This window comes from Hemibagrus wyckioides, linkage group LG07, assembly GCF_019097595.1.
Source record: "Hemibagrus wyckioides isolate EC202008001 linkage group LG07, SWU_Hwy_1.0, whole genome shotgun sequence".
NCBI lineage: Eukaryota > Metazoa > Chordata > Actinopteri > Siluriformes > Bagridae > Hemibagrus > Hemibagrus wyckioides.
The window spans coordinates 8,445,800-8,517,888 of NC_080716.1; the positions used below are offsets into that span (position 1 = coordinate 8,445,800).

At 38.7% G+C, this 72,089-nt stretch overlaps 8 non-coding genes across 8 annotated transcripts; 4 read left to right on the forward strand and 4 right to left on the reverse strand.

Annotated features, from left to right (window-relative positions):
- Positions 1 to 17,098: 17,098 nt before the first annotated feature.
- Positions 17,099 to 17,170, forward strand: trnae-cuc (transfer RNA glutamic acid (anticodon CUC)). Its single transcript has one exon. It is a non-coding gene; the product is annotated as a tRNA-Glu (tRNA).
- Positions 17,171 to 17,253: 83 nt separating this feature from the next.
- On the reverse strand, positions 17,254 to 17,342 carry trnay-gua (transfer RNA tyrosine (anticodon GUA)). Its single transcript is given in 2 exon segments — positions 17,254 to 17,289; positions 17,306 to 17,342. It is a non-coding gene; the product is annotated as a tRNA-Tyr (tRNA).
- A 14,101-nt stretch (positions 17,343 to 31,443) lies between these two features.
- Positions 31,444 to 31,515, forward strand: trnae-cuc (transfer RNA glutamic acid (anticodon CUC)). Its single transcript has one exon. It is a non-coding gene; the product is annotated as a tRNA-Glu (tRNA).
- Positions 31,516 to 31,599: 84 nt separating this feature from the next.
- On the reverse strand, positions 31,600 to 31,688 carry trnay-gua (transfer RNA tyrosine (anticodon GUA)). Its single transcript is given in 2 exon segments — positions 31,600 to 31,635; positions 31,652 to 31,688. It is a non-coding gene; the product is annotated as a tRNA-Tyr (tRNA).
- Positions 31,689 to 45,729: 14,041 nt separating this feature from the next.
- Positions 45,730 to 45,801, forward strand: trnae-cuc (transfer RNA glutamic acid (anticodon CUC)). Its single transcript has one exon. It is a non-coding gene; the product is annotated as a tRNA-Glu (tRNA).
- Positions 45,802 to 45,884: 83 nt separating this feature from the next.
- trnay-gua (transfer RNA tyrosine (anticodon GUA)) lies at positions 45,885 to 45,973 on the reverse strand. Its single transcript is given in 2 exon segments — positions 45,885 to 45,920; positions 45,937 to 45,973. It is a non-coding gene; the product is annotated as a tRNA-Tyr (tRNA).
- Positions 45,974 to 63,984: 18,011 nt separating this feature from the next.
- On the forward strand, positions 63,985 to 64,073 carry trnay-gua (transfer RNA tyrosine (anticodon GUA)). Its single transcript is given in 2 exon segments — positions 63,985 to 64,021; positions 64,038 to 64,073. It is a non-coding gene; the product is annotated as a tRNA-Tyr (tRNA).
- A 59-nt stretch (positions 64,074 to 64,132) lies between these two features.
- Positions 64,133 to 64,204, reverse strand: trnae-cuc (transfer RNA glutamic acid (anticodon CUC)). The gene has a single exon. It is a non-coding gene; the product is annotated as a tRNA-Glu (tRNA).
- Between the last annotated feature and the right edge of the window lie 7,885 nt (positions 64,205 to 72,089).

The window sequence follows — 72,089 nt, forward strand, 5'->3', positions numbered from 1 at the left end:
ATATCTCCTTAGCCTGGCATACACATAATACATCCCATAACCTTGTGCTCCAGTACATCTGATTAAATGCACATTATCATCTAGTGCTGCTAATATCATGAACAGCAGCTATGCTAATTCCTTTTCACCTGTTCCTTTTTTTATTCCCATCCTGAGGCATCTGGAGATTGTGCCAGCTTCAGTAGACAGAGGCCAATCCTTCAAGGATCCTGAGGCACCCAGAGATGGACCAGCTTCAGCTGGGTTCTGCTTGGTGAGGATTTGTGTATATCAAAGCAATGCTGCTAGCCCAATGTGGACTTAGAGGACGACAACAACCTCCTAATTAATACACACACTAACATTCTACATATGCTGGATCTGCATCACACTGTAGACTGTACATAACTGCAGAAATGACATTGTTCATAATCACACTCTTCGGTGTTTAGAATAATTTATAATCACACTCTCTGGTGTCACCCAAATGAGGATGGGTTCCCTTTTGAGTCTGGTTCCTCTCAAGGTTTCTTGCGTAAACCAATTTTTCCTTGCTACTGTCGCCATAGGCTTGTTCACTAGGGATGATTTTGTCTAACATCTATGTTTTTTGTTCCGATGTTCTGTAAAGCTGCTTTGAGACACTGTTCATTGTTAAAAGTGCTATACAAATATAATTGAATTGAATTGAATATATGTGCAATTCTGCATTCTTTATTCTTCTGTTCATTTGTTTATTTCAGACTTACATATTGCACACAGAAATTCTGGATAGTGTAGTCGATCAGCACCGTTACATCCTCCAAGGACACATCTGTACAGCCAGCAGCCCTGCTCTGGCCAGTACTGACAGCATTATTCCTAAAAGCACATGCAGATTCAAAACCATTTAACCCTTTCGAGTATTTCCAGAGCAAACTGTGTGCTATATCTATGTATTTTACCTCTTTTCTCTCCCGTATGTTAGTCAGCATGACTATGGTGGCAGATTTGTGTTCTCAAACCATTCTCCAGAAATCAGCCACTGTCTCCGGTTTCGGACCTGCAAACAGACCTTTTTAAAGTTTTCCTAAAGAAAGTCGTGATGGTCAGTAAATTCACTCTGACATGCACTCTTCTGATCTGTATGCTGTGTAATGTGTGGGTGACTGCTTCTGTGTAATAATCTTGAAAACTGATGAAACCCTCAGATGAAAGGTCACTTACACTAACTACAAGCTGGTGTTAATTGTAGAACCGCACAACACTAACTTGGTTTCACAAAACAACCCTTTACTCCTTTTTATCATCATACTGGCATTCCTTCCATTTGACTTATCAAACATTTTTAATTAATATAAACAAATGAATTATTTTCCCCCCACAAATCTGATCCAGAATTAGTCAGAATACTGTTGGCTTTCAATGTGTAAAGTATCATGACTCTGTGTTTAGCTGCTGCTGACCAGTGCACTGAGAAGTGGGCGGTGTTTGAGCCCCTGCTGGGCAAATAAACCACACTTATCCACAGTAACACTGGTACAGAGATAAAACATTCAAAACATCTCAAACGTTTTTGATAGTAAAACACTGTACAACTGCTACAATAAAATTATAACATTTAAACCCAAGAATTAAGTAAATAAAATATAAATGAATAAAACTACACATTATTAAAGTCCTGAATGTCACCTTTCATATGACCATCCATTAACTACCACTGTGGAGTGTAACACAACAAAATGATTCAACACTGAACCCCCAAAACAGACAGAGTATTTTTCCTCTTGTAAGCTGTGTTGAAGCATGCCATTTCTTTCTAGGGTGAGCATACATAGTGAGGAATGATTTAGTGGCTTTACAGCTGGAACCAGAAATTTACATACACTGTATAAAAAGACACATAACCACTTTTTCTCACCTTCTGACATTAAATCAGACTAAACTTTTCACATTTTATGTCAGTTAGGATTTCTAAAATTATTTCTATTTGCTAAATATCAGAATAATGAGTGAGAGAATTTTTTAGATATTTTTTATTACTTCCTTCAAAGTCAGAGGTTTACATACATTTCCTTAGTATTTGGTAGCATTACCTTTAAACTGTATGACATGGGTCAAACGTTTTGGGCATCCTTCCACAAGCTTCTCACAATAGTTTAGTGGAATTTTGGCCAATTCCTCCTGACAGTACTGCCTTTTCAGCTCTCCCTACAAATTTTCTATTGGATAGAGATCAGGGCTTTGTGATGGCCACTCCAAAACAGTTATACTTCAGCCATTTTGTAATTAATTTGGCAGTATTCTTAGGGTCATTGTTCATTTGGAAGACCCATTTGCACCCAAGCTTTAACTTCCTGGCTGATGGCTTGAGATGTTGCTTCAATATTTCTACATAATGTTCTTTCCTCATAATGTCATCTATTTTGTGAAGTGCACCAGTCCCTCCTGCAGCAAAACACCCCCACACCATGATGCTGCCACTCTCGTACTTCACAGCTGGGATGGTGTTCTCAGGTTTGCAAGCTTCCCCCTTTTCCTCCAAATGTAACGATGATCACTATGGCCAAACAGTTCAAATTTAGTTTCATCAGACCACAGGACATGTCTCCAAAAATTAATGTCTCTGTCCCTGTGTACATTCGCAAAGTGTAATCTGGCTTTTTTTATGTTCCTTTTGGAGTAATGGCTTCTTCCTTGTGGAGTGGCCTTTCAGCCCATGTCAGTACAGGACTCGTTTCACTGTGGATAATGACACTCTCTTTCCAGCTACAGCCAGCATCTTCACTAGTTGTTTTGCTTTTGTTCTGGGGTTGATGCACACATTTCGCTCCAAAGCACGTTCTTCTCTGTGACACAGAACCCGTCTCCTTCCTGAGCAGTAGGATGGCTGGACATTCCTATGGTGTTTATACTTGTGTATAATTGTTTGAACAGATGAACATAGCACCTTCAGGCATCTGGAAATTGTATGCAAGATGAACCAGGCTTGTGGAGGTCCACAATTCTCCAGATATCTTTGCTGATTTTCTTTTGATTATTCCACGATGTCACACAAGGAAGCAGAGTGTTTATAATACATCCACAGGTGTACCTCCAATTGACTCAAATGATGTCAATTAACCCATCAGAAGCTTCCAAAGCCATGATATCATCATCTGGGCTTTCCCAACAGGAAAGTCTGATTTAATGTCAGATAGTGAGAAAAAAAAGGTTATGTGTCTTTTTATACAGTGTATAAAACCTTACACTGACTCTGTGGTAGCATCTGGCATTTTTTTTTTTTTTCTGCTGGGGCAGTGGCATCTCTGCTGCACACAGGAAGAGAGTGGATAAAATCGTAAAGATAAAGATCTGTCCTTCGATGCAATCTCAATCCAGTGGAAGAAAGGAGGATGATAGCCAAGCTATCATGTATGTTGGAGAACGACTCTCACCTCATGCATGAGACTCTGGGCAGCTCCAGAAGTGGCAGACTACTTCACCCCAAGTGTGTGAGAGAGCAGTACCGTAGGTCTTACCTCCCTGCTGCTGTGAGACTGTACAACCAGCACTGCTACCAGCAGACCCTTCCACAACCTGGACAACACATCATTGGGATTTCTACTATATAAGATTACATTTCATTATTATTATTACTAATTCAATTCAATTCATTTTATTTGTATAGTGTTTTTAACAATGGGCGTTGTCTCAAAGCAGCTTTAAAGAAGTAGAGAAACAGAGAAAGAAAAAATATATATATTTATAAGTTTAAACTTACTATTTTATCTCTATTTTATCCCTAATGAGCAAGCCTGTGGCTATGGTGCCAAGGAAAAACTACGTGTGATGATATGAGGAAGAAACCTTGAGAGGAACCGGGCTCAGAACGGATCCCATCCTCATTTGGGTGAAACTGGAAAGTAAATAATGTAACTGTAACTGATTAATGTCCTTTCTACAACAACAAACAAGAGCTCATGGGGAACTATTAGGTTAGTGTAGTAACTGAGCCCATTATAGACATTAATTCCTTGCTGTCGCAAGCTGACAGATCTAACGGCACATCCGTGACAGTGTGAAAGTCCCCAAGTGGCTCTGTCCACAGCTGTCTCCTAGTCACAGGCTGTCCACACAGATCCATTCACAGCATCAGTGAGCACCACCAAGCACTGAGACTCCGACCAGGGGTAGAGCCAGTGATCACACTGTAAACTCAGAACACTGGGAGCTCTGGAGTGGGACATAGAGCTTGATGGAGAAAGACAGAGGGAGAGAGAAATATATTAGGTATGCTTGTGATCGTGTGATGTTTAAAGACAATGTAGATTAAGTGTAAAGTGCAGGCAGGGACTCCGGCAAGACTAGCCAAGACAGCATAACTAAAAGGGAGAGCCAGAAGTTGACAGACATGAAGGCTTCCTGGGAAATAAAGCATCCAACCACTTCACAGTCAGCAAACCTGAGCGACTTGTGAGGGTGGTAAGATGACAGCATCCAAACATCCCAGTACACCAAACACTCTATGACCATGAATCTTCCAGATCTGCTCCTTTACCTAAGAAAAACTATACATTGAAAGCTTCACTAAACAAATGTGTCTTTAGCCTAGACTTAAACATTGAGACTGTGTCTGAATCCCGAACACTATTTGTTAGGCTGTTCCATAACTGTGGGGCTTGAGGTATTACCAAATAAACAGCAACCTTGGATCGGAGTAGGTGTGGCAGATCATAAACAACCAAAAGATCACTCAGGTACTTTTACTAGTCCATATTATTATTATTATTATTATTATTATTATTATTATTATTATTATTATCTTCTGTATATTTAAATTTTATATTTATATATTTATCTGTTTGTCGTTTTAAATCTATAATATCAGTTACAATTTATAAAAGTCACTTTGTCTTGATATTATCCTTTTCTTTAGCTGCTATACCTTTACCGCTGCAACTATGCAAATTTCCTCGCTGTGGGCCGAATAAAGAATGAGAAATGGAGAAAAAGGATTGTTGAATTTTTTAGTGACGCATTTATGAGTACTGTGTTCACATTTACAAAGCTCTTCACACAGTTAGAGCAACAACAGTCTATGTGGACTAAATTGTATATCACCTTTCATTGTTTTGACACAAAGCATTAAATAACCTCAACTTTCAGCTTCATCTATTCTTTTCTCGTTCAAACTCACCCTTTAACAAAACTATGTGTATCTACAGATCTACATTTACATTCTGTTTTCAAAACTAATCAATATCATTAAAAACAAGCAGATTATTTGTCTAATGAAATATATTTATTTAAAGTTGTAAACATTTAAACATAGAAACCAATAGATTAAAAAATAAATAAACTAATAAAGAAGTAAAGTTTATTATTAAGTAAGTGAATTGTTAAAGGATTAAGTATATATTAATATATAAGTGTAATTAAAGTAAATTAGTGCATTAAAGTGTGTGTTAACAATAAGAACACCATAATAGTCATTTTTATTACAGTCATTAATAACGATAACAACAACCAATAATAATAATAATAATAATCGACATAATCATCATCATCTCCGTGACCCCAATCCGCACGTGGGGTCGCAGCTCTTCATCTTTGACGTCATCTGCGTCATCGCTGCTGTAGAGTTGTTTATTTGTATTTAAACTGTCTCCATGGTGATGATGCGTTCATCGAGTAGTTTCAAGTCAAAACCTGCATTGAGTTTCTGCGTGGCAACAGATAAACATCGTCTCCATCACCACAACTCTACAGATCTACAACTCTACAAGTCAACTCTTCAATCAGCGACTTTCAACGAAGGACTTCTGACCACACCATGTCTATCCGAGGATTTCTTCAGGGACTGAAGAACTGGACTCTGGGTGAGATCGCCTGTGCTGCGGGTCTGGTCACTCTGTCTGCCGGTGCGGGATACTTCATTTACCGCAGCCTCCGGACAGAAAGAGCTCCTCCTGACCACACTGAGCTTCCTCAAGGTAGGAGGAGCTTTATCCTACCTCGTGACTTTAATGTCTCACTGATTTTACAATGAATCCAGTAGAAGGTACTGTGTTACAGTCTAATGTTATGTAGCTAACAAGCGACCTCATCTACTGCTAACAATTAGCCTCATGCTAGTTATCGTGCTAGCGAACTTGGCTACTGGTTTAAATTACACAATAAAGTCCTTAAGCTTGGTTCAAGAATGTATTTTATTTCTACAATGAATAATTTACCCTGTTAGTAGGTCACTTTTAACAGCCCTGGCTACTGGTTTTACACTAAATCATGCTTAGCCTTGTGATTCTCCAGCTAGCGCGCTAACAGACTTTAGCCGATTTTTAGCGATTTAAATGACACTGTAATAGTTGGACTAATCATATCTACAACTTATCATATTCTCAAGCTCTAGGGAACCTGTCTATTTGTTGTAATTATTACACAATTAATTGGTAAATATAATATAAATATAATGTTTAGCCTAATGTTAGTTAAGCTGCTAGCGAACTTGGCTGTTGGTTTAAAGACACTAAAATCCTGAACCGAGTTGATGAGCTTGAACAACGAGAATTTCATTTATTTCTACAATATAATATTCATCCCCATTAAAAAGTGACTTTTAACAACCCTGACTACTGGTTTTACACTAAATCATGTTTAGACTACTGATTAATCAGCTCTCCTAAAGGGCTTGGTTACAGGTGTATGTTATCTACCTAGAGAACTTCACTAATCATTTTATTTACACAATATCATAGTGAGTATAAAGCTAGTTAGCTTGATGAACTCAGTTTTAATAATTACACAGTATAATATTTGTATAGATTTGGGTGGTGGATAGGGGCAGGAGGTTTTAGAGAGTTTAATCAGTTCACATGTACAGTGAATTTACACAATCTGACTGCTACAATTTGTCTGTTTCTTCACAAGTTAACTAATTATCAAACTTGACAGGTTATTAAGCATTAATAGGAAAGTTTGATGTTGTGTAATTGAAGAGTCAGAATTCTGAGTCCCATAAAAGTGATTTTATTACAGAGCCTGTGGATGTGCTGGGGGAATCAGTAGGTACTCCCTCTGTCCTCCAGGTATGTGTCTGATAAATAGTAATATTTAACTTCATTTGAAACCTGTAGGTCACTTTTGTCTAAGTGTGTGTGTGTGTGTGTGTGTGCACGTTAAGGTCGTTGAGCCAATCCTGCAGCTGCTGCCCCCCGAACCTCAGGACGAGCCTTCAGCTGTCATTCTGGTAAACAAATCATTCATTTATTTACTAAAACCAATCAATAGATTTTACAAGGTTGTGTTTACTGTTAAGAATGTTAGTATGAATCTGATTTGATAAGAAGCACTTATGATCTTCATGCTCTCCATTTCACAGCCGCTCGATGCTGATGAGCCGAACAACGCCTGCCGCGATGTCCGGTGCGTGTCTGCAGACTCCTCCCTCTCCCAGTCTGGGGTATTCTACAGTGCTGCAGCTGAGATACAAACACACAAACACCCTTCTTTACAAGTTCTAATGTTTACTTTTGTTTCTCTATTTCTAGCCAGTGGACATTAGAAGAGACATAGCTGGAATGATAAGGGGTCCAGAGAGTCGGCTCTACTGCTTTGACACTGCAGAGACATGCTGCTTGACTCTCGAGGTAATCACAGTCTTTATTACTCTGGTGAAGGGAATGGACATTTTTAAATTGACATGGTTTTTAGCATTTTGTTGAAATGTGGGTCTTGAATTTCATCTAATTGTCATTTGCAGGGATTCCCTTATTATACCAGCTATGAGGGTAGATTCACTGGCATTCAGGTAAGGGACTATTCATTGTGGCATTGTAAAATTATGGTAATTGCGTTGACTAATTTTGTTTGTGTGTTTTAAGGTTGTTGAGCCAACTGTTCAGCTGCTGCCTACTGAAGAAGACCAAGACTATTCACCTGTTTTTCTGGTAACCAGAGCTTTAAAGAAAGCTATAGAATATTAGTATGAAGCTGCTATGATCAGAAGCATTCACGATCTTCCTGCTTTTCTTTACACAGCCACTCGATGCTGGTGAGCTGATCAGCGCCCACCGAAACATACAGTTCCTCTCTTCAGACCCCTCCATCTCCCAGTTTAAGGTATTCTACAGTGCAGCAACTGAGATACAAACACACAAACACCCTTCTTTACAAGTTCTGATGTCTAGTTTTGTTTCTCTATTTCCAGTCAGTGGACATAAAGTCCTACTTCTTGGGGATGATAAGGGGCCCACAGAGTCGTCTGTGTTGGTTTAAAACCACCACGACACACTGCTTGACTCACCTGGTAATCACAGACTTGATTATTCTGAGGAAGAGAATTGACCTTGATTATTAGATGCTCACGTTTGTGAAATAGATCTTGAGTTCCAGCTATTTGTCATTTGCAGGGATTCCCTTATCATACCACCATAGAGGATTGTTTCTCTGGCATACAGGCAAGGGATTATTCGTTGTGGCATTAGGAAACTTTTGCTAATTGCAGTGACTAATTGTGTTCACTTTAAATTGTTCTTTTAAGTCTGAATCTGGGAGGGTTACAGAGTTCATCTCCTGTAACCGAGTGGAGACATCGTTCATCGTGCCACATTATAACACGGTAAATTTATTGCACTGTCATGAAGTGTATATTGTAGTTAGTAACTTTTGGAATTTTGTCAGATGTACTTTTATTTGTCTGCAGTGACAATATATTTTTTTTATTCAGCACAAAACCGTTTAAAACGGTAACCTGCGATTACCTGTATGTGGCTGGAGATGGGCAGCTGTACACCTCCACCTGGGAGTATGACCAGAACGACTCTGAGGTAATTCCGAGTTTCAGATCTGATGTGTATCTACATATGTTGCTATTCCCCTGGCTCGGATGCTGTAAAATTTACTGTGTGAGTTTTAATGATTTAATGATTCGGATTGCAGGAGAATGAGGAGGAGGTGGAGATGGAGGTGCCCTTTATTTGGTACGATCCTATTCACTGTTTATTGATGTAATAGTGTATTGTATGTTTAACACACACTAAGCATTTACATCTCTTCTTCCTTAGCTGCCATCTCTTAGAAAGAGGGGTGACTGACATCGGCCTGAAGGTGCCCGCTGTCCGTGAGGCGTTCGCTGTGAGCAAAACCTTTCTTCAGCTGCTGTTATTGCGCAGGTAAAGTCCACTCTGCTTTAACGTATATTGTGTACTGTCTTATATTCAGACTTTGCTTGCCAGCATCCACATCCAGGACTTCTTGTTCGTGGTGGGAAAAAGGATTGTCATGCGACTGGCAGCAGCTAACAACCAGGTGACTTTAGAATGATGAAAGACTGTTTGATTTTTGTGATGAACATCCTTTCAGTTACTCAGTCATAGCCAAAGTGAGATACAGAGATTTTCTTGTTTGTTTGAACAGGATGTAGTTGGTGTGCAGTTGGCATACGAGGCCCTGATTCGATTCCTGAGGACGCCTTCATATCAGGATTCGATTAAAGGAGAGCTCTCCGGGCCCGATGTAAGCTAATAAACGCCTGTGTGAAATGACAGATGTTTAAACAGAAAAGTTTTTGATAATATAGAAAACTGAACTTCAATATGTGAGGCTAATTTCTTTTTGTACCTTTGTCCTCTGTGCAGGTCTACCACTACAACTTCCTGGATATTTTTTTTATACCTTATTGTAAGTGTTCCAATATCTTCTGATGCCACGATACACAAATTCTCAGGATTGTACCTTAAACTCAGTGACACTATGTTGAATCTGTGTGTCATTTGTCAATAGGATCACCTTACACAGCTTTTTGAAGTACTGTTCACTCAGCCTCTGGAGCTCTACAGCAACCCAGCAGCCTTAGCCTCCATAGTTCAGATTCTCGTCCAGCAGCACGTCCAGCAGATGATGAACATTTTGGAGAAGCTCTGAGCAATGTCTTTCCCTTTGCCCTCTTCATCTTTTCTTCCTCTGTTTCATTTCATGTTTCTTCTTTTCTCTCACTTCTTTTTCCTACATTGCTCAGGCTCTCCATATGTGAGTATGAATTAATTTTATTCCTATTTTAGATTAATGTAATATTTTTAAAATCTCTTTTTTTTCCTACAGGTTGTACAGTGAACCCCAGGACTGAAGAAGGGCTTAACCCTATCTTAAGATCCCTTATCCCTTAATAATCATCCCTTATTAATCTATCCCTCTATTCCTGTCCCACTCCCTCATTCCCATAAATACCCTATAGATCATAAATAGATAAGTAGAATTGATTGTAAATAAACTTATATCTGTATAGTGCTTATATGCTTTATTTTAATAAATTTTTATATTTGTTCCTATTTCAGTCTCATTCTGAGTATTTTTAGTCATCAGTATATCTGTATATTTTTCCTTTAAAAAGCAACACAAAATGAATGTTTCACTTATATACAGATCCTTTTTAAAGAATTTCTTTTAAATGGTTCACTAAAATGTAAAAAATAGCATTTTATATTATATAATGTATTTATGTATTATACAATATATTATTTAATCTAAAAACACAAGCATGAACACAATGGCAGAAAAGAATGGAGCTCCACATTGAAGTGATAAAACAAGATGAAGGTCTTACAATACACTATACAGTTACTGGGGTGTGGTATAAATAAAAAACATGAGGTAATTATTATTAATTGGTAATCATAGTAATGTAAATAATAGGATAAGGCCTTCAACCTTCCCTCTGCTCTGTTCCCCACCTTTTCTACATGAGGTATCACGCTGACCAGAGAAAGGGTCAGTGTACTGCTCATGATTTTTGAGTTAGTGGTAAACACAAGTCAGTGTCATAGGAAGTCTCTTTCTGTTCCCATCCTCTCCTGTCTTCACTACAGCCATGTAAGTTAAATGCCCCCCCAACCCCAGATTTTGTTGATCCCGGAGCTGCACCCTCGTTGCCGGACACCCCGACTTCCTGGCCTGCCCCTTTAGATACACCTCTACTGTGTAATAATTTAAAATCTGTGTAATAATCTGTAATATTGACATGTAATGCTAAGGAGGAATCTTCATCTATCTTCATCAATAAATAAATCCAGGGAGCAACAATCACTTGTGTATTATGTGGGAGAAACTCTTACTCAGATCATAAAGAGGCAATGTTTGTGACGTAATCCTGGAAAAAGTGTTATATGAGATGGATATTATATCATTATTATTAACCTATCCTTTTTAATAAATGTAATATTTTGTAAAATTTTATTCATGTTAAAAAACATTATTCCATGTTATTTAATTCATTCATGTTCTTATTTTCTTTTGGGTAATAAACCAGTATTTTCTTTTACCACCTGAATAGCTTGTTCTCTTTCCATAGACAATTATGTACTCTTTATCTTATCTTAGGCCTACAGACTGCATAATGCAGATTTATCCCTGTATAACTGTCTGTTAGACACATTTCAACAGTATCCATCTGACCAATAACCACAAAGAAATAAAAGTGACATTCTTTACTTCTGCTTCATTCTTGATTTACTATTGTTGCAGTTCCAAGCTGCTTGATAAAACAACAGAAAAGAGATGTTGAAATGAACAATTCAGAATACCTTCAGAGGACCTTGTATTATATAAAGCTGCTATAAAAGTGCATGTGCAGAAATAATCACTCCTCATGGAAAGTTTATTGAATAGAGTATTAAGAAGAAGAAGTATTATAATGTGTGTGTGTGTGTGTGTGTTGTTTCACAAAGACAGTAAGACAGTACTTAGACAGTAAAGTCTGATCCTGAGGTTGATGAGATGAATGTGTGGGACACTCGGATGGATTATCATAAAGGAGATTCACTGTGAATACCACAATTTTCACAGTTTTAGTTAAGCTGTTCTTATTAAAATGATCGTTTTTATTTATTAATCTTTAGGAATTCACTGCTTAAGAAGTGATCTATGAGCAGTAGATATAAAGAGCTGTGCAGTAACTCCAGAGGAAATGAAAGCCATTATTGAGCTGAGTGAAATGTAACAGTTTTTTATTTTTTATTTTATTAGCAGTAACAACAAAAAAAGTCTATTTTTAAGAATTTATCTTCAGATGTTTAATATAAAAGCTGTTTCCTGGTTGACAGGTAATTTCTTTATTTTCTGCTCTCTGGTTGAGCATCGCCTGGCTTGCTTTCTACAGCTTCAGCCTCAGCTTCTTCCTGAACCATGTTTTCAGCCTCATCCACTTCTAAAAAAAAAAATCTTGATTAGCTTTTTCAATATGATGTAATGTTTAGATTGTATTCATTGACACAGATAAAATGTTGCACTTCAATTCCTCATTAATTTAATATCAGCAGATCACCAGGTACATTACCGACATCATGACATGATATTAATACCTGCTTTGATGAACCGGACTTTCTTCTTTCTTCTGCCTCGTGTCCCTTTTTGGTCCATTTCTTCTTCTCCTTTTCACAGCTGGTGCTTTCCACAGCAGATGTGCTGTTCTCTGGTTCTACAGCTTCGGACTCAGCTTCAGCCTGAACCAAGTTTTCAGCCTCATCTACTTCTGAAAAGAATTTGCATTTTACATGTGGTGTAATGTTTAGATTGTATTCATTGACACAGATATAATGTTTCATATCAATTCCTCATTAATTTAATATCAACAGATCTCCAGGTACATTGCTGACATCATGACATGATATTAATATTCATACCTGCTTTGTTGACCAGGACTTTCTTCTTTCCTCCTCCTGGTGTCCCTCTCGTGGGCCAGAAACAAAATCATGATTCACAATTAAAATCTGATATAAAGTTTTGACTAAATTAATTGACACAGATAAACTTCATTATTATTGATATTTATTACATAATTAGGAAATAATATACAATGTCTTAAACACTACCACTATTGACATTTTTGATTATTAATAATACTTTTTTATTAATAAAGGATGAATTTGTATTTTTTTTAAACTTTTTTTTAATTTTGTTTAGTTACTTATTTCTTTGAGTAGTTGATGTTCAGAGGGATCGTGTGCAGTTTAGTTTACAGTTAAAGAGCTGTATCAGTGTGAGTGATTGCTTTTACAAACTTCTTCTGGAAAGTTACATGATACACAATTTATTTATTTTATTTTATTTTTCAGCTTCTGTCTGCAGCACCTTCAAGCATTTATCTTATGAACATTGTCCATGTCGGTTTTGTGGTATCCTGAACTAAATATTATTATCACAATGGAAAATGCTTCCTGGATTGACCACTAGGTGTCACTGTGTGATTACTGCTGTTAATATGCTCTCACTAGTTACTGAGAGAGTTGAGTTTTTGGGCTGAAAATGAAGAAAATCTAATCGGTTGTATGCCAGGTTCATTTTTGTTCATTTACTTACTCATTTTCTGGCTGCTCGTCATTTCAGCGGTTTTCATAAAGACATTAATATAATTAACATTAAACTAGCATCCAGAGTCTGCTTGTCATACATTGCTGAGAGAAACATGGCGATCATGAGTGTCTGAGAAATTACAAGCTTCTTACAGATTTCTTTTTTTAATGCTAAAGTCAGCCCTGTTCTGTTGTTTATGTCCATAATAGGTAAACATTTCTGTGTCAGAGTTTCATACAGTTAGAGGATGAACTGATTTACATGAGAGCATTGTGTATAACATGCCCCATACAGGAAGTATTTATATTTATACATTTTTTATACTGTGTAGTAATTATACTTTGTTTATCAGGGAGAAAGAGTTACTGAAGGAGAAGAGGCGAAAAAGACTTAGTTACTTTTCCCCGAACAAAAGGTACAAACCTTTGCATAGTAAACTTTCATATTTAAGCAATGCAAATGTTTTAAAGTCTTTGTAATTGCCTAATGTTTCTAAGCTCTAATTATTACTCATGTATTGTTTAATGCTTCGAAGAAAAGCAGACTTTTACCAGAAGCTCTTTTAGAAAAGCTGGGGAACAATAATCTGTTTCGGGTCGGGAAGAAAGGAAAAAAATGGGGAAGAAGGGGAAAGAGAGAAAAAGAGAAAAAAAGAGAAGAAAATGTGCGTTTTTACAAACAAATCAGAAAAAATTCAAGTCCCCCTCCCATCCACACTGATCCGGCTCGAATCCCACCTCAGACAAGGATTAAATATTGCATTCTGTTTAGAAATGGCAACTGTTATTCTACAGAAACAGTCCTGCTGTCAAAATGAGTCAAGTTCTAAGTCCTGTGTAGTTAGCTGACTTCAATTATTTAATTATCTGCAAAATATGACCTACTGTTAGAAATATTGTCTGACACACACCATAACAATATACATAAGTGATGATTTATTATAAAATACTAACAAAGTATAGAAATCTATAAACGAAAAACTACCAATATTTATATTATTAAGTATAGATTTAATAATATAAATTAAAAAAAAGTTAAGGATATTCGGCTTTGGGTGAAATTTCAGGATGCACCTAAAATGCACTATAACCTTTACAGGTGAACTTAATTTGACCTTCTCTACACTTTTGAATGCACATGTCCAACTGTTCAGTGTTTCAGTACTTTTTGCATAACTTGCTGTTTTCTAACAAGATGCTTAATGGCAAAATTCACAACTGGTGTTTGATCCATGAATCGACCAATACATTTTCTGGTTCAATTAGAATTGGTATTTAAACAGTCCTCTTCATCATGCTGTTCACATTTTGACATCATGAGACACCAAGACCATACCTAACAATTGATCAACAGTACCTCACCATTGCGAGGCTTCAGACAGGATGTTCTCAGAGGGAAGTGGCCACTGAGCTTAGAGTGTCACAGAGTGTCATCAGCAGGTTGCGAAAGAGATACAGAGAGACTGGAAGAGTCACAGAAAGGCATAGAAGTGGACGTCCTTTGGCCACATCCCGCGTTGATGACCGCTTCATTGTGAACAGTGCCCTGCGGTACCGGATGATGAATGCCACTCAACTCCAGGCACATTTAAGGGAGATGAGAGGCACCCAAGTGTCATGTCAGACCATTTGAAACCGTTTACATCAATGTGTTCTGTGTGCTAGACGACCTGCAAAGGGTACCTGACCACACCACCAGGCACAGGCGTCGGGCCAGGGAGCTTTTACGCTGGATGAGGGACCAGTGGACCTCAGTGCTGTTCTCTGATGAAAGTCAATTCACGTTGAGCAGAAATGATGGCTGCCAACGATGTTGGAGACGTCAAGGAGAGCGCTATGCATCATCCACTGTTGTGGTGGTGTTACAGTCTGGGCAGGTGTGTCTACTCAATACAGAACTACATCTTGTGAATGGTACAGTGACAAGCCAATACTACCTGAATAACATCATTAATCCAGTTATTGTGCCCCTGCATGAACAACACAGGCCTAATTTCTTCATCATGGACGACAATCCTCCGGCTCAACGAGGTCGCATCATTAGGGAACAGCTGCTGGAGGCTGGGGTACCTCAAATGGAGTGGCCTGCACTTTCTCCAGACCTTCCAGAAATCTAACAGCAGCAGACATTCCCCTATTTACATCAACGGGTCTGAAGTTGAGCGTGTCTCCAGCTTTAAGTTCCTGGGTGTCCACATCTCTGAGGATCTGTCCTGGCATCTGAACACCTCAACTCTGGTTCGGAAGGCGCAACAGCGTCTTTACTTCCTAAGGAGACTGAAGAAAGTTCACCTATCCCCCAAGATCCTGACCAACTTTTACCGCTGCATCATTGAGAGCATCTTGACGAGCTCCATCACAGTGTGGCATGGCAGCTCCACGATGTGTGAAAAGAAATCATTGCAAAGGGTTGTGAAAACCGCCCAACGCATCATCGGCACCCAACTACCTGCCATTGGGTCTCTTCACCACAGTAGATGTCTGCGCAGAGCACACAAAATAATCAAGACTCCTCCCACCCGAGTCACAAACTGTTCAACCTTCCATCCAGGAGGAGATACAGGTCCATCCTCACCAGAACCAGTAGGTTTAGGGCCAGTTTTTTTCCTTCAACCATAAAACTACTGAACTCTACACTACACCGCTAGGACACTCATGTCTTTCTACACTTACCACTTTACAGTTCTGCTCCACTCTGTACATTCTGTTAATATAATATTTTTCTCTGTTAAACATTCTGTTGTACATTCTGTTATAATATAAGTTTTTCTCAGTGTGTAATATAATTAATGTACATATTGTCCATTTCATAGATTACACCTAGTATTATCTATTTTTCTCTATTTATATGAATTTACATATACTATATTTATACATACTATATAATATATGTATATTATCTGTTACTGTTGTACAAACATTGTACATAATGTACACATTTTTAGCACAATTATAATTACACCTGTCACTTTATCTACTGTAAATACTACTTGCACATACTTCTCTATGCACACTCTGACATAGCCTTATTTATCGATGTACATATTTACATATTTATCTGCACTTGTTCATTGGCAGAATTTCTATTATTTGTACTTCTGGTAGATGCTAAACAGCATTTCATTGCCATGTACCTGCACTCTGCAATGACAATGAAGTTGAATCTATCTATCTATCTATCTATCTATCTATCTATCTATCTATCTATCTATCTATCTATCTATCTATCTATCTGTCTGTCTATCTATCTATCTATCTATCTATCTATCTATCTATCTATCTATCTAATGCACAGGGTTTCACCCTGTCCACCAGGTGCCTCAAAAGCGATGGGCCAAAACGGGCAGATGTGAACGTTTGTGTGCATCGCTGCATGTCAAAGCTTTTCCGTAGGACAGAAATACCTGTTCTCGTCTAGACCTGATCGGTTAGCAGTACACCCCACATGGCTCGCCAGCTCATCACAGGGCACTGCGCAAATACATTCACGCCCTCGCTCATACCTAATAGCGATTTGTTTCAGCCTATCCACCTACTGGCGTGTCTTTTGCAGGTGAGAGGAAACCGGAGAACACCCAGTGTACACGCACGGGGACTCCGGACAGACTGCAAACTGGTGACCCTGCAGCTGAGAGGTGGGACCTCTTTTAAGTCTTTTGAGACAGTCTGTGCAGACATTCTGTTGATCTTAAAGCGAATTGTTTAAACTGCTGTTTCCTCAGGTGTAACTCATCCGGAATTGCCGTAAATTGCCACTAGAGGCCAATCCTGGGTGCTGCGCACAGCTGCACGAGGCCCACACACCTGTTTGTGTCTCCCTGGTGGTCTAGTGGCTAGGATTCGGCGCTCTCACCGCCGCGGCCCGGGTTCGATTCCCGGCCAGGGAAGCGAACTATTTTTCGTGTCCGGCTAGAGCTAGCAGCTGCAAGAAGTGGGTTCACTGAAACTTCCCGGCGGCTAGTAAAAGCTGTCCTTCGAGCCGGATTTGAACCAGCGACCTAAGGATGTCCATTTATAAGCACCTACAGTCCTCCGCTCTACCAGCTGAGCTATCGAAGGGCGGGTGCAGGGCCATCTTTGGGCAGCGACCTGGCAAACAGGACCCCTGGCGATTTTGTCTGTTACGAGCCATGTAGTGCAGCGGTTTCAGGGGCACTAGGCCAGATTTACTGGGGCCTATAAATGTGCTTGTCGTTGTTGGACCCTTCTCTCCGCTCTACCAGCTGTGCCGAAGCTGGGGAACCATAGTCTGTTTCGGGTGGGGAAGAAAGGAAAAAAATGGGAAAGGAGGGGAAGGAAGAAAAAAGAGAAGAAAAGAGAAAAAAGAGAAGAAGAGAAAGAAAGGAAGAAAGCAAAGGAGAGACAGAGTGCCACGTGTGATTCATATGCACCTGTTTTGTAATTTTTTTAAAAATATGTGCTAAAAATAAGTCCCCCTCCCATCCACATCGACCCAGACCGACCGAATCCCACTTCAGACAAGGATTAAATTAATTTATATAATTTAATTCAGTTTAGAAATGGCAACTGTTAGTCTACAGAAACCTTCCTGCTGTCAAAATGAGTCAAGTTCTAACTCCTGTGTAGTTAGTTGACTTTGATTATTTAATTATCTGTAAAATATGGCTCAGTACGTACTGTTAGAAATATTGTCTTTTTTTATTTTACATAGATAAGAATACAGCACAAGACACACACCATAACAATATACATAAGTGATAAATTATTATAAAATACTAACAAAGTATAGAAATCTATGAACAAAAAACTACCAATATTTATATTATTAAATATATATGTTGAAGCACACACCTAAATAAACTTATAATGATAAAACAAAGAATACATTCAAGTCAGGTCAAGAATCTTTTATTGTCCTTTTGAACACATATAGCTGATGCAGTACACAGTGAAATGAGACCACGTTCCTCCAGGACCCTGGTGCTACATAAACAACATAACATAATTACAAAACACAGAGCTAAGGACGGAAAGTAAGCTGTCCTAGCTTCATAAAGTACATTGTGTGCAACTTGGTGCTAACAGTGCAAGACAAAAGACAGTGCAAAGAGATAATACAGTACGTATAGCAGCAGTTGAATAATGAGCAAATACAATTCAAATAATACATTATTTAATACATGTACCCTAATAATAAATACAAGTGACAAATTATAAAATAGCAATATATTAAACTATAAACAAAACAGAAAAATACTATTTAAACATCAAATGTTGAAATATAAAATACATGTAACTTTGTAAGAATACAAGCACTATATGCAACATAATCTATATTTTCTTTATTTTTTTGAGCAACTGCTGTTTCGTCTCTGTCACTGGACAATAAATTCTGGCCTTGTCCTGGCTATGTCCAGTTGCTGATGTCCTAGAACGACCACACTTTCCGCAAGTGTCAGCCTTCACTTAATGTATGCACGTGGTTGACATGGCACAGATGGTTGAAATGCTGTTGGAGGAACACGGCTTGGTTGATGGACCATCACGTAGGGTGGAGTACTGCTGGGCTGGGGAGTGCTGGTTGCTGAGGCTCCAGGGTCCATGTCCAGGGTCCGAATGTGGGTTCGGTGTGGGGACCATGCTTGATAAAAGTGCTGGGCTCGATGGAAACAGCACCAGCTTGCGCCAGTATGACTAAAACATGATGAAAAAAATATACATTAACAGTCTACATATATGGCAGTAAAATTTAAGCAGTGGGTAAAGAGTTTAGGTGAGATATTTCAGATGTAATATACTGAGATGAATAATACCAGTACACTATGATGAATAATACCAGTACACTATGATGAATAATACCAGTACACTATGATGAATAATACCAGTACACTATGATGTATAATTTTTTTGTTTATTTATAACACTTATCAATACATGATACACATCGAGGCATGGATTTAAACAAAAAACAGCTCTTACCTGGGGCGGTATAATGTTCCAAATCCTCCTAAAAATTAAGGTTACTCACAGCACATGATTATAATACTCCAAAAGTTATTTCAAAAATGATCTATTATCTATAAAGCTATTGCAAAAAATTATCGAATAATAAACACAAACTAAAGTTAAAATATGAAGTCTAAACGAACCAGCGTGTGCGCTCTGCTTAAATGTCAGTTTAAAGACGATACGAATTAAAAAAAACAAACCTCTTCACTCACTCTAGCTGACGCAATCACACTAATAATAATAATGATAAATAGTGACGATAACAAGACTAACAATAATAATAATAATAACAATAATAATAATAATAATAATAATAATAACAAACATCATCATCATCTCCGTGGACCCCAATGCGCACGTGGGGTCGCATCTCTTCATCTTTGACGTCATCTGCGTCATCGCTGCTGTAGAGTGGTTTATTTGTATTTAAACTGTCTCCATGGTGATGACGCGTTCATCGAGTAGTTTCAAGTCAAAACCTGCATTGAGTTTCTGCGTGGCAACAGATAAACATCGTCTCCATCACCACAACTCTACAGATCTACAACTCTACAAGTCAACTCTACAATCAGCGACTTTCAACGAAGGACTTCTGAACACACCATGTCTATCCGAGGATTTCTTCAGGGACTGAAGAACTGGACTCTGGGTGAGATCGCCTGTGCTGCGGGTCTGGTCACTCTGTCTGCCGGTGCGGGATACTTCATTTACCGCAGCCTCCGGACAGAAAGAGCTCCTCCTGACCACACTGAGCTTCCTCAAGGTAGGAGGAGCTTTATCCTACCTCGTGATTTTATTGTCTCACTGATTTTACAATGAATCCAGTAGAAGGTACAGTGTTACAGTCTAATGTTATGTAGCTAACAAGCGACCTCATCTACTGCTAACAATTAGCCTCATGCTAGTTATCGTGCTAGCGAACTTGGCTACTGGTTTAAATTACACAATAAAGTCCTTAAACTTGGTTCAAGAATGTATTTTATTTCTACAATGAATTATTTACCCTGTTAGTAGGTCACTTTTAACAGCCCTGGCTACTGGTTTTACACTAAATCATGCTTAGCCTTGTGATTCTCCAGCTAGCGCGCTAACAGACTTTAGCCGATTTTTAGCGATTTAAATGACACTGTAATAGTTGGACTTATCATATTCTCAAGCTCTAGAGAACCTGTCTATTTGTTGTAATTATTACGCAATTAATTGGTAAATATAATATAAATATAATGTTTAGCCTAATGTTAGTTAAGCTGCTAGCGAACTTGGCTGTTGGTTTAAAGACACTAAAATCCTGAACCGAGTTGATGAGCTTGAACAACGAGAATTTCATTTATTTCTACAATATAATATTCATCCCCATTAAAAAGTGACTTTTAACAACCCTGACTACTGGTTTTACACTAAATCATGTTTAGACTACTGATTAATCAGCTCTCCTAAAGGGCTTGGTTACAGGTGTATGTTATCTACCTAGAGAACTTCACTAATCATTTTATTTACACAATATCATAGTGAGTATGAAGCTAGTTAGCTTGATGAACTCAGTTTTAATAATTACACAGTATAATATTTGTATAGATTTGGGTGGTGGACAGGGGCAGGAGGTTTTAGAGAGTTTAATCAGTTCACATGTACAGTGAATTTACACAATCTGATTGCTACAATTTGTCTGTTTCTTCACAAGTTAACTAATTATCAAACTTGACAGGTTATTAAGCATTAATAGGAAAGTTTGATGTGTAATTGAAGAGTCAGAATTCTGAGTCCCATAAAAGTGATTTTATTACAGAGCCTGTGGATGTGCTGGGGGAATCAGTAGGTACTCCCTCTGTCCTCCAGGTATGTGTCTGATAAATAGTAATATTTAGCTTCATTTGAAACCTGTAGGTCACTTTTGTCTAAGTGTGTGTGTGTGTGTGTGTGTGCACGTTAAGGTCGTTGAGCCAATCCTGCAGCTGCTGCCCCCCGAACCTCAGGACGAGCCTTCAGCTGTCATTCTGGTAAACAAATCATTCATTTATTTACTAAAACCAATCAATAGATTTTACAAGGTTGTGTTTACTGTTAAGAGTGTTAGTATGAATCTGATTTGATAAGAAGCACTTATGATCTTCATGCTCTCCATTTCACAGCCGCTCGATGCTGATGAGCCGAACAACGCCTGCCGCGATGTCCAGTGCGTGTCTGCAGACTCCTCCCTCTCCCAGTCTGGGGTATTCTACAGTGCTGCAGCTGAGATACAAACACACAAACACCCTTCTTTACAAGTTCTAATGTTTACTTTTGTTTCTCTATTTCTAGCCAGTGGACATTAGAAGAGACATAGCTGGAATGATAAGGGGTCCAGAGAGTCGGCTCTACTGCTTTGACACTGCAGAGACATGCTGCTTGACTCTCGAGGTAATCACAGTCTTTATTACTCTGGTGAAGGGAATGGACATTTTTAAATTGACATGGTTTTTAGCATTTTGTTGAAATGTGGGTCTTGAATTTCATCTAATTGTCATTTGCAGGGATTCCCTTATTATACCAGCTATGAGGGTAGATTCACTGGCATTCAGGTAAGGGACTATTCATTGTGGCATTGTAAAATTATGGTAATTGCGTTGACTAATTTTGTTTGTGTGTTTTAAGGTTGTTGAGCCAACTGTTCAGCTGCTGCCTACTGAAGAAGACCAAGACTCTTCACCTGTTTTTCTGGTAACCAGAGCTTTAAGGAAAGCTATAGAATATTAGTATGAAACTGCTATGATCAGAAGCATTCACGATCTTCCTGCTTTTCTTTACACAGCCACTCGATGCTGGTGAGCTGATCAGCGCCCACCGAAACATACAGTTCCTCTCTTCAGACCCCTCCATCTCCCAGTTTAAGGTATTCTACAGTGCAGCAACTGAGATACAAACACACAAACACCCTTCTTTACAAGTTCTGATGTCTAGTTTTGTTTCTCTATTTCCAGTCAGTGGACATGAAGTCCTACTTCTTGGGGATGATAAGGGGCCCACAGAGTCGTCTGTGTTGGTTTAAAACCACCACGACACACTGCTTGACTCACCTGGTAATCACAGACTTGATTATTCTGAGGAAGAGAATTGACCTTGATGATTATTAGATGCTCACGTTTGTGAAATAGATCTTGAGTTCCAGCTATTTGTCATTTGCAGGGATTCCCTTATCATACCACCATAGAGGATTGTTTCTCTGGCATACAGGCAAGGGATTATTCGTTGTGGCATTAGGAAACTTTTGCTAATTGCAGTGACTAATTGTGTTCACTTTAAATTGTTCTTTTAAGTCTGAATCTGGGAGGGTTACAGAGTTCATCTCCTGTAACCGAGTGGAGACATCGTTCATCGTGCCACATTATAACACGGTAAATTTATTGCACTGTCATGAAGTGTATATTGTAGTTAGTAACTTTTGGAATTTTGTCAGATGTACTTTTATTTGTCTGCAGTGACAATATATTTTTTTATTCAGCACAAAACCGTTAAAACGGTAACCTGCGATTACCTGTATGTGGCTGGAGATGGGCAGCTATACACCTCCACCTGGGAGTATGACCAGAACGACTCTGAGGTAATTCCGAGTTTCAGATCTGATGTGTATCTACATATGTTGCTATTCCCCTGGTTCGGATGCTGTAAAATTTACTGTGTGAGTTTTAATGATTTAATGATTCGGATTGCAGGAGAATGAGGAGGAGGTGGAGATGGAGGTGCCCTTTATTTGGTACGATCCTATTCACTGTTTATTGATGTAATAGTGTATTGTATGTTTAACACACACTAAGCATTTACATCTCTTCTTCCTTAGCTGCCATCTCTTAGAAAGAGGGGTGACTGACATCGGCCTGAAGGTGCCCGCTGTCCGTGAGGCGTTCGCTGTGAGCAAAACCTTTCTTCAGCTGCTGTTATTGCGCAGGTAAAGTCCACTCTGCTTTAACGTATATTGTGTGCTGTCTTATATTCAGACTTTGCTTGCCAGCATCCACATCCAGGACTTCTTGTTCGTGGTGGGAAAAAGGATTGTCATGCGACTGGCAGCAGCTAACAACCAGGTGACTTTAGAATGATGAAAGACTGTTTGATTTTTGTGATGAACATCCTTTCAGTTACTCAGTCATAGCCAAAGTGAGTTACAGAGATTTTCTTGTTTGTTTGAACAGGATGTAGTTGGTGTGCAGTTGGCATACGAGGCCCTGATTCGATTCCTGAGGACGCCTTCATATCAGGATTCGATTAAAGGAGAGCTCTCCGGGCCCGATGTAAGCTAATAAACGCCTGTGTGAAATGACAGATGTTTAAACAGAAAAGATTTTGATAATATAGAAAACTGAACGTCAATATGTGAAGCTAATTTCTTTTTGTACCTTTACTCCTCTGTGCAGGTCTACCACTACAACTTCCTGGATATTTTTTATGAGCTGATTCTCTTCGGCTTCTTTAAAAATGGCTCAACACCTCAGCTAGTAAGTGTCTCATCAGATTTAAGTTTCAGAACATGGTCTATTTTACCTCATTTTGATTTCCCTTATTTTTTAATCCTGATAAAACATGGCAAAAAGTCTGTTGTCTTTCTTTTCTAAAGTTTAAGGGAGGATTCTTGGAGCGCCTGCTTCAGCTCATCAGCATGTGGGATATAGACGTGTGGGAGCCTGCAGCAGAGCTGTACTTCAAAGTGCTTATTGTAAGTGTTCCAATATCTTCTGATGCCACGATACACAAATTCTCAGGATTGTACCTTAAACTCAGTGACACTATGTTGAATCTGTGTGTCATTTGTCAATAGGATCACCTTACACAGCTTTTTGAAGTACTGTTCACTCAGCCTCTGGAGCTCTACAGCAACCCAGCAGCCTTAGCCTCCATAATACAGATTCTCGTCCAGCAGCACGTCCAGCAGATGATGAACATTTTGGAGAAGCTCTGAGCAATGTCTTTCCCTTTGCCCTCTTCATCTTTTCTTCCTCTGTTTCATTTCATGTTTCTTCTTTTCTCTCACTTCTTTTTCCTACATTGCTCAGGCTCTCCATATGTGAGTATGAATTAATTTTATTCCTATTTTAGATTAATGTAATATTTTTAAAATCTCTTTTTTTTCCTACAGGTTGTACAGTGAACCCCAGGACTGAAGAAGGGCTTAACCCTATCTTAAGATCCCTTATCCCTTAATAATCATCCCTTATTAATCTATCCCTCTATTCCTGTCCCACTCCCTCATTCCCATAAATACCCTATAGTTCATAAATAGATAAGTAGAATTGATTGTAAGTAAACTTATATCTGTATAGTGCTTATATGCTTTATTTTAATAAATTTTTATATTTGTTCCTATTTCAGTCTCATTCTGAGTATTTTTAGTCATCAGTATATCTGTATATTTTTCCTTTAAAAAGCAACACAAAATGAATGTTTCACTTATATACAGATCCTTTTTAAAGAATTTCTTTTAAATGGTTCACTAAAATGTAAAAAATAGCATTTTATATTATATAATGTATTTATGTATTATACAATATATTATTTAATCTAAAAACACAAGCATGAACACAATGGCAGAAAAGAATGGAGCTCCACATTGAAGTGATAAAACAAGATGAAGGTCTTACAATACACTATACAGTTACTGGGGTGTGGTATAAATAAAAAACATGAGGTAATTATTATTAATTGGTAATCATAGTAATGTAAATAATAGGATAAGGCCTTCAACCTTCCCTCTGCTCTGTTCCCCACCTTTTCTACATGAGGTATCACGCTGACCAGAGAAAGGGTCAGTGTACTGCTCATGATTTTTGAGTTAGTGGTAAACACAAGTCAGTGTCATAGGAAGTCTCTTTCTGTTCCCATCCTCTCCTGTCTTCACTACAGCCATGTAAGTTAAATGCCCCCCCCAACCCCAGATTTTGTTGATCCCGGAGCTGCACCCTCGTTGCCGGACACCCCGACTTCCTGGCCTGCCCCTTTAGATACACCTCTACTGTGTAATAATTTAAAATCTGTGTAATAATCTGTAATATTGACATGTAATGCTAAGGAGGAATCTTCATCTATCTTCATCAATAAATAAATCCAGGGAGCAACAATCACTTGTGTATTATGTGGGAGAAACTCTTACTCAGATCATAAAGAGGCAATGTTTGTGACGTAATCCTGGAAAAAGTGTTATATGAGATGGATATTATATCATTATTATTAACCTATCCTTTTTAATAAATGTAATATTTTGTAAAATTTTATTCATGTTAAAAAACATTATTCCATGTTATTTAATTCATTCATGTTCTTATTTTCTTTTGGGTAATGAACCAGTATTTTCTTTTACCACCTGAATAGCTTGTTCTCTTTCCATAGACAATTATGTACTCTTTATCTTGTCTTAGGCCTACAGACTGCATAATGCAGATTTATCCCTGTATAACTGTCTGTTAGACACATTTCAACAGTATCCATCTGACCAATAACCACAAAGAAATAAAAAGTGACATTCTTTACTTCTGCTTCATTCTTGATTTACTATTGTTGCAGTTCCAAGCTGCTTGATAAAACAACAGAAAAGAGATGTTGAAATGAACAATTCAGAATACCTTCAGAGGACCTTGTATTATATAAAGCTGCTATAAAAGTGCATGTGCAGAAATAATCACTCCTCATGGAAAGTTTATTGAATAGAGTATTAAGAAGAAGAAGTATTATAATGTGTGTGTGTGTTGTTTCACAAAGACAGTAAGACAGTACTTAGACAGTAAAGTCTGATCCTGAGGTTGATGAGATGAATGTGTGGGACACTCGGATGGATTATCATAAAGGAGATTCACTGTGAATACCACAATTTTCACAGTTTTAGTTAAGCTGTTCTTATTAAAATGATCGTTTTTATTTATTAATCTTTAGGAATTCACTGCTTAAGAAGTGATCTATGAGCAGTAGATATAAAGAGCTGTGCAGTAACTCCAGAGGAAATGAAAGCCATTATTGAGCTGAGTGAAATGTAACAGTTTTTTATTTTTTATTTTATTAGCAGTAACAACAAAAAAGTCTATTTTTAAGAATTTATCTTCAGATGTTTAATATAAAAGCTGTTTCCTGGTTGACAGGTAATTTCTTTATTTTCTGCTCTCTGGTTGAGCATCGCCTGGCTTGCTTTCTACAGCTTCAGCCTCAGCTTCTTCCTGAACCATGTTTTCAGCCTCATCCACTTCTAAAAAAAAAAAAAATCTTGATTAGCTTTTTCAATATGATGTAATGTTTAGATTGTATTCATTGACACAGATAAAATGTTGCACTTCAATTCCTCATTAATTTAATATCAGCAGATCACCAGGTACATTACCGATATCATGACATGATATTAATACCTGCTTTGATGACCCGGACTTTCTTCTTTCTTCTGCCTCGTGTCCCTTTTGGTCCATTTCTTCTTCTCCTTTTCACAGCTGGTGCTTTCCACAGCAGATGTGCTGTTCTCTGGTTCTACAGCTTCGGACTCAGCTTCAGCCTGAACCAAGTTTTCAGCCTCATCTACTTCTGAAAAGAATTTGCATTTTACATGTGGTGTAATGTTTAGATTGTATTCATTGACACAGATATAATGTTTCATATCAATTCCTCATTAATTTAATATCAACAGATCTCCAGGTACATTGCTGACATCATGACATGATATTAATATTCATACCTGCTTTGTTGACCAGGACTTTCTTCTTTCCTCCTCCTGGTGTCCCTCTCGTGGGCCAGAAACAAAATCATGATTCACAATTAAAATCTGATATAAAGTTTTGACTAAATTAATTGACACAGATAAACTTCATTATTATTGATATTTATTACATAATTAGGAAATAATATACAATGTCTTAAACACTACCACTATTGACATTTTTGATTATTAATAATACTTTTTTATTAATAAAGGATGAATTTGTATTTTTTTTTAAACTTTTTTTTAATTTTGTTTAGTTACTTATTTCTTTGAGTAGTTGATGTTCAGAGGGATCGTGTGCAGTTTAGTTTACAGTTAAAGAGCTGTATCAGTGTGAGTGATTGCTTTTACAAACTTCTTCTGGAAAGTTACATGATACACAATTTATTTATTTTATTTTATTTTTCAGCTTCTGTCTGCAGCACCTTCAAGCATTTATCTTATGAACATTGTCCATGTCGGTTTTGTGGTATCCTGAACTAAATATTATTATCGCAATGGAAAATGCTTCCTGGATTGACCACTAGGTGTCACTGTGTGATTACTGCTGTTAATATGCTCTCACTAGTTACTGAGAGAGTTGAGTTTTTGGGCTGAAAATGAAGAAAATCTAATCGGTTGTATGCCAGGTTCATTTTTGTTCATTTACTTACTCATTTTCTGGCTGCTCGTCATTTCAGCGGTTTTCATAAAGACATTAATATAATTAACATTAAACTAGCATCCAGAGTCTGCTTGTCATACATTGCTGAGAGAAACATGGCGATCATGAGTGTCTGAGAAATTACAAGCTTCTTACAGATTTCTTTTTTTAATGCTAAAGTCAGCCCTGTTCTGTTGTTTATGTCCATAATAGGTAAACATTTCTGTGTCAGAGTTTCATACAGTTAGAGGATGAACTGATTTACATGAGAGCATTGTGTATAACATGCCCCATACAGGAAGTATTTATATTTATACATTTTTTATACTGTGTAGTAATTATACTTTGTTTATCAGGGAGAAAGAGTTACTGAAGGAGAAGAGGCGAAAAAGACTTAGTTACTTTTCCCCGAACAAAAGGTACAAACCTTTGCATAGTAAACTTTCATATTTAAGCAATGCAAATGTTTTAAAGTCTTTGTAATTGCCTAATGTTTCTAAGCTCTAATTATTACTCATGTATTGTTTAATGCTTCGAAGAAAAGCAGACTTTTACCAGAAGCTCTTTTAGAAAAGCTGGGGAACAATAGTCTGTTTCGGGTGGGGAAGAAAGGAAAAAAATGGGGAAGAAGGGGAAAGAGAGAAAAAGAGAAAAAAAGAGAAGAAAATGTGCGTTTTTACAAACAAATCAGAAAAAATTCAAGTCCCCCTCCCATCCACACTGATCCGGCTCGAATCCCACCTCAGACAAGGATTAAATATTGCATTTTGTTTAGAAATGGCAACTGTTATTCTACAGAAACAGTCCTGCTGTCAAAATGAGTCAAGTTCTAAGTCCGGTGTAGTTAGTTGACTTCAATTATTTAATTATCTGCAAAATATGACCTACTGTTAGAAATATTGTCTGACACACACCATAACAATATACATAAGTGATGAATTATTATAAAATACTAACAAAGTATAGAAATCTATAAACGAAAAACTACCAATATTTATATTATTAAGTATAGATTTAATAATATAAATAAAAAAAAAGTTAAGGATATTCGGCTTTGGGTGAAATTTCAGGATGCACCTAAAATGCACTATAACCTTTACAGGTGAACTTAATTTGACCTTCTCTACACTTTTGAATGCACATGTCCAACTGTTCAGTGTTTCAGTACTTTTTGCATAACTTGCTGTTTTCTAACAAGATGCTTAATGGCAAAATTCACAACTGGTGTTTGATCCATGAATCGACCAATACATTTTCTGGTTCAATTAGAATTGGTATTTAAACAGTCCTCTTCATCATGCTGTTCACATTTTGACATCATGAGACACCAAGACCATACCTAACAATTGATCAACAGTACCTCACCATTGCGAGGCTTCAGACAGGATGTTCTCAGAGGGAAGTGGCCACTGAGCTTACAGTGTCACAGAGTGTCATCAGCAGGTTGCGAAAAGAGATACAGAGAGACTGGAAGAGTCACAGAAAGGCATAGAAGTGGACGTCCTTTGGCCACATCCCGCTTCATTGTGAACAGTGCCCTGCGGTACTGGATGATGAATGCCACTCAACTCCAGGCACATTTAAGGGAGATGAGAGGCACCCAAGTGTCATGTCAGACCATTTGAAACCATTTACATCAATGTGTTCTGTGTGCTAGACGACCTGCAAAGGGTACCTGACCACACCACCAGGCACAGGCGTCGGGCCAGGGAGCTTTTACGCTGGATGAGGGACCAGTGGACCTCAGTGCTGTTCTCTGATGAAAGTCAATTCACGTTGAGCAGAAATGATGGCTGCCAACGATGTTGGAGACGTCAAGGAGAGCGCTATGCATCAGCCACTGTTGTGGTGGTGTTACAGTCTGGGCAAGTGTGTCTACTCAATACAGAACTGCCCTACATCTTGTGAATGGTACAGTGACAAGCCAATACTACCTGAATAACATCATTAATCCAGTTATTGTGCCCCTGCATGAACAACACAGGCCTAATTTCTTCATCATGGACGACAATCCTCCGGCTCAACGAGGTCGCATCATTAGGGAACAGCTGCTGGAGGCTGGGGTACCTCAAATGGAGTGGCCTGCACTTTCTCCAGACCTTCCAGAAATCTAACAGCAGCAGACATTCCCCTATTTACATCAACGGGTCTGAAGTTGAGCGTGTCTCCAGCTTTAAGTTCCTGGGTGTCCACATCTCTGAGGATCTGTCCTGGCATCTGAACACCTCAACTCTGGTTCGGAAGGCGCAACAGCGTCTTTACTTCCTAAGGAGACTGAAGAAAGTTCACCTATCCCCCAAGATCCTGACCAACTTTTACCGCTGCATCATTGAGAGCATCTTGACGAGCTCCATCACAGTGTGGCATGGCAGCTCCACGATGTGTGAAAAGAAATCATTGCAAAGGGTTGTGAAAACCGCCCAACGCATCATCGGCACCCAACTACCTGCCATTGGGTCTCTTCACCACAGTAGATGTCTGCGCAGAGCACACAAAATAATCAAAGACTCCTCCCACCCGAGTCACAAACTGTTCAACCTTCCATCCAGGAGGAGATACAGGTCCATCCTCACCAGAACCAGTAGGTTTAGGGCCAGTTTTTTTCCTTCAACCATAAAACTACTGAACTCTACACTACACCGCTAGGACACTCATGTCTTTCTACACTTACCACTTTACAGTTCTGCTCCACTCTGTACATTCTGTTAATATAATATTTTTCTCTGTTAAACATTCTGTTGTACATTCTGTTATAATATAAGTTTTTCTCAGTGTGTAATATAATTAATGTACATATTGTCCATTTCATAGATTACACCTAGTATTATCTATTTGTCTCTATTTATATGAATTTACATATACTATATTTATACATACTATATAATATATGTATATTATCTGTTACTGTTGTACAAACATTGTACATAATGTACACATTTTTAGCACAATTATAATTACACCTGTCACTTTATCTACTGTAAATACTACTTGCACATACTTCTCTATGCACACTCTGACATAGCCTTATTTATCGATGTACATATTTACATATTTATCTGCACTTGTTCATTGGCAGAATTTCTATTATTTGTACTTCTGGTAGATGCTAAACAGCATTTCATTGCTATGTACCTGCACTCTGCAATGACAATGAAGTTGAATCTATCTATCTATCTATCTATCTATCTATCTATCTATCTATCTATCTATCTATCTATCTATCTATCTATCTATCTATCTATCTATCTATCTATCTATCTATCTATCTATCTATCTGTCTGTCTATCTATCTATCTATCTATCTATCTATCTATCTAATGCACAGGGTTTCACCCTGTCCACCAGGTGCCTCAAAAGCGATGGGCCAAAACGGGCAGATGTGAACGTTTGTGTGCATCGCTGCATGTCAAAGCTTTTCCGTAGGACAGAAATACCTGTTCTCGTCTAGACCTGATCGGTTAGCAGTACACCCCACATGGCTCGCCAGCTCATCACAGGGCACTGCGCAAATACATTCACGCCCTCGCTCATACCTAATAGCGATTTGTTTCAGCCTATCCACCTACTGGCGTGTCTTTTGCAGGTGAGAGGAAACCGGAGAACACCCAGTGTACACGCACGGGGACTCCGGACAGACTGCAAACTGGTGACCCTGCAGCTGAGAGGTGGGACCTCTTTTAAGTCTTTTGAGACAGTCTGTGCAGACATTCTGTTGATCTTAAAGCGAATTGTTTAAACTGCTGTTTCCTCAGGTGTAACTCATCCGGAATTGCCGTAAATTGCCACTAGAGGCCAATCCTGGGTGCTGCGCACAGCTGCACGAGGCCCACACACCTGTTTGTGTCTCCCTGGTGGTCTAGTGGCTAGGATTCGGCGCTCTCACCGCCGCGGCCCGGGTTTGATTCCCGGCCAGGGAAGCGAACTATTTTTCGTGTCCGGCTAGAGCTAGCAGCTGCAAGAAGTGGGTTCACTGGAAACTTCCCGGCGGCTAGTAAAAGCTGTCCTTCGAGCCGGATTTGAACCAGCGACCTAAGGATGTCCATTTATAAGCACCTACAGTCCTCCGCTCTACCAGCTGAGCTATCGAAGGGCGGGTGCAGGGCCATCTTTGGGCAGCGACCTGGCAAACAGGACCCCTGGCGATTTTGTCTGTTACGAGCCATGTAGTGCAGCGGTTTCAGGGGCACTAGGCCAGATTTACTGGGGCCTATAAATGTGCTTGTCGTTGTTGGACCCTTCTCTCCGCTTCTACCAGCTGTGCCGAAGCTGGGGAACCATAGTCTGTTTCGGGTGGGGAAGAAAGGAAAAAAATGGGAAAGGAGGGGAAGGAAGAAAAAAGAGAAGAAAAGAGAAAAAAGAGAAGAAGAGAAAGAAAGGAAGAAAGCAAAGGAGAGACAGAGTGCCACGTGTGATTCATATGCACCTGTTTTGTAATTTTTTTAAAAATATGTGCTAAAAATAAGTCCCCCTCCCATCCACATCGACCCAGACCGACCGAATCCCACTTCAGACAAGGATTAAATTAATTTATATAATTTAATTCAGTTTAGAAAATGGCAACTGTTAGTCTACAGAAACCTTCCTGCTGTCAAAATGAGTCAAGTTCTAACTCCTGTGTAGTTAGTTGACTTTGATTATTTAATTATCTGTAAAATATGGCTCAGTACGTACTGTTAGAAATATTGTCTTTTTTTATTTTACATAGATAAGAATACAGCACAAGACACACACCATAACAATATACATAAGTGATAAATTATTATAAAATACTAACAAAGTATAGAAATCTATGAACAAAAAACTACCAATATTTATATTATTAAATATATATGTTGAAGCACACACCTAAATAAACTTATAATGATAAAACAAAGAATACATTCAAGTCAGGTCAAGAATCTTTTATTGTCCTTTTGAACACATATAGCTGATGCAGTACACAGTGAAATGAGACCACGTTCCTCCAGGACCCTGGTGCTACATAAACAACATAACATAATTACAAAACACAGAGCTAAGGACGGAAAGTAAGCTGTCCTAGCTTCATAAAGTACATTGTGTGCAACTTGGTGCTAACAGTGCAAGACAAAAGACAGTGCAAAGAGATAATACAGTACGTATAGCAGCAGTTGAATAATGAGCAAATACAATTCAAATAATACATTATTTAATACATGTACCCTAATAATAAATACAAGTGACAAATTATAAAATAGCAATATATTAAACTATAAACAAAACAGAAAAATACTATTTAAACATCAAATGTTGAAATATAAAATACATGTAACTTTGTAAGAATACAAGCACTATATGCAACATAATCTTTTTTGAGCAACTGCTGTTTCGTCTCTGTCACTGGACAATAAATTCTGGCCTTATCCTGGCTATGTCCAGTTGCTGATGTCCTAGAACGACCACACTTTCTGCAAGTGTCAGCCTTCACTTAATGTATGCACGTGGTTGACATGGCACAGGTGGTTGAAATGCTGTTGGAGGAACACGGCTTGGTTGATGGACCATCACGTAGGGTGGAGTACTGCTGGGCTGGGGAGTGCTGGTTGCTGAGGCTCCAGGGTCCATGTCCAGGGTCCGAATGTGGGTTCGGTGTGGGGACCATGCTTGATAAAAGTGCTGGGCTCGATGGAAACAGCACCAGCTTGCGCCAGTATGACTAAAACATGATGAAAAAAATATACATTAACAGTCTACATATATGGCAGTAAAATTTAAGCAGTGGGTAAAGAGTTTAGGTGAGATATTTCAGATGTAATATACTGAGATGAATAATACCAGTACACTATGATGAATAATACCAGTACACTATGATGAATAATACCAGTACACTATGATGAATAATACCAGTACACTATGATGTATAATTTTTTTGTTTATTTATAACACTTATCAATACATGATACACATCGAGGCATGGATTTAAACAAAAAACAGCTCTTACCTGGGCGGTATAATGTTCCAAATCCTCCTAAAAATTAAGGTTACTCACAGCACATGATTATAATACTCCAAAAGTTATTTCAAAAATGATCTATTATCTATAAAGCTATTGCAAAAATTATCGAATAATAAACACAAACTAAAGTTAAAATATGAAGTCTAAACGAACCAGCGTGTGCGCTTCTGCTTAAATGTCAGTTTAAAGGCGATCACAATTAAAAAAACAAACCTCTTCACTCACTCTAGCTGACGCAATCACACTAATAATAATAATGATAAATAGTGACGATAACAAGACTAACAATAATAATAATAATAACAATAATAATAATAATAATAATAATAATAATAACAAACATCATCATCATCTCCGTGACCCCAATGCGCGCGTGGGGTGCATCTCTTCATCTTTGACGTCATCTGCGTCATCGCTGCTGTAGAGTGGTTTATTTGTATTTAAACTGTCTCCATGGTGATGGCCGTTCATCGAGTAGTTTCAAGTCAAAACCTGCATTGAGTTTCTGCGTGGCAACAGATAAACATCGTCTCCATCACCACAACTCTACAGATCTACAACTCTACAAGTCAACTCTACAATCAGCGACTTTCAACGAAGGACTTCTGAACACACCATGTCTATCCGAGGATTTCTTCAGGGACTGAAGAACTGGACTCTGGGTGAGATCGCCTGTGCTGCGGGTCTGGTCACTCTGTCTGCCGGTGCGGGATACTTCATTTACCGCAGCCTCCGGACAGAAAGAGCTCCTCCTGACCACACTGAGCTTCCTCAAGGTAGGAGGAGCTTTATCCTACCTCGTGATTTTATTGTCTCACTGATTTTACAATGAATCCAGTAGAAGGTACAGTGTTACAGTCTAATGTTATGTAGCTAACAAGCGACCTCATCTACTGCTAACAATTAGCCTCATGCTAGTTATCGTGCTAGCGAACTTGGCTACTGGTTTAAATTACACAATAAAGTCCTTAAACTTGGTTCAAGAATGTATTTTATTTCTACAATGAATTATTTACCCTGTTAGTAGGTCACTTTTAACAGCCCTGGCTACTGGTTTTACACTAAATCATGCTTAGCCTTGTGATTCTCCAGCTAGCGCGCTAACAGACTTTAGCCGATTTTTAGCGATTTAAATGACACTGTAATAGTTGGACTTATCATATTCTCAAGCTCTAGAGAACCTGTCTATTTGTTGTAATTATTACGCAATTAATTGGTAAATATAATATAAATATAATGTTTAGCCTAATGTTAGTTAAGCTGCTAGCGAACTTGGCTGTTGGTTTAAAGACACTAAAATCCTGAACCGAGTTGATGAGCTTGAACAACGAGAATTTCATTTATTTCTACAATATAATATTCATCCCCATTAAAAAGTGACTTTTAACAACCCTGACTACTGGTTTTACACTAAATCATGTTTAGACTACTGATTAATCAGCTCTCCTAAAGGGCTTGGTTACAGGTGTATGTTATCTACCTAGAGAACTTCACTAATCATTTTATTTACACAATATCATAGTGAGTATGAAGCTAGTTAGCTTGATGAACTCAGTTTTAATAATTACACAGTATAATATTTGTATAGATTTGGGTGGTGGACAGGGGCAGGAGGTTTTAGAGAGTTTAATCAGTTCACATGTACAGTGAATTTACACAATCTGATTGCTACAATTTGTCTGTTTCTTCACAAGTTAACTAATTATCAAACTTGACAGGTTATTAAGCATTAATAGGAAAGTTTGATGTGTAATTGAAGAGTCAGAATTCTGAGTCCCATAAAAGTGATTTTATTACAGAGCCTGTGGATGTGCTGGGGGAATCAGTAGGTACTCCCTCTGTCCTCCAGGTATGTGTCTGATAAATAGTAATATTTAGCTTCATTTGAAACCTGTAGGTCACTTTTGTCTAAGTGTGTGTGTGTGTGTGTGTGTGCACGTTAAGGTCGTTGAGCCAATCCTGCAGCTGCTGCCCCCGAACCTCAGGACGAGCCTTCAGCTGTCATTCTGGTAAACAAATCATTCATTTATTTACTAAAACCAATCAATAGATTTTACAAGGTTGTGTTTACTGTTAAGAGTGTTAGTATGAATCTGATTTGATAAGAAGCACTTATGATCTTCATGCTCTCCATTTCACAGCCGCTCGATGCTGATGAGCCGAACAACGCCTGCCGCGATGTCCAGTGCGTGTCTGCAGACTCCTCCCTCTCCCAGTCTGGGGTATTCTACAGTGCTGCAGCTGAGATACAAACACACAAACACCCTTCTTTACAAGTTCTAATGTTTACTTTTGTTTCTCTCTTTCTAGCCAGTGGGACATTAGAAGAGACATAGCTGGAATGATAAGGGGTCCAGAGAGTCGGCTCTACTGCTTTGACACTGCAGAGACATGCTGCTTGACTCTCGAGGTAATCACAGTCTTTATTACTCTGGTGAAGGGAATGGACATTTTTAAATTGACATGGTTTTTAGCATTTTGTTGAAATGTGGGTCTTGAATTTCATCTAATTGTCATTTGCAGGGATTCCCTTATTATACCAGCTATGAGGGTAGATTCACTGGCATTCAGGTAAGGGACTATTCATTGTGGCATTGTAAAATTATGGTAATTGCGTTGACTAATTTTGTTTGTGTGTTTTAAGGTTGTTGAGCCAACTGTTCAGCTGCTGCCCTACTGAAGAAGACCAAGACTCATCACCTGTTTTTCTGGTAACCAGAGCTTTAAGGAAAGCTATAGAATATTAGTATGAAACTGCTATGATCAGAAGCATTCACGATCTTCCTGCTTTTCTTTACACAGCCACTCGATGCTGGTGAGCTGATCAGCGCCCACCGAAACATACAGTTCCTCTCTTCAGACCCCTCCATCTCCCAGTTTAAGGTATTCTACAGTGCAGCAACTGAGATACAAACACACAAACACCCTTCTTTACAAGTTCTGATGTCTAGTTTTGTTTCTCTATTTCCAGTCAGTGGACATGAAGTCCTACTTCTTGGGGATGATAAGGGGCCCACAGAGTCGTCTGTGTTGGTTTAAAACCACCACGACACACTGCTTGACTCACCTGGTAATCACAGACTTGATTATTCTGAGGAAGAGAATTGACCTTGATGATTATTAGATGCTCACGTTTGTGAAATAGATCTTGAGTTCCAGCTATTTGTCATTTGCAGGGATTCCCTTATCATACCACCATAGAGGATTGTTTCTCTGGCATACAGGCAAGGGATTATTCGTTGTGGCATTAGGAAACTTTTGCTAATTGCAGTGACTAATTGTGTTCACTTTAAATTGTTCTTTTAAGTCTGAATCTGGGAGGGTTACAGAGTTCATCTCCTGTAACCGAGTGGAGACATCGTTCATCGTGCCACATTATAACACGGTAAATTTATTGCACTGTCATGAAGTGTATATTGTAGTTAGTAACTTTTGGAATTTTGTCAGATGTACTTTTATTTGTCTGCAGTGACAATATATTTTTTTATTCAGCACAAAACCGTTAAAACGGTAACCTGCGATTACCTGTATGTGGCTGGAGATGGGCAGCTATACACCTCCACCTGGGAGTATGACCAGAACGACTCTGAGGTAATTCCGAGTTTCAGATCTGATGTGTATCTACATATGTTGCTATTCCCCTGGTTCGGATGCTGTAAAATTTACTGTGTGAGTTTTAATGATTTAATGATTCGGATTGCAGGAGAATGAGGAGGAGGTGGAGATGGAGGTGCCCCTTATTTGGTACGATCCTATTCACTGTTTATTGATGTAATAGTGTATTGTATGTTTAACACACACTAAGCATTTACATCTCTTCTTCCTTAGCTGCCATCTCTTAGAAAGAGGGGTGACTGACATCGGCCTGAAGGTGCCCGCTGTCCGTGAGGCGTTCGCTGTGAGCAAAACCTTTCTTCAGCTGCTGTTATTGCGCAGGTAAAGTGCACTCTGCTTTAACGTGATATTGTGTGCTGTCTTATATTCAGACTTTGCTTGCCAGCATCCACATCCAGGACTTCTTGTTCGTGGTGGGAAAAAGGATTGTCATGCGACTGGCAGCAGCTAACAACCAGGTGACTTTAGAATGATGAAAGACTGTTTGATTTTTGTGATGAACATCCTTTCAGTTACTCAGTCATAGCCAAAGTGAGTTACAGAGATTTTCTTGTTTGTTTGAACAGGATGTAGTTGGTGTGCAGTTGGCATACGAGGCCCTGATTCGATTCCTGAGGACGCCTTCATATCAGGATTCGATTAAAGGAGAGCTCTCCGGGCCCGATGTAAGCTAATAAACGCCTGTGTGAAATGACAGATGTTTAAACAGAAAAGATTTTGATAATATAGAAAACTGAACGTCAATATGTGAAGCTAATTTCTTTTTGTACCTTTACTCCTCTGTGCAGGTCTACCACTACAACTTCCTGGATATTTTTTATGAGCTGATTCTCTTCGGCTTCTTTAAAAATGGCTCAACACCTCAGCTAGTAAGTGTCTCATCAGATTTAAGTTTCAGAACATGGTCTATTTTACCTCATTTTGATTTCCCTTATTTTTTAATCCTGATAAAACATGGCAAAAAGTCTGTTGTCTTTCTTTTCTAAAGTTTAAGGGAGGATTCTTGGAGCGCCTGCTTCAGCTCATCAGCATGTGGGATATAGACGTGTGGGAGCCTGCAGCAGAGCTGTACTTCAAAGTGCTTATTGTAAGTGTTCCAATATCTTCTGATGCCACGATACACAAATTCTCAGGATTGTACCTTAAACTCAGTGACACTATGTTGAATCTGTGTGTCATTTGTCAATAGGATCACCTTACACAGCTTTTTGAAGTACTGTTCACTCAGCCTCTGGAGCTCTACAGCAACCCAGCAGCCTTAGCCTCCATAGTTCAGATTCTCGTCCAGCAGCACGTCCAGCAGATGATGAACATTTTGGAGAAGCTCTGAGCAATGTCTTTCCCTTTGCCCTCTTCATCTTTTCTTCCTCTGTTTCATTTCATGTTTCTTCTTTTCTCTCACTTCTTTTTCCTACATTGCTCAGGCTCTCCATATGTGAGTATGAATTAATTTTATTCCTATTTTAGATTAATGTAATATTTTTAAAATCTCTTTTTTTTCCTACAGGTTGTACAGTGAACCCCAGGACTGAAGAAGGGCTTAACCCTATCTTAAGATCCCTTATCCCTTAATAATCATCCCTTATTAATCTATCCCTCTATTCCTGTCCCACTCCCTCATTCCCATAAATACCCTATAGTTCATAAATAGATAAGTAGAATTGATTGTAAGTAAACTTATATCTGTATAGTGCTTATATGCTTTATTTTAATAAATTTTTATATTTGTTCCTATTTCAGTCTCATTCTGAGTATTTTTAGTCATCAGTATATCTGTATATTTTTCCTTTAAAAAGCAACACAAAATGAATGTTTCACTTATATACAGATCCTTTTTAAAGAATTTCTTTTAAATGGTTCACTAAAATGTAAAAAATAGCATTTTATATTATATAATGTATTTATGTATTATACAATATATTATTTAATCTAAAAACACAAGCATGAACACAATGGCAGAAAAGAATGGAGCTCCACATTGAAGTGATAAAACAAGATGAAGGTCTTACAATACACTATACAGTTACTGGGGTGTGGTATAAATAAAAAACATGAGGTAATTATTATTAATTGGTAATCATAGTAATGTAAATAATAGGATAAGGCCTTCAACCTTCCCTCTGCTCTGTTCCCCACCTTTTCTACATGAGGTATCACGCTGACCAGAGAAAGGGTCAGTGTACTGCTCATGATTTTTGAGTTAGTGGTAAACACAAGTCAGTGTCATAGGAAGTCTCTTTCTGTTCCCATCCTCTCCTGTCTTCACTACAGTCATGTAAGTTAAATGCCCCCAACCCCAGATTTTGTTGATCCCGGAGCTGCACCCTCGTTGCCGGACACCCCGACTTCCTGGCCTGCCCCTTTAGATACACCTCTACTGTGTAATAATTTAAAATCTGTGTAATAATCTGTAATATTGACATGTAATGCTAAGGAGGAATCTTCATCTATCTTCATCAATAAATAAATCCAGGGAGCAACAATCACTTGTGTATTATGTGGGAGAAACTCTTACTCAGATCATAAAGAGGCAATGTTTGTGACGTAATCCTGGAAAAAGTGTTATATGAGATGGATATTATATCATTATTATTAACCTATCCTTTTTAATAAATGTAATATTTTGTAAAATTTTATTCATGTTAAAAAACATTATTCCATGTTATTTAATTCATTCATGTTCTTATTTTCTTTTGGGTAATGAACCAGTATTTTCTTTTACCACCTGAATAGCTTGTTCTCTTTCCATAGACAATTATGTACTCTTTATCTTGTCTTAGGCCTACAGACTGCATAATGCAGATTTATCCCTGTATAACTGTCTGTTAGACACATTTCAACAGTATCCATCTGACCAATAACCACAAAGAAATAAAAAGTGACATTCTTTACTTCTGCTTCATTCTTGATTTACTATTGTTGCAGTTCCAAGCTGCTTGATAAAACAACAGAAAAGAGATGTTGAAATGAACAATTCAGAATACCTTCAGAGGACCTTGTATTATATAAAGCTGCTATAAAAGTGCATGTGCAGAAATAATCACTCCTCATGGAAAGTTTATTGAATAGAGTATTAAGAAGAAGAAGTATTATAATGTGTGTGTGTGTTGTTTCACAAAGACAGTAAGACAGTACTTAGACAGTAAAGTCTGATCCTGAGGTTGATGAGATGAATGTGTGGGACACTCGGATGGATTATCATAAAGGAGATTCACTGTGAATACCACAATTTTCACAGTTTTAGTTAAGCTGTTCTTATTAAAATGATCGTTTTTATTTATTAATCTTTAGGAATTCACTGCTTAAGAAGTGATCTATGAGCAGTAGATATAAAGAGCTGTGCAGTAACTCCAGAGGAAATGAAAGCCATTATTGAGCTGAGTGAAATGTAACAGTTTTTTATTTTTTATTTTATTAGCAGTAACAACAAAAAAAGTCTATTTTTAAGAATTTATCTTCAGATGTTTAATATAAAAGCTGTTTCCTGGTTGACAGGTAATTTCTTTATTTTCTGCTCTCTGGTTGAGCATCGCCTGGCTTGCTTTCTACAGCTTCAGCCTCAGCTTCTTCCTGAACCATGTTTTCAGCCTCATCCACTTCTAAAAAAAAAAAAATCTTGATTAGCTTTTTCAATATGATGTAATGTTTAGATTGTATTCATTGACACAGATAAAATGTTGCACTTCAATTCCTCATTAATTTAATATCAGCAGATCACCAGGTACATTACCGATATCATGACATGATATTAATACCTGCTTTGATGACCCGGACTTTCTTCTTTCTTCTGCCTCGTGTCCCTTTTTGGTCCATTTCTTCTTCTCCTTTTCACAGCTGGTGCTTTCCACAGCAGATGTGCTGTTCTCTGGTTCTACAGCTTCGGACTCAGCTTCAGCCTGAACCAAGTTTTCAGCCTCATCTACTTCTGAAAAGAATTTGCATTTTACATGTGGTGTAATGTTTAGATTGTATTCATTGACACAGATATAATGTTTCATATCAATTCCTCATTAATTTAATATCAACAGATCTCCAGGTACATTGCTGACATCATGACATGATATTAATATTCATACCTGCTTTGTTGACCAGGACTTTCTTCTTTCCTCCTCCTGGTGTCCCTCTCGTGGGCCAGAAACAAAATCATGATTCACAATTAAAATCTGATATAAAGTTTTGACTAAATTAATTGACACAGATAAACTTCATTATTATTGATATTTATTACATAATTAGGAAATAATATACAATGTCTTAAACACTACCACTATTGACATTTTTGATTATTAATAATACTTTTTTATTAATAAAGGATGTATTTGTTTGTTTTTTTAAACTTTTTGTTAATTTTGTTTAGTTACTTATTTCTTTGAGTAGTTGATGTTCAGAGGGATCGTGTGCAGTTTAGTTTACAGTTAAAGAGCTGTATCAGTGTGAGTGATTGCTTTTACAAACTTCTTCTGGAAAGTTACATGATACACAATTTATTTATTTTATTTTATTTTTCAGCTTCTGTCTGCAGCACCTTCAAGCATTTATCTTATGAACATTGTCCATGTCGGTTTTGTGGTATCCTGAACTAAATATTATTATCGCAATGGAAAATGCTTCCTGGATTGACCACTAGGTGTCACTGTGTGATTACTGCTGTTAATATGCTCTCACTAGTTACTGAGAGAGTTGAGTTTTTGGGCTGAAAATGAAGAAAATCTAATCGGTTGTATGCCAGGTTCATTTTTGTTCATTTACTTACTCATTTTCTGGCTGCTCGTCATTTCAGCGGTTTTCATAAAGACATTAATATAATTAACATTAAACTAGCATCCAGAGTCTGCTTGTCATACATTGCTGAGAGAAACATTGGGATCATGAGTGTCTGAGAAATTACAAGCTTCTTACAGATTTCTTTTTTTAATGCTAAAGTCAGCCCTGTTCTGTTGTTTATGTCCATAATAGGTAAACATTTCTGTGTCAGAGTTTCATACAGTTAGAGGATGAACTGATTTACATGAGAGCATTGTGTATAACATGCCCCATACAGGAAGTATTTATATTTATACATTTTTTATACTGTGTAGTAATTATACTTTGTTTATCAGGGAGAAAGAGTTACTGAAGGAGAAGAGGCGAAAAAGACTTAGTTACTTTTCCCCGAACAAAAGGTACAAACCTTTGCATAGTAAACTTTCATATTTAAGCAATGCAAATGTTTTAAAGTCTTTGTAATTGCCTAATGTTTCTAAGCTCTAATTATTACTCATGTATTGTTTAATGCTTCGAAGAAAAGCAGACTTTTACCAGAAGCTCTTTTAGAAAAGCTGGGGAACAATAGTCTGTTTCGGGTGGGGAAGAAAGGAAAAAAATGGGGAAGAAGGGGAAAGAGAGAAAAAGAGAAAAAAGAGAAGAAAATGTGCGTTTTTACAAACAAATCAGAAAAAATTCAAGTCCCCCTCCCATCCACACTGATCCGGCTCGAATCCCACCTCAGACAAGGATTAAATATTGCATTTTGTTTAGAAATGGCAACTGTTATTCTACAGAAACAGTCCTGCTGTCAAAATGAGTCAAGTTCTAAGTCCGGTGTAGTTAGTTGACTTCAATTATTTAATTATCTGCAAAATATGACCTACTGTTAGAAATATTGTCTGACACACACCATAACAATATACATAAGTGATGAATTATTATAAAATACTAACAAAGTATAGAAATCTATAAACGAAAAACTACCAATATTTATATTATTAAGTATAGATTTAATAATATAAATAAAAAAAAAGTTAAGGATATTCGGCTTTGGGTGAAATTTCAGGATGCACCTAAAATGCACTATAACCTTTACAGGTGAACTTAATTTGACCTTCTCTACACTTTTGAATGCACATGTCCAACTGTTCAGTGTTTCAGTACTTTTTGCATAACTTGCTGTTTTCTAACAAGATGCTTAATGGCAAAATTCACAACTGGTGTTTGATCCATGAATCGACCAATACATTTTCTGGTTCAATTAGAATTGGTATTTAAACAGTCCTCTTCATCATGCTGTTCACATTTTGACATCATGAGACACCAAGACCATACCTAACAATTGATCAACAGTACCTCACCATTGCGAGGCTTCAGACAGGATGTTCTCAGAGGGAAGTGGCCACTGAGCTTACAGTGTCACAGAGTGTCATCAGCAGGTTGCGAAAGAGATACAGAGAGACTGGAAGAGTCACAGAAAGGCATAGAAGTGGACGTCCTTTGGCCACATCCCGCTTCATTGTGAACAGTGCCCTGCGGTACTGGATGATGAATGCCACTCAACTCCAGGCACATTTAAGGGAGATGAGAGGCACCCAAGTGTCATGTCAGACCATTTGAAACCATTTACATCAATGTGTTCTGTGTGCTAGACGACCTGCAAAGGGTACCTGACCACACCACCAGGCACAGGCGTCGGGCCAGGGAGCTTTTACGCTGGATGAGGGACCAGTGGACCTCAGTGCTGTTCTCTGATGAAAGTCAATTCACGTTGAGCAGAAATGATGGCTGCCAACGATGTTGGAGACGTCAAGGAGAGCGCTATGCATCAGCCACTGTTGTGGTGGTGTTACAGTCTGGGCAAGTGTGTCTACTCAATACAGAACTGCCCTACATCTTGTGAATGGTACAGTGACAAGCCAATACTACCTGAATAACATCATTAATCCAGTTATTGTGCCCCTGCATGAACAACACAGGCCTAATTTCTTCATCATGGACGACAATCCTCCGGCTCAACGAGGTCGCATCATTAGGGAACAGCTGCTGGAGGCTGGGGTACCTCAAATGGAGTGGCCTGCACTTTCTCCAGACCTTCCAGAAATCTAACAGCAGCAGACATTCCCCTATTTACATCAACGGGTCTGAAGTTGAGCGTGTCTCCAGCTTTAAGTTCCTGGGTGTCCACATCTCTGAGGATCTGTCCTGGCATCTGAACACCTCAACTCTGGTTCGGAAGGCGCAACAGCGTCTTTACTTCCTAAGGAGACTGAAGAAAGTTCACCTATCCCCCAAGATCCTGACCAACTTTTACCGCTGCATCATTGAGAGCATCTTGACGAGCTCCATCACAGTGTGGCATGGCAGCTCCACGATGTGTGAAAAGAAATCATTGCAAAGGGTTGTGAAAACCGCCCAACGCATCATCGGCACCCAACTACCTGCCATTGGGTCTCTTCACCACAGTAGATGTCTGCGCAGAGCACACAAAATAATCAAAGACTCCTCCCACCCGAGTCACAAACTGTTCAACCTTCCATCCAGGAGGAGATACAGGTCCATCCTCACCAGAACCAGTAGGTTTAGGGCCAGTTTTTTTCCTTCAACCATAAAACTACTGAACTCTACACTACACCGCTAGGACACTCATGTCTTTCTACACTTACCACTTTACAGTTCTGCTCCACTCTGTACATTCTGTTAATATAATATTTTTCTCTGTTAAACATTCTGTTGTACATTCTGTTATAATATAAGTTTTTCTCAGTGTGTAATATAATTAATGTACATATTGTCCATTTCATAGATTACACCTAGTATTATCTATTTGTCTCTATTTATATGAATTTACATATACTATATTTATACATACTATATAATATATGTATATTATCTGTTACTGTTGTACAAACATTGTACATAATGTACACATTTTTAGCACAATTATAATTACACCTGTCACTTTATCTACTGTAAATACTACTTGCACATACTTCTCTATGCACACTCTGACATAGCCTTATTTATCGATGTACATATTTACATATTTATCTGCACTTGTTCATTGGCAGAATTTCTATTATTTGCACTTCTGGTAGATGCTAAACAGCATTTCATTGCTATGTACCTGCACTCTGCAATGACAATGAAGTTGAATCTATCTATCTATCTATCTATCTATCTATCTATCTATCTATCTATCTATCTATCTATCTATCTATCTATCTATCTATCTATCTATCTATCTATCTATCTATCTATCTATCTAATGCACAGGGTTTCACCCTGTCCACCAGGTGCCTCAAAAGCGATGGGCCAAAACGGGCAGATGTGAACGTTTGTGTGCATCGCTGCATGTCAAAGCTTTTCCGTAGGACAGAAATACCTGTTCTCGTCTAGACCTGATCGGTTAGCAGTACACCCCACATGGCTCGCCAGCTCATCACAGGGCACTGCGCAAATACATTCACGCCCTCGCTCATACCTAATAGCGATTTGTTTCAGCCTATCCACCTACTGGCGTGTCTTTTGCAGGTGAGAGGAAACCGGAGAACACCCAGTGTACACGCACGGGGACTCCGGACAGACTGCAAACTGGTGACCCTGCAGCTGAGAGGTGGGACCTCTTTTAAGTCTTTTGAGACAGTCTGTGCAGACATTCTGTTGATCTTAAAGCGAATTGTTTAAACTGCTGTTTCCTCAGGTGTAACTCATCCGGAATTGCCGTAAATTGCCACTAGAGGCCAATCCTGGGTGCTACGCACAGCTGCACGAGGCCCACACACCTGTTTGTGTCTCCCTGGTGGTCTAGTGGCTAGGATTCGGCGCTCTCACCGCCGCGGCCCGGGTTCGATTCCCGGCCAGGGAAGCGAACTGTTTTTCGTGTCCGGCTAGAGCTAGCAGCTGCAAGAAGTGGGTTCACTGAAACTTCCCAGCGGCTAGTAAAAGCTGTCCTTCGAGCCGGATTTGAACCAGCAACCTAAGGATGTCCATTTATAAGCACCTACAGTCCTCCGCTCTACCAGCTGAGCTATCGAAGGGCGGGCGCAGGGCCATCTTTGGGCAGCGACCTGGCAAACAGGACCCCTGGCGATTTTGTCTGTTACGAGCCATGTAGTGCAGCGGTTTCAGGGGCACTAGGCCAGATTTACTGGGGCCTATAAATGTGCTTGTCGATGTTGGACCCTTCTCTCCGCTCTACCAGCTGTGCCGAAGCTGGGGAACCATAGTCTGTTTCAGGTGGGGAAGAAAGGAAAAAAATGGGAAAGGAGGGGAAGGAAGAAAAAAGAGAAGAAAAGAGAAAAAAGAGAAGAAGAGAAAGAAAGGAAGAAAGCAAAGGAGAGACAGAGTGCCACGTGTGATTCATATGCACCTGTTTTGTAATTTTTTTAAAAATATGTGCTAAAAATAAGTCCCCCTCCCATCCACATCGACCCAGACCGACCGAATCCCACTTCAGACAAGGATTAAATTAATTAATATAATTTAATTCAGTTTAGAAATGGCAACTGTTAGTCTACAGAAACCTTCCTGCTGTCAAAATGAGTCAAGTTCTAACTCCTGTGTAGTTAGTTGACTTTGATTATTTAATTATCTGTAAAATATGGCTCAGTACGTACTGTTAGAAATATTGTCTTTTTTTATTTTACATAGATAAGAATACAGCACAAGACACACACCATAACAATATACATAAGTGATAAATTATTATAAAATACTAACAAAGTATAGAAATCTATGAACAAAAAACTACCAATATTTATATTATTAAATATATATGTTGAAGCACACACCTAAATAAACTTATAATGATAAAACAAAGAATACATTCAAGTCAGGTCAAGAATCTTTTATTGTCCTTTTGAACACATATAGCTGATGCAGTACACAGTGAAATGAGACCACGTTCCTCCAGGACCCTGGTGCTACATAAACAACATAACATAATTACAAAACACAGAGCTAAGGACGGAAAGTAAGCTGTCCTAGCTTCATAAAGTACATCGTGTGCAACTTGGTGCTAACAGTGCAAGACAAAGGACAGTGCAAAGAGATAATACAGTACGTATAGCATCAGTTGAATAATGAGCAAATACAATTCAAATAATACATTATTTAATACATGTACCCTAATAATAAATACAAGTGACAAATTATAAAATAGCAATATATTAAACTATAAACAAAACAGAAAAATACTATTTAAACATCAAATGTTGAAATATAAAATACATGTAACTTTGTAAGAATACAAGCACTATATGCAACATAATCTATATTTTCTTTATTTTTTTGAGCAACTGCTGTTTCGTCTCTGTCACTGGACAATAAATTCTGGCCTTGTCCTGGCTATGTCCAGTTGCTGATGTCCTAGAACGACCACACTTTCCGCAAGTGTCAGCCTTCACTTAATGTATGCACGTGGTTGACATGGCACAGATGGTTGAAATGCTGTTGGAGGAACACGGCTTGGTTGATGGACCATCACGTAGGGTGGAGTGCTGCTGGGCTGGGGAGTGCTGGTTGCTGAGGCTCCAGGGTCCATGTCCAGGGTCCGAATGTGGGTTCGGTGTGGGGACCATGCTTGATAAAAGTGCTGGGCTCGATGGAAACAGCACCAGCTTGCGCCAGTATGACTAAAACATGATGAAAAAAATATACATTAACAGTCTACATATATGGCAGTAAAATTTAAGCAGTGGGTAAAGAGTTTAGGTGAGATATTTCAGATGTAATATACTGAGATTAATAATACCAGTACACTATGATGAATAATACCAGTACACTATGATGAATAATACCAGTACACTATGATGTATAATTTTTTTGTTTATTTATAACACTTATCAATACATGATACACATCGAGGCATGGATTTAAACAAAAAACAGCTCTTACCTGGGGCGGTATAATGTTCCAAATCCTCCTAAAAATTAAGGTTACTCACAGCACATGATTATAATACTCCAAAAGTTATTTCAAAAATGATCTATTATCTATAAAGCTATTGCAAAAAATTATCGAATAATAAACACAAACTAAAGTTAAAATATGAAGTCTAAACGAACCAGCGTGTGCGCTCTGCTTAAATGTCAGTTTAAAGACGATACGAATTAAAAAAAACAAACCTCTTCACTCACTCTAGCTGACGCAATCACACTAATAATAATAATGATAAATAGTGACGATAACAAGACTAACAATAATAATAATAATAACAATAATAATAATAATAATAATAATAATAACAAACATCATCATCATCTCCGTGACCCCAATGCGCACGTGGGGTCGCATCTCTTCATCTTTGACGTCATCTGCGTCATCGCTGCTGTAGAGTGGTTTATTTGTATTTAAACTGTCTCCATGGTGATGACGCGTTCATCGAGTAGTTTCAAGTCAAAACCTGCATTGAGTTTCTGCGTGGCAACAGATAAACATCGTCTCCATCACCACAACTCTACAGATCTACAACTCTACAAGTCAACTCTACAATCAGCGACTTTCAACGAAGGACTTCTGAACACACCATGTCTATCCGAGGATTTCTTCAGGGACTGAAGAACTGGACTCTGGGTGAGATCGCCTGTGCTGCGGGTCTGGTCACTCTGTCTGCCGGTGCGGGATACTTCATTTACCGCAGCCTCCGGACAGAAAGAGCTCCTCCTGACCACACTGAGCTTCCTCAAGGTAGGAGGAGCTTTATCCTACCTCGTGATTTTATTGTCTCACTGATTTTACAATGAATCCAGTAGAAGGTACAGTGTTACAGTCTAATGTTATGTAGCTAACAAGCGACCTCATCTACTGCTAACAATTAGCCTCATGCTAGTTATCGTGCTAGCGAACTTGGCTACTGGTTTAAATTACACAATAAAGTCCTTAAACTTGGTTCAAGAATGTATTTTATTTCTACAATGAATTATTTACCCTGTTAGTAGGTCACTTTTAACAGCCCTGGCTACTGGTTTTACACTAAATCATGCTTAGCCTTGTGATTCTCCAGCTAGCGCGCTAACAGACTTTAGCCGATTTTTAGCGATTTAAATGACACTGTAATAGTTGGACTAATCATATCTACAACTTATCATATTCTCAAGCTCTAGAGAACCTGTCTATTTGTTGTAATTATTACGCAATTAATTGGTAAATATAATATAAATATAATGTTTAGCCTAATGTTAGTTAAGCTGCTAGCGAACTTGGCTGTTGGTTTAAAGACACTAAAATCCTGAACCGAGTTGATGAGCTTGAACAACGAGAATTTCATTTATTTCTACAATATAATATTCATCCCCATTAAAAAGTGACTTTTAACAACCCTGACTACTGGTTTTACACTAAATCATGTTTAGACTACTGATTAATCAGCTCTCCTAAAGGGCTTGGTTACAGGTGTATGTTATCTACCTAGAGAACTTCACTAATCATTTTATTTACACAATATCATAGTGAGTATGAAGCTAGTTAGCTTGATGAACTCAGTTTTAATAATTACACAGTATAATATTTGTATAGATTTGGGTGGTGGACAGGGGCAGGAGGTTTTAGAGAGTTTAATCAGTTCACATGTACAGTGAATTTACACAATCTGATTGCTACAATTTGTCTGTTTCTTCACAAGTTAACTAATTATCAAACTTGACAGGTTATTAAGCATTAATAGGAAAGTTTGATGTTGTGTAATTGAAGAGTCAGAATTCTGAGTCCCATAAAAGTGATTTTATTACAGAGCCTGTGGATGTGCTGGGGGAATCAGTAGGTACTCCCTCTGTCCTCCAGGTATGTGTCTGATAAATAGTAATATTTCACTTCATTTGAAACCTGTAGGTCACTTTTGTCTAAGTGTGTGTGTGTATGTGTGTATGTGTGTGTGTGTGTGTGTGTGTGTGTGTGCACGTTAAGGTCGTTGAGCCAAACCTGCTGCTGCTGCCCCCCGAACCTCAGGACGAACCTTCAGCTGTCATTCTGGTAAACAAATCATTCATTTATTTACTAAAACCAATCAATAGATTTTAATAGAAGGTTGTGTTTACTGTAAAGAATGTTAGTATGAATCTGATTTGATAAGAAGCACTTATGATCTTCATGCTCTCCATTTCACAGCCGCTCGATGCTGATGAGCCGAACAACGCCTGCCGCGATGTCCAGTGCGTGTCTGCAGACTCCTCCCTCTCCCAGTCTGGGGTATTCTACAGTGCTGCAGCTGAGATACAAACACATAAACACCCTTCTTTACAAGTTCTAATGTTTAGTTTTGTTTCTCTATTTCTAGCCAGTGGACATTAGAAGAGACATAGCTGGAATAATAAGAGGTCCAGAGAGTCGGCTCTACTGCTTTGACACAGCAGAGACATGCTGCTTGACTCGCGAGGTAATCACAGTCTTTATTACTCTGGTGAAGGGAATGGACATTTTTAAATTGACATGGTTTTTAGCATTTTGTTGAAATGTGGATCTTGAATTTATCTGATTGTCATTTGCAGGGATTCCCTTATTATACCAGCTATGAGGGGAGATTCACTGGCATTCAGGTAAGGGACTATTCATTGTGGCATTGTAAAATTATGGTAATTGCGGTGACTAATTTTGTTTGTGTGTTTTAAGGTTGTTGAGCCAACTGTTCAGCTGCTGCCTACTGAAGAAGACCAAGACCCTTCACCTGTTTTTCTGGTAACCAGAGCTTTAAGGAAAGCTATAGAATATTAGTATGAAACTGCTATGATCAGAAGCATTCACGATCTTCCTGCTTTTCTTTACACAGCCACTCGATGCTGGTGAGCTGATCAGCGCCCACCAAAACATACAGTTCCTCTCTTCAGACCCCTCCATCTCCCAGTTTAAGGTATTCTACAGTGCAGCAACTGAGATACAAACACACAAACACCCTTCTTTACAAGTTCTGATGTCTAGTTTTGTTTCTCTATTTCCAGTCAGTGGACATAAAGTCCTACTTCTTGGGGATGATAAGGGGCCCACAGAGTCGTCTGTGTTGGTTTAAAACCACCACGACACACTGCTTGACTCACCTGGTAATCACAGACTTGATTATTCTGAGGAAGAGAATTGACCTTGATGATTATTAGATGCTCACGTTTGTGAAATAGATCTTGAGTTCCAGCTATTTGTCATTTGCAGGGATTCCCTTATCACACCACCATAGAGGATTGTTTCTCTGGCATACAGGTAAGGGATTATTCGTTGTGGCATTAGGAAACTTTTGCTAATTGCAGTGACTAATTGTGTTCACTTTAAATTGTTCTTTTAAGTCTGAATCTGGGAGGGTTACAGAGTTCATCTCCTGTAACCGAGTGGAGACATCGTTCATCGTGCCACATTATAACACGGTAAATTTATTGCACTGTCATGAAGTGTATATTGTAGCTAGTAACTTTTGGAATTTTGTCAGATGTACTTTTATTTGTCTGCAGTGACAATATATTTTTTTATTCAGCACAAATCCGTTAAAACGGTAACCTGCGATTACCTGTATGTGGCTGGAGATGGGCAGCTGTACACCTCCACCTGGGAGTATGACCAGAACGACTCTGAGGTAATTCCGAGTTTCAGATCTGATGTGTATCTACATATGTTGCTATTCCCCTGATTCGGATCCTGTAAAATTTACTGTGTGAGTTTTAATGATTTAATGATTTGGATTGCAGGAGAATGAGGAGGAGGTGGAGATGGAGGTGCCCTTTATTTGGTACGATCCTATTCACTGTTTATTGATGTAATAGTGTATTGTATGTTTAACACACACTAAGCATTTACATCTCTTCTTCCTTAGCTGCCATCTCTTAGAAAGAGGGGTGACTGACTTCGGCCTGAAGGTGCCCGCTGTCCGTGAGGCGTTCGCTGTGAGTAAAACCTTTCTTCAGCTGCTGTTATTGTGCAGGTAAAGTCCACTCTGCTTTAACGTATATTGTGTGCTGTCTTATATTCAGACTTTGCTTGCCAGCATCCACATCCAGGACTTCTTGTTCGTGGTGGGAAAAAGGATTGTCATGCGACTGGCAGCAGCTAACAACCAGGTGACTTTAGAATGATGAAAGACTGTTTGATTTTTGTGATGAAAATCCTTTCAGTTACTCAGTCATAGCCAAAGTGAGTTACAGAGATTTTCTTGTTTGTTTGAACAGGATGTAGTTGGTGTGCAGTTGGCATACGAGGCCCTGATTCGATTCCTGAGGACGCCTTCATATCAGGATTCGATTAAAGCAGAGCTCTCCGGGCCCGATGTAAGCTAATAAACGCCTGTGTGAAATGACAGATGTTTAAACAGAAAAGATTTTGATAATATAGAAAACTGAACGTCAATATGTGAAGCTAATTTCTTTTTGTACCTTTACTCCTCTGTGCAGGTCTACCACTACAACTTGCTGGATATTTTTTATGAGCTGATTCTCTTCGGCTTCTTTAAAAATGGCTCAACACCTCAGCTAGTAAGTGTCTCATCAGGAGATTTAAGTTTCAGAACATGGTCTATTTTACCTCATTTTGTTTTCCCTTATTTTTTAATCCTGATAAAACATGGCATTAATGAAGTCTGTTGTCTTTCTTTTCTAAAGTTTAAGGGAGGATTCTTGGAGCGCCTGCTTCAGCTCATCAGCATGTGGGATATAGACGTGTGGGAGCCTGCAGCAGAGCTGTACTTCAAAGTGCTTATTGTAAGTGTTCCAATATCTTCTGATGCCACGATACACAAATTCTCAGGATTGTACCTTAAACTCAGTGACACTATGTTGAATCTGTGTGTCATTTGTCAATAGGATCACCTTACACAGCTTTTTGAAGTACTGTTCACTCAGCCTCTGGAGCTCTACAGCAACCCAGCAGCCTTAGCCTCCATAGTTCAGATTCTCGTCCAGCAGAACATCCAGCAGATGATGAACATTTTGGAGAAGCTCTGAGCAATGTCTTTCCCTTTGCCCTCTTCATCTTTTCTTCCTCTGTTTCATTTCATATTTCTTCTTTTCTCTCACTTCTTTTTCCTACATTGCTCAGGCTCTCCATACGTGAGTATGAATTAATTTTATTTCTATTTTAGATTAATGTGATATTTTTAAAATCTCTTTTTTTTCCTACAGGTTGTACAGTGAATCCCAGGACTGAAGAAGGGCTTAACCCTATCTTAAGATCCCTTATCCCTTAATAATCATCCCTTATTAATCTATCCCTCTATTCCTGTCCCACTCTCCCATTCCCATAAATACCCTATAGTTCATAAATAGATAAGTAGATTTGATTGTAAATAAACTTATATCTGTATAGTGCTTATATGCTTTATTTTAATAAATTTTTATATTTGTTCCTATTTCAGTCTCATTCTGAGTATTTTTAGTCATCAGTATGTCTGTATATTTTTCCTTTAAAAAGCAACACAAAATGAATTTTTCACTTATATACAGATCCTTTTTAAAGAATTTCTTTTAAATGGTTCACTAAAATGTAAAAAATAGCATTTTATATTATATAATGTATTTATGTATTATACAATATATTATTTAATCTAAAAACACAAGCATGAACACAATAGCAGAAAAGAATGGAGCTCCACATTGAAGTAATAAAACAAGATGAAGGTCTTACAATACACTATACAGTTACTGGGGTGTGGTATAAATAAAAAACATGAGGTAATTATTATTAATTGGTATTCATAGTAATGTAAATAATAGGATAAGGCCTTCAACCCTCCCTCTGCTTAGTGCCAAGCTGTTCCCCACCTTTTCTACATGAGGTATCATGCTGACCAGAGAAAGGGTCAGTGTACTGCTCATGATTTTTGAGTCAGTGGTAAACACAAGTCAGTGTCATAGGAAGTCTCTTTCTGTTCCCATCCTCTCCTGTCTTCACTACAGCCATGTAAGTTAAATGCTCTATTTCTCTCTTCCCCTCTCTCTTTCTCTCTCTCTCTCTCTCTCTAGATTTAGTTGATACCGGAGCTGCACCCTCGTTGCCGGACACCCCGACTTCCTGGCCTGCCCTTTAGATACACCTCTACTGTGTAATAATTTAAAATCTGTGTAATACTCTGTAATCTTGGCATAGAGTCTTCATCAATAAATAAAACCAGGGAGCAACAATCACTTGTGTATTATGTGGGAGAAACTCTTACTCAGATCATAAAGAGGCAATGTTTGTGACATGTAATCCTGGAAAAAGTGTTATATGAGATGGATATTATATCATTATTATTAACCTATCCTTTTTAATAAATGTAATATTTTGTAAAATTTTATTCATGTTAAAAAACATTATTCCATGTTATTTAATTCATTCATGTTCTTATTTTCTTTTGGGTAATGAACCAGTATTTTCTTTTACCACCTGAATAGCTTGTTCTCTTTCCATAGACAATTATGTACTCTTTATCTTGTCTTAGGCCTACAGACTGCATAATGCAGATTTATCCCTGTATAACTGTCTGTTTGACACATTTCAACAGTATCCATCTGACCAATAACCACAAAGAAATAAAAAGTGACATTCTTTACTTCTGCTTCATTCTTGATTTACTATTGTTGCAGTTCCAAGCTGCTTGATAAAACAACAGAAAAGAGATGTTGAAATGAACAATTCAGAATACCTTCAGAGGACCTTGTATTATATAAAGCTGCTATAAAAGTGCATGTGCAGAAATAATCACTCCTCATGGAAAGTTTATTGAATAGAGTATTAAGAAGAAGAAGTATTATAATGTGTGTGTGTGTTGTTTCACAAAGACAGTAAGACAGTACTTAGACAGTAAAGTCTGATCCTGAGGTTGATGAGATGAATGTGTGGGACACTTATGGATTATCATAAAGGAGATTCACTGTGAATACCACAATTTTCACAGTTTTAGTTAAGCTGTTCTTATTAAAATGATCGTTTTTACTTATTAATCTTTAGGAATTCACTGTTTAAGAAGTGATCTATGAGCAGTAGATATAAAGAGCTGTGCAGTAACTCCAGAGGAACTGAAAGCCATTATTGAGCTGAGTGAAATTTAACAGTTTTTTATTTTTTATTTTATTAGCAGTAACAACAACAAAAAAGTCTATTTTTAAGAATTTATCTTCAGATGTTTAATATAAAAGCTGTTTCCTGGTTGACAGGTAATTTCTTTATTTTCTGCTCTCTGGTTGAGCATCACCTGGCTTGCTTTCTACAGCTTCAGCCTCAGCTTCTTCCTGAACCATGTTTTCAGCCTCATCCACTTCTAAAAAAATTAGCATTTTAAATGTGGTGTAATGTTTAGATTGTATTCACTGACACATATAAAATGTTGCACTTCAATTCCTCATTAATTTAATATCAGCAGATCTCCAGGTACATTACCGACATCATGACATGATATTAAGATTCGATTCGATTCGATTCGATTCGATTCGATTCGATTCGATTCAACTTTATTGTCACTGCACATGTGGGTACAAGGCAATGAAATACAGTTAGCATCTAACCAGAAGTGCATTCTCGCAGTGCAAATAATTAGCATATATAATCAGTATATAAACAAATAAATAATTTGCATATATAAACAATATATAAAAATATATAAATAATTTGCATATATATACAGTATACAGAGGGAGGTAAATTCAATGAGTGCAAATGAGCAAATGATTATAGGTGGTGCAATAAAGAATGTATTGTATACCATGAAAACAATTAAATATGTAAACAGTATTCAGAGAAGGAGGTATGTACAATGAATGCAATGATTTAGATGTATGCCGTGAGGAAGATATTGTTTACCATGGTAAATATTTGTGTATGTAAACTGTATACAGAAAGGGTTATGTACAGAAAAAGGTTATATACCCTGATAATAATGTGTTCAGTCAGTGTCTGTGTGATCGCGTGGAGGCGGAGTTCAGCAAAGAAACAGCTATGGGGAAAAAGCTGTTCCTAAACCTGCTTGTCTTGGTCTGGAGGCTCCTGTAGCGCCTCCCAGAAGGCAGGAGGGCAAAGAGCCTATTGGCAGGGTGAGAGAAGTCCTTTATGAGTTTGCGTGCTCTGCTGAGACAACGCTTCCTGTAAGTGTCCTCGATCTTAGGAAGTGGAACTCCTATGATGCGTTGGGCAGTTTCACCACCCTCTGCAGCGCTTTCCGAGCTAACACAGTGCAGTTACCATACCAGACAGTGATACAGCCAGTCAGAATGCTCTCGATGGTGCAACGGTAGAAGTTCACCAGGATGTCTGAAGAGAGATGGTTCTTCCTCAGAGCCCTCAGGAAGAAGAGGCACTGGTGAGCCTTCTTGACCAGACTGGAGCTGTTGGTAGTCCAGGAGAGAACCTCGGAGATGTGGATACCTCGGAGATGTGGATGTGGATTTGAAGCTGTGGTGTCACGGTCCACCACCTCTCCATTGATATGAATGGGTGCGTGTGTGTCACCTTTCTCATTCCTGAAGTCCACTATGAGCTCCTTGGTCTTTGCAGTGTTGAGCAGCAGGTTGTTGTCAGCGCACCACACAGCACACAGCCTTGAAGTACTCCAGTGCCAAGGATGAGGGTGGAAGAGCATTGGCAATCCATCCGAACATGCTGGGGCCTGTTGGTCAGAAAGTCCAGGAGCCAGTTGCATAGTGATGCATTGATGCCCAGGTCTCCAAGTTTGGTGACTAACTTGGAAGGGATGACAGTGTTAAACGCTGAACTAAAGTCCAGGAAAAGCATTCTGTCTTTATTGTCCACGTGAGAGAGTACTGAGTGCAGCGCTGTGGATACTGCGTCCTCCGTGCTCCTGTTCTGAAGGTAAGCAAATTGATGAGGGTCAAGGGTGGCAGGAAGACAGGTTTTGAGGTGTGCCAGGACCAGCCGCTCAAAGCATTTAGTGATGATGGGGGTGAGCGCTACTGGGCGGTAGTCATTCAGGCAGGATGCAGTGGAGTTTTTTGGTACCGGCACAATGGAGGTGGTCTTAAGGCAGGTGGGCACAATAGCTAGAGACAGGGTGAATAAGTCCGAAGGACCCCCGCCAGCTCCCCAGCACGTGCTCTGAGGACACGTCTGGGGATACCGTCAGGCCCTGCAGCTTTCCATGCATTGATCCTGCTTAGTACTCCACTGACATCATTAGTGGAGAGTGTGAGTGGCTGGAAGTCTGCCGGGAGCTCGATTTTGATTGCTGGCTCCAGATTATCCCTTTCAAAGCGAGCATAGAAGTTGCTTAACTCATTGAGAAAGGAGATATCAGTAGGGTAAAGGGTTGATAGGCTTGTAGTTGCTAATAGCCTGAATGCCCTGCCACATCTGCTGGGGATTGGAGTTGGAGAAGTGTTCTTCAATACTCAGCTTGTAGTAGTACTTGGCCATCTTAATGCCCCGCCTCAAATTGGCCCTGGCTGTACTGTAGGCCTGTGCATCACCAAATCTAAAGGCGGTGTTGCGCGCCTTCAGTAAGAGGCGAACCTCTTTGTTAATCCAAGGCTTCTGATTTGGGTACATGGTGATCTTTTTCTGGGTGGTGACCCTGTCTGTCGTGGTGTTAATGTAATCCAGTACAGAGGAAGTGTAGCCTTCAATATCCAAGTGGGAACCACAGGTCGCCTGAGTGGCAAACATGCTCCAGTCGGTGTGTTGAAACTGGTCCTGAAGTTCAGAGAGAATATTCATACCTGCTTTGTTGACCTGGACTTTCTTCTTTCCTCCTCCTCATGTCCCTCTCCTGGGCCTTTACTTCCTTTCCTTTTCTTTGATGCTACTTTCCTCAGCAACAGCCTGAGTCTTGGTTTCCTCATCTACTTCAGAAACAAAATCACAATTCACAATTAAAATCTGATAAAAAGTTTTGATTAAATTAATTAAACACAGATAAACTTCATTATTATTGATATTTATTACATAATTAGGAAATAATATACAATGTCAAACACTATCACTAGTGACATTTTTGATTATTAAAAATTTTTTCTTTTTATGAATAAATGATGAATTTGTATTTTTTTTATGCTCATTTGTTTAGTTACTTATTTCTTTGAGTAGTTGATGTTCAGAGGGATCGTGTGCAGTTTAGTTTACAGTTAAAGAGCTGTATCGGTGTGAGTGATTGCTTTTACAAACTTCTTCTGGAAAGTTACATGATACACAATTTATTTATTTTATTTTATTTTTCAGCTTCTGTCTGCAGCACCTTCAAGCATTTATCTTATGAACATTGTCCATGTCGGTTTTGTGGTATCCTGAACTAAATATTATTATCGCAATGGAAAATGCTTCCTGGATTGACCACTAGGTGTCACTGTGTGATTACTGCTGTTAATATGCTCTCACTAGTTACTGAGAGAGTTGAGTTTTTGGGCTGAAAATGAAGAAAATCTAATCGGTTGTATGCCAGGTTCATTTTTGTTCATTTACTTACTCATTTTCTGGCTGCTCGTCATTTCAGCGGTTTTCATAAGACATTAATATAATTAACATTAAACTAGCATCCAGAGTCTGCTTGTCATACATTGCTGAGAGAAACATGGGGATCATGAGTGTCTGAGAAATTACAAGCTTCTTACAGATTTCTTTTTTTAATGTTAAAGTCAGCCCTGTTCTGTTGTTTATGTCCATAATAGGTAAACATTTCTGTGTCAGAGTTTCATACAGTTAGAGGATGAACTGATTTACATGAGAGCATTGTGTATAACATGCCCCATACAGGAAGTATTTATATTTATACATTTTTTATACTGTGTAGTAATTATACTTTGTTTATCAGGGAGAAAGAGTTACTGAAGGAGAAGAGGCGAAAAAGACAGTTACTTTTCCAAGAACAAAAGGTACAAACCTTTGCATAGTAAACTTTCATATTTAAGCAATGCAAATGTTTTAAAGTCTTTGTAATTGCCTAATGTTTCTAAGCTCTAATTATTACTCATGTATTGTTTAATGCTTTGAAGAGAAGCAGACTTTTACCAGAAGCTCTTGTAGAAGAATTTGAGACAGTGGTCCAGAAGTAAGTGATGTTTTTATACTAACATACACCAACCAGGCATAACATTATGACCACCTGCCTAATATTGTGTTGGTCCCCCTTTTGCTGTTAAAACAGCCCTGACCCATCATGCACTGTGCACTCTGACACCTTTCTGTCAGAACCAACATTAATTTCTTCAGCAATTTGAGCAACAGTAGCTCGTCTGTTGGATTGGATCACACGGGCCAGTCTTCACTCCCCATGTGCATCAATGAGCCTTGGCCGCCCATGGCTTGTCGCCATTTCACCACTGTTCCTTCCTTGGACCACTTTTGATAGATGCTGACCACTGCAGACCGGGAACACCCCTCAAGAGCTGCAGTTTTGGAGATACTCTGATCCAGTCATCTAGCCACCACAATTTGGCCCTTGTCAAACTCGCTCAAATCCTTACACTTGCCCATTTTCCTGCTTCTAACATCAACTTTGAGGACAAAATGTTCACTTGTTGCCTCTAATATATCCCACCCACTAACAGGTGCCATGATGAAGAGATCATCAGTGTTATTCATTTCACCTGTCACTGCTCATAATGTTATGCGGGATCTGTTTATGTATACACACACACACACACACACACACACTTCACATTCATTTGCATAATTGTGTATTCTTGTTGTTTCTGTTTAGACCACCATCATTCCAGATGATCAAGGTAAGATCTAAAATTCTTCTGGTAGTTTCCCAACTTTGAATAGATCAGGCATTATTTCTTTAGTTGGTAGACAGTACTTTTGGAGGCTATTTTGTCCTGCAGCTGAGCAGCAGAAGGAGAAGAAATAAAAGTGAAGAAGTCGAAGAAAGTGTCCAAACGGTAGGCTGAAACATTTATGAATACAACTAGATGTTCTTGCACATGATTATGAGGAAGTGTACAGAACAAAATGACTGCAGTAAAATTCGATGTGTTCAGTCTAATCCATGTGGCTAGAATGCACCTGATGTAGACTGGCACAGCAGTGCTTTTGCACAGGAGCACAAATTGTGTTAAACTGCAGCTTGATGCACAACATCTGTGATTTCTGGCATAACAGCTACAGAAGGTAGTGACTGTTGCTGTGAGGATGTCTGTACTGGATCAGCTAGTGGCTGATACTCAGAGTTCAGTATCAGTATTGTCAGAAATGGGATTGGTAGCATTAATGCAAAAAAAATGGATGATACTTTTTGAGGCAAACACTTCAACTTGTGGTTTAGTGCTAACTCTTAGTATACTAACACTTAGGCTCAGGAAAATGAACCATTTTACCACATACCATGTTACATACAGTGCCATGTTGAAAAAACAAAAACAGCAATCCAACATGTGGCACTGGTTTAATAAGTTGTGTTACAATATGTATGGTTCAGGAACCCAGAGAACAACCAGTAAGGAAACAAAACAAGCCAGTGTATATGTGTTTAACAGAACACTCCACCCTGAAACACATTAAGTTTATACTGAAATATTTGTCATGTGCATAGAGATTGTTTTTGGATAACGCTGCATGTTTATTATTCTTGTGAGACGTTCACAGTTGTCAGTTACTGTAACCAGACGGACATTACCAGCTCAGTTACTATGACATTTTATAGGACAGAAAAAATCGCTAAGGGATAAATACGTGTAAGCCTTGCTGTAATGTTCAGTATTTACTGTCCAGTAATGTGTATATCTGCTTCAAATGCTTGATAGTGAGCTGTTTGAAGGGGAAATGGTATCAAACTCAGGCTATATTTTGAGTAGAGATGATGCTGGATGGAACACTGGCTGTTGGCTGCTGATGTGAATATCAGAATCTCCAGTAGTCACAGAGAAGGCCAGAGCATATAATTTACATCATTTTTATACTCATTAAACCACTCAGTGATCCCTCATGCCCTGTAGATATGAATATTGTCATGCTGTTAGATCAGAATAAAATGTTTCATTATATACACACATTACATACAGTAAATATTATATGTGTTTTTAGGAGAAGCAGTCTCGTCTGGTCAGACATTTTCATTTCCATGGTTGGCCAGAGATTGGAATCTCATCGGACGGAAAAGGAATGATTGATCTGATTGCTGCAGTGCAGAAACAACAACAGCAATCTGGCAACCCCCCTATAGTGGTGCACTGCAGGTATACATACACACCCACTCACACACTCAAGCTGCAAACTGATGATTAAAGCTCAGAATTGAAGTGAACAAGAATCCTTGCTGGCTTGGCATAGGACTGATTGAGGAAACAATCCAATTATTTGCAACACTATTATTGTGTGTCAATATATAATCACACTTTCACTGTTTTATATTGCTGTTTTATACACAATAGTTACCACGGGTGTTTTGGTTTTAATCAGTGCTGCTGCAAGCCTGACTTGAACGTTCATTGTCCTCAGTAACATTTTGGAGCGGGTTAAAGCCGAGGGCTTACTGGACGTGAAGAGTTTACGCACTCAGAGACCACACATGGTCCAAACTGTGGTAAGAATCTTTTACACACAAGTGCCTGATTTGTGGAAAAATAACTAGGTCCTGTCACTGTTAGTTTAATACTTCTTATCAATATGTGATAGTGTACTAACATGTAAACAATTATGTTTTTTCATTCTTTCAGGAACAGTATGACTTCTGCTACAAAGTGGTACAAGATTTTGTAGATATTTTCTCAGACGATGCTAATTTCAAATAACTTTTCCTTTCTTCACTTCTGAAAAAACACTTTCACATTTGTTCTGCTTTCAGTTAGAAGAAACTCTTGCTATGGGTTCATAATACTCTATGCACTTGATCTTGATCTTTCTCTTGTTAAGCACTGAAATAAGTGCAGTTTTTTTGTACATAAGCAATTCCTCGATTGTGTAACCACATGATAACGATTTGAAACATTTGCGTTTAGACTGTAGTCTCTTTGTACTTTGTTAAATAATGAAATTGTTTTATTTATATATTTTGGGTACGGGGCTGAATGAGAACATTTTTAGATAATCAACATATATTTTTCATTTGTACATTGCCTGCTACTGTTTTATGTTATTATTATTATTATTATTATTATTATTATTATTGTTGTTGTTGTTGTTGTTAGTGAAAAGGGAGCAGGTGTTAGGTATTTTGTAAAAATCTGTTTTACTCTGGTATTCTGTATGAAGTCTGTTTAACAAATATTCATTGTTCACAACTGCTAAGTTAACAATTCAGTTTCAGCTGAAAGTCTAGAAGACGCGTTATATTCAGGTATGCTTGTTAAATGGCCCATCATCATTCAGCTGGATTTTCTGCTGCCAAAAGTGGAGCCATTGATACCAAACAGACCCCATTATATTTAGTTTGATTTGGGGATATACAGTTGTGTTCAAAATAATAGCAGTGTGTTAAAAAGAGTAAAGTTCAAAATTTCAATACATGCAAATGCATTGGGAAAACTGCACATTCAATTCTAAATCAAAACATGAAGAAAAATTGATCAAATTTGTTATTACGTGAAGAAAAAAGAATATTAGGCTGTTCAAAATAAATAGCAGTGTCTGCATGTTTCTTTACAAAGTCAAATGTTTACAGTATAAACTGAAAAATGCTTGAAGATTTAGCTTTCTTGTGAATCACTGAACTAATATTTAGTTAGTATAACCACTATTTCTGAGAACTGCTTCGCATCTGTGTTGCATGGAGTAGGACTTAACCTATTCCAGCCCAGAACGACTTGCACTACACACCACAATTCCTCTGCAGTTCTTGGTTTTGCCTCAGAAACAGCATTTTTGATTTCACCCCACAAGTTTTCTATTGGATCAAGGTCCAGGGACTGGGCTGGCCACTCCATAACTTTAATCTTGTAGGTCTGGAAGCAAGATGCTGCTCACTTACTGGTGTGTGTGGGGTCATTGTCTTGTTGAAACACCCATTTCAAGGGCATTTCCTCTTCATCATAAGGCAACATGACGTCTTTAATTATTTTAATGTACTCAAACTGATCCATGATCCCTGGAATGCAATAAATAGGCTCAACACCATAGTATGAGAAACATCCCCATATCATGATGCCTGCAGCACCATGCTTCACTGCCTTCACAGTGTACTGTGGCTTGAATTCAGTGTTTGGGGGTCGTCTGACAAACTGTCTGTGGCCCCTAGACCCAAAAAGAATGATCTTGCTTTCATCAGTCCAGAAAATATTGTGTCATTTCTCTTTAGGTCGGTCAGTGTGTTCTTTGGCAAATTGTAACCTCTTCAGCACGTGTCATTTTTTCAACAGTGGGACTTTGCAGGCGCTTCTTGCCGATAACTTGGCTTCACGTAGACGTCTTCTAATTGTTACAGTATTCACAGGTAACTTTAGACTTTCTTTGATCACCCTGGAGCTGATCATTGGCTGAGTCTTTGCCATTTTGGCTATTCTTCGATCCATTTGAATGGTAGTTTTCCATTTTCTTTCACGACTTTCTGGTTTTATTTGCCATTTTAAAGCATTTGATATCATTGTAGCTGAGCAGGCTATCATTTTCTGCACTTTTTTATATGTTTTCCCCTCTCTAATCAACTTTTTAATCAAAGTACGCTGTCCTTCTGAACAATGTCTGGAACGACCCATTTTACTCTGATTTTCAGAGAGAAATGCACAGTACAACATTTGCTGCCTTCGTCCTTAAATAAGGGACACATGTTTGACACCAGTTTTTTTCACAGACTAATTTACCTCTCTAATTGAACTCCACACTGCTATTATATTGAACACACCCTTTTCAATTAATGATTCAATTACACAGAATAAGCAACATGCATGTCATTACTGTTGGGTCTGTTGGTTTTCTATTGCTCTACTACACCTACTAGTAAAATATTTGCCATGAAGAAATATAATTTTAAGCAAAACCAGTGATTGATCTGGTTAGTGATGTTGGACTGTTATTATTTTGAACACAACTGTATTTTCTGTGAGCAAAAGCCCTTGTAAAAGGCACTTGACTGTGTCTATCATCTAGTGCTGCTAATATTATGAACAGCAGCTACGCTAATTCTGTTCCACTGTTTCTGTTCCGCTGCACTACGTGGCTCGTAACAGACAAAATCGCCAGGGGTCCTGTTTGCCAGGTCGCTGCCCAAAGGTGTCACTGCACCCGCCCTTCGATAGCTCAGCTGGTAGAGCGGAGGACTGTAGGTGCTTATAAATGGACATCCTTAGGTCGCTGGTTCAAATCCGGCTCGAAGGACAGCTTTTACCAGCCGCCGGGAAGCGCGCCGTTTCAGTGAAAACGAAAAAACAGTTCGCTTCCCTGACCGGGAATCGAACCCGGGCCGCGGCGGTGAGAGCGCCGAATCCTAGCCACTAGACCACCAGAGAGACACGGACAGGCGCGTGGGCCTCGTGCGGCTGTGCGCAGCACCCAGGATTGGCCTCTAGTGGCAATTTACGGCAATTCCGGATGAGTTACACCTGAGGAAACAGCAGTTTAAACAAATTCGCTTTAAGGTCAACAGAATGTCTGCACAGACTGTCTCAAAAGACTTAAAAGAGGTCCCACCTCTCAGCTGCAGGGTCACCAGTTTGCAGTCTGTCCGGAGTCCCCGTGCGTGTACACTCGGTGTTCTCCGGTTTCCTCTCACCTGCAAAAGACACGCCAGTAGGTGGATAGGCTGAAACAAATCGCTATTAGGTATGAGCGAGGGCGTGAATGTATTTGCGCAGTGCCCTGTGATGAGCTGGCGAGCCATGCGGGGTGTACTGCTAACCGATCAGGTCTAGACGAGAACAGGTATTTCTGTCCTACGGAAAAGCTTTGACATGCAGCGATGCACACAAACGTTCACATCTGCCCGTTTTGGCCCATCGCTTTTGAGGCGCCTGGTTGACAAAGTGAAACCCTGTGCATTAGATAGATAGATAGATAGATAGATAGATAGATAGATAGATAGATAGATAGATTCAACTTCATTGTCATTGCAGAGTGCAGGTACATAGCAATGAAATGCTGTTTAGCATCTACCAGAAGTGCAAATAATAGAAATTCTGCCAATGAACAAGTGCAGATAAATATGTAAATATGTACATCGATAAATAAGGCTATGTCAGAGTGTGCATAGAGAAGTATGTGCAAGTAGTATTTACAGTAGATAAAGTGACAGGTGTAATTATAATTGTGCTAAAAATGTGTACATTATGTACAATGTTTGTACAACAGTAACAGATAATATACATATATTATATAGTATGTATAAATATAGTATATGTAAATTCATATAAATAGATAGTCAAATAGATAATACTAGGTGTAATCTATGAAATGGACAATATGTACATTAATTATATTACACACTGAGAAAAACTTATATTATGACAGAATGTACAACAGAATGTTTAACAGAGAAAAATATTATATTAACAGAATGTACAGAGTGGAGCAGAACTGTAAAGTGGTAAGTGTAGAAAGACATGAGTGTCCTAGCGGTGTAGTGTAGAGTTCAGTAGTTTTATGGTTGAAGGAAAAAAACTGGCCCTAAACCTACTGGTTCTGGTGAGGATGGACCTGTATCTCCTCCTGGATGGAAGGTTGAACAGTTTGTGACTCGGGTGGGAGGAGTCTTTGATTATTTTGTGTGCTCTGCGCAGACATCTACTGTGGTGAAGAGACCCAATGGCAGGTAGTTGGGTGCCGATGATGCGTTGGGCGGTTTTCACAACCCTTTGCAATGATTTCTTTTCACACATCGTGGAGCTGCCATGCCACACTGTGATGGAGCTCGTCAAGATGCTCTCAATGATGCAGCGGTAAAAGTTGGTCAGGATCTTGGGGGATAGGTGAACTTTCTTCAGTCTCCTTAGGAAGTAAAGACGCTGTTGCGCCTTCCGAACCAGAGTTGAGGTGTTCAGATGCCAGGACAGATCCTCAGAGATGTGGACATCCAAAAACTTAAAGCTGGAGACACGCTCTACTTCAGACCCGTTGATGTAAATAGGGGAGTGTCTGCTGCTGTTAGATTTCCGGAAGGTCTGGAGAAAGTGCAGGCCACTCCATTTGAAGTACCCCAGCCTCCAGCAGCTGTTCCCTAATGATGCGACCTCGATGAGCCGGAGGATTGTCGTCCATGATGAAGAAATTAGGCCTGTGTTGTTCATGCAGGGGCACAATAACTGGATTAATGATGTTATTCAGGTAGTATTGGCTTGTCACTGTACCATTCACAAGATGTAGGGCAGTTCTGTATTGAGTAGACACACCTGCCCAGACTGTAACACCACCACAACAGTGGCTGATGCATATCGCTGTCCTTAACGTCTCCAACATCGTTGGCAGCCATCATTTCTGCTCAACATGAATTGACTTTCATCAGAGAACAGCACTGAGGTCCACTGGTCCTTAAAAAGGGACACGAGGCAGAAGAAAGAAGAAAGTCCGGGTCAACAAACCAGGTATTAATATCATGTCATGATGTCGGTAATGTACCTGGTGATCTGCTGATATTAAATTAATGAGGAATTGAAGTGCAACATTTTATCTGTGTCAATGAATACAATCTAAACATTACATCATATTGAAAAAGCTAATCAAGATTTTTTTTTAGAAGTGGATGAGGCTGAAAACATGGTTCAGGAAGAAGCTGAGGCTGAAGCTGTAGAAAGCAAGCCAGGCGATGTTCAACCAGAGAGCAGAAAATAAAGAAATTACCTGTCAACCAGGAAACAGCTTTTATATTAAACATCTGAAGATAGATTCTTAAAAATAGACTTTTTTGTTGTTGTTACTGCTAATAAAATAAAAAATAAAAAACTGTTAAATTTCACTCAGCTCAATAATGGCTTTCAGTTCCTCTGGAGTTACTGCACAGCTCTTTATATCTACTGCTCATAGATCACTTCTTAAACAGTGAATTCCTAAAGATTAATAAGTAAAAACGATCATTTTAATAAGAACAGCTTAACTAAAACTGTGAAAATTGTGGTATTCACAGTGAATCTCCTTTATGATAATCCATAAGTGTCCCACACATTCATCTCATCAACCTCAGGATCAGACTTTACTGTCTAAGTACTGTCTTACTGTCTTTGTGAAACAACACACACACACACACACACACACATTATAATACTTCTTCTTCTTAATACTCTATTCAATAAACTTTCCACAAGGAGTGATTATTTCTGCACATGCACTGAGTCGTCTAACAGGAAGGTGGTCAGTTTTAACCTTTTGAAGGCAGCTCGACCAAACAGCGTGTTCAGGGCAACCTCTCAATGGAACAGTCACTAATCCCCATGTGAAAAAAAACACTGCACTACTCTTCCAGTCGTGAAAAAGCTTGACAGGGTCTTTACCACCGTAGACCATTCACAGACTTCCAACTGAACTAAAAATGGAAGAAAAATTTCATAGGGCACCAACAATATGTATATAGCTCGTGTATGTTGGAGTAAAATGTTTCTTTAGGATCATGGTGTAACAAATAATTTCTTGTTGAAAACGTGGCATTCGAAATCAACTTCTCTTTTTTTAACAGGATCTGACATATTTAGGGGTAGCTGACCAGCAATAACGTGCCAGCATCACCTGTTGCTGTTCAGACACGCCTGCACGTCCATAGGTAAATAATAAAACGCCAGGCTTTTCAAAATAAAAGCAAAACAGTTGTATTGCGTGCACAGCATAAATACTTGTTCATTTATGTTTAATGTCTTCTTCCCATAGTGCATCCTGGTGCCATGTGTTCCCAAGGTAAGCGACTCACACGCACCCAGGCATCCATGTGATGTAAAAGAAAACGTGATTCATCAGACCAGGCCACCTTCTTCCATTGCTCCGCGGTTCAGTTCTGATTCTCACATGCCCATTGTTAGCGCTCTTGGTGGTGAACAAACTGTGATGCACTGTGTATCCTGACACCTTTCTATCAGAACCAGCATTAACTTCTTCAGAAATTTGAGCAACAAATTTTATTTCAATTTTCACTCCTGAAAAATCAATACTTTCAAATCCTCAGTACTTCTTTCATCCCTGATCTTTTCCTCCAGTTCACCTTTTAGACTGCAATATTCTGCCACAGAAGAGAGCATCATGTTTTGTGCTGCATCACATGTGCACATCTGGTCCACAGTGTCAGTGTAAAATGCCATTATTTGTTTCTGTAATAGCCTGGATTAGCATATTTATTTTTACATTCAGATGAAGAATGTTCAGATTGATGGCCACTGTCACCTGCAGTGAACTATGATGTGTCCGGCGTGTGCTGGGTTAACACTCTTGACTTTCTTAAGAAACTTGAGCATACCGATAGGCGAGAGTGGAACACCAAAATAAAGCCAGCTGGTGAAGTGGAGATGTGTGACCAACCTCACGGACCTGCAGCCTTCTGGAGATTGCTAGGATCACGTACATCAAGACATGTGCACATCATTTCTATGTAAAAACTACATATATGAAACTCCTCACACATCACCATGAGCCAATGTATATACCTTAGAAACATTGCCAAGCTTAGGAACAATTTATATGTATCTGATGCAGAAAAGCTAGTTCATCCATTCCTGACCTCCAGACTGGACTATTGTCATGCATTACTAGGTGGTTGTCCTGCATCCTCAATAAACAAGCTACAGTTAGTCCAGAATGCAGCTGCCAGAGTTCTTACCAGATCAAGAAAATATGGTCATATAACCCCAGTATTACCATCCCTGCACTGGCTACCTGTTAAGTTTAGATTTGATTACAAACTAGCACTACTTGTGCTACTACTTTACTTTACTACTACTAAATAGTTTAGCTCCCACGTATCTAGCCAGTCTTCTGACACGCTACAATCCACCGCGCTCTTTAAGATAACAAAACTCTGGTAGACTTCTGGTAGTTTCCAGAATATCAAAGTCTACAAAAAGGGGTAGAGCATTTTTAAACTTTGGAATAGCCTTCCTGACAGTGTTCAGGGCTCAGACACAGTCTCCCAGTTCAAAAGTAGATTAAAGACATATCTCCTTAGCCTGGCATACACATAATACATCCCATAACCTTGTGCTCCAGTACATCTGATTAAATGCACATTATCATCTAGTGCTGCTAATATCATGAACAGCAGCTATGCTAATTCCTTTTCACCTGTTCCTTTTTTTATTCCCATCCTGAGGCATCTGGAGATTGTGCCAGCTTCAGTAGACAGAGGCCAATCCTTCAAGGATCCTGAGGCACCCAGAGATGGACCAGCTTCAGCTGGGTTCTGCTTGGTGAGGATTTGTGTATATCAAAGCAATGCTGCCAGCCCAATGTGGACTTAGAGGACGACAACAACCTGTAGTGTAGTCGATCAGCACCGTTACATCCTCCAAGGACACATCTGTACAGCCAGCAGCCCTGCTCTGGCCAGTACTGACAGCATTATTCCTAAAAGCACATGCAGATTCAAAACCATTTAACCCTTTCGAGTATTTCCAGAGCAAACTGTGTGCTATATTTATGTATTTTACCTCTTTTCTCTCCCGTATGTTAGTCAGCATGACTATGGTGGCAGATTTGTGTTCTCAAACCATTCTCCAGAAATCAGCCACTGTCTCCGGTTTCGGACCTGCAAACAGACCTTTTTAAAGTTTTCCTACAGAAAGTCGTGATGGTCAGTAAATTCACTCTGACATTCACTCTTCTGATCTGTATGCTGTGTAACGTGTGGGTGACTGCTTCTGTGTAATAATCTTGAAAACTGATGAAACCCTCAGATGAAAGGTCACTTACACTAACTACAAGCTGGTGTTAATTGTAGAACCGCACAACACTAACTTGGTTTCACAAAACAACCCTTTACTCCTTTTTATCATCATACTGGCGTTCCTTCCATTTGACTTATCAAACATTTTTAATTAATATAAACAAATGAATTATTTTCCCCCCACAAATCTGATCCAGAATTAGTCAGAATACTGTTGGCTTTCAATGTGTAAAGTATCATGACTCTGTGTTTAGCTGCTGCTGACCAGTGCACTGAGAAGTGGGCGGGGTTTGAGCCCCTGCTGGGCAAATAAATCACACTTATCCACAGTAACACTGGTACAGAGATAAAACATTCAAAACATCTCAAACGTTTTTGATAGTAAAACACTGTACAACTGCTACAATAAAATTATAACATTTAAACCCAAGAATTAAGTAAATAAAATATAAATGAATAAAACTACACATTATTATTACAGGAGACATTCAGGACTTATTAAAGTCCTGAATATCACCTTTCGTATGACCATCCATTAACTACCACTGTGGAGTGTAACACAACAAAATGATTCAACACTGAACTCCCAAAACAGACAGAGTATTTTTCCTCTTGTAAGCTGTGTTGAAGCATGCCATTTCTTTCTAGGGTGAGCATACATAGTGAGGAATGATTTAGTGGCTTTACAGCTGGAACCAGAAATTTACATACACTGTATAAAAAGACACATAACCACTTTTTCTCACCTTCTGACATTAAATCAGACTAAACTTTTCACATTTTATGTCAGTTAGGATTTCTAAAATTATTTCTATTTGCTAAATATCAGAATAATGAGTGAGAGAATTTTTTAGATATTTTTTATTACTTCCTTCAAAGTCAGAGGTTTACATACATTTCCTTAGTATTTGGTAGCATTACCTTTAAACTGTATGACTTGGGTCAAACGTTTTGGGCATCCTTCCACAAGCTTCTCACAATAGTTTAGTGGAATTTTGGCCAATTCCTCCTGACAGTACCGCCTTTTCAGCTCTCCCTACAAATTTTCTATTGGATAGAGATCATGGCTTTGTGATGGCCACTCCAAAACAGTTATACTTCAGCCATTTTGTAATTAATTTGGCAGTATGCTTAGGGTCATTGTTCATTTGGAAGTCCCATTTGCTCCCAAGCTTTAACTTCCTGGCTGTTGGCTTGAGATGTTGCTTCAATATTTCTACATAATGTTCTTTCCTCATAATGTCATCTATTTTGTGAAGTGCACCAGTCCCTCCTGCAGCAAAACACCCCCACACCATGATGCTGCCACTCTCGTACTTCACAGCTGGGATGGTGTTCTCAGGTTTGCAAGCTTCCCCCTTTTCCTCCAAATGTAACGATGATCACTATGGCCAAACAGTTCAAATTTAGTTTCATCAGACCACAGGACATGTCTCCAAAAATTAATGTCTCTGTCCCTGTGTACATTCGCAAAGTGTAATCTGGCTTTTTTTATGTTCCTTTTGGAGTAATGGCTTCTTCCTTGTGGAGTGGCCTTTCAGCCCATGTCAGTACAGGACTCGTTTCACTGTGGATAATGACACTCTCTTTCCAGCTACAGCCAGCATCTTCACTAGTTGTTTTGCTTTTGTTCTGGGGTTGATGCACACATTTCGCTCCAAAGCACGTTCTTCTCTGTGACACAGAACCCGTCTCCTTCCTGAGCAGTAGGATGGCTGGACATTCCTATGGTGTTTATACTTGTGTATAATTGTTTGAACAGATGAACATAGCACCTTCAGGCATCTGGAAATTGTATGCAAGATGAACCAGGCTTGTGGAGGTCCACAATTCTCTTCCAGATATCTTTGCTGATTTTCTTTTGATTATTCCACGATGTCACACAAGGAAGCAGAGTGTTTATAATACATCCACAGGTGTACCTCCAATTGACTCAAATGATGTCAATTAACCCATCAGAAGCTTCCAAAGCCATGATATCATCATCTGGGCTTTCCCAACAGGAAAGTCTGATTTAATGTCAGATAGTGAGAAAAAAAAGGTTATGTGTCTTTTTATACAGCGTATAAAACCTTACACTCTGTGGTAGCATCTGGCTTTTTTTTTTTTTCTGCTGGGGCAGTGGCATCTCTGCTGCACACAGGAAGAGAGTGGATAAAATCGTAAAGATAAAGATCTGTCCTTCGATGCAATCTCAATCCAGTGGAAGAAAGGAGGATGATAGCCAAGCTATCATGTATGTTGGAGAACGACTCTCACCTCATGCATGAGACTCTGGGCAGCTCCAGAAGTGGCAGACTACTTCACCCCAAGTGTGTGAGAGAGCAGTACCGTAGGTCTTACCTCCCTGCTGCTGTGAGACTGTACAACCAGCACTGCTACCAGCAGACCCTTCCACAACCTGGACAACACATCATTGGGATTTCTACTATATAAGATTACAATTCATTATTATTATTATTACTAATTCAATTCAATTCATTTTATTTGTATAGTGTTTTTAACAATGGGCGTTGTCTCAAAGCAGCTTTAAAGAAGTAGAG